Source organism: Benincasa hispida, chromosome 10 (assembly GCF_027475165.1).
Source record: "Benincasa hispida cultivar pf3 chromosome 10, pf3_genome.v1.1, whole genome shotgun sequence".
Classification (NCBI taxonomy): Eukaryota; Viridiplantae; Streptophyta; class Magnoliopsida; order Cucurbitales; family Cucurbitaceae; genus Benincasa; species Benincasa hispida.
Window position 1 is genome coordinate 3,503,749 of NC_143487.1, and position 60,948 is coordinate 3,564,696.

General features: G+C 32.5%; 2 protein-coding genes across 2 annotated transcripts; one reads left to right on the forward strand and one right to left on the reverse strand.

Annotated features, from left to right (window-relative positions):
- The first annotated feature begins 22,164 nt into the window (after nucleotides 1–22,164).
- On the forward strand, nucleotides 22,165–24,179 carry LOC120088504 (protein FAF-like, chloroplastic). Its single transcript, XM_039045869.2, has one exon. The coding sequence runs from the start codon at nucleotides 22,277–22,279 to the stop codon at nucleotides 23,564–23,566; it is 1,290 nt and encodes a 429-aa protein (XP_038901797.1). The 5' UTR covers nucleotides 22,165–22,276; the 3' UTR covers nucleotides 23,567–24,179.
- Nucleotides 24,180–40,299: 16,120 nt separating this feature from the next.
- Nucleotides 40,300–56,125, reverse strand: BSL3 (BRI1 suppressor 1 (BSU1)-like 3). The gene is made up of 21 exons (XM_039045075.2): nucleotides 55,164–56,125; nucleotides 54,315–54,375; nucleotides 54,161–54,239; nucleotides 53,982–54,061; nucleotides 53,810–53,904; nucleotides 53,581–53,680; nucleotides 53,103–53,172; nucleotides 52,231–52,332; nucleotides 52,056–52,137; nucleotides 46,938–47,117; nucleotides 45,809–46,079; nucleotides 45,472–45,709; nucleotides 45,137–45,307; nucleotides 43,212–43,450; nucleotides 43,023–43,107; nucleotides 42,833–42,931; nucleotides 42,548–42,747; nucleotides 42,333–42,408; nucleotides 41,317–41,452; nucleotides 41,103–41,242; nucleotides 40,300–41,007 (listed from the first exon to the last, which is right to left on the reverse strand). Exons 1-21 carry the CDS (start codon nucleotides 55,624–55,626, stop codon nucleotides 40,924–40,926), a joined length of 3,051 nt encoding a protein of 1,016 aa, XP_038901003.1. The 5' UTR covers nucleotides 55,627–56,125; the 3' UTR covers nucleotides 40,300–40,923.
- Between the last annotated feature and the right edge of the window lie 4,823 nt (nucleotides 56,126–60,948).

Consider the following 60,948-nt stretch of genomic DNA (forward strand, 5'->3'; position numbering starts at 1 on the left):
ATAAGGACAAACACAGAATTGACTATTTCGGATAATAGAGAAGAAAAGACAAGCGAAAAGCAGAAAAGAGAGGCGTACATAAGAGAAAACTAGAAAAGAGAGGAACAAAGAGAGGAAAACAAACGTATAGAAATAGCAGAAGCCTGGGATAATATTCTATTTGCTCAATTAATAAGAGGTTTTTTTTAGTAACTCAATCAATTCTTAGAAAATATATTGTCTTACCCTCATTGATAATAGTTAAAAATCTTACTCGAACGGTATTATTTCAATTTTCTGAATGGTCCGAAGATTTTCAAATTGGAATAAAGAAATGCATGTAAAGTGCACCTATAATGGTGTTCAATTATCAGAAAAAAGAATTTCCAAAAAAATTGGTTAACGGACGGTATTCACAGATCCACTTATCTACACCTAAACTTCTGTTCCAACCTAGATTTCCAATTATACCCTTTTCTTTCTTCGTAATTCACAGATCCCTCGTTATTGTAAAACGGGCCGAACAAAATTTCGGATTGTTATTTAGAAACAGGCCCAACAACTGAGGCCCAAGTCTAGCTTAGATGGACCTAAGAATGGGAGGTGATAACGACATGAATGCGACATGATTCTCGTGATGGGGGCTGTAAATTGGAAAGAAAGGAACTTTTTGGTATTTTGGGGTGATTGATTACATTGTACAGAGCAACTAAAGTGGTGTCTCATCCGTCAAAATGTTCAATCATGCCCACGTTTAGAGGAGGGCCGCCGGGCAGACAATGACCCGACCACTCCGATTCAACCACACCGCTCGTCCCCGGTCTCAGCCTCGACCTTAATTTCTTGCCATTGCCTCTAGAGAAGGAAACTTTATTTCTAATCACCCACCCCACTGCCAAACATAGATTAAGACATCCTAACTTTTAACAAAAGTGATTTTCGTTCGCACTGTTGGGAAGATTTTGTTGGATTTTGGGTCAGACATTTGGTCCTTTTTTCTCTCTCTCTCTCTCTACCCATTTTTATGCCCATTTTATCTAAAATTGTTGTGCGCTGTGTTTGTTGGTCGTTTTTCAAGGATGTTTTTTCTCCTCACACTCCGCATCCATTCTCACTGTCGGCCACACCCTCCTTCTTTATCCATAACCAAACTCAAATTAAAACCTCATTCATCTCTAATTTCAAATAAACCCAATACCAAATAAACCTCTGTGAAGAATATATGCTAATTATCACAAAGTTTCAATCTTTTTTTTTTCTTCTCGTTATCATTTACTTTTTTAAGAAAAAATTAAAACTATTGAAAAAATGTTCCTTTTTGTGTACGGACAAAGGGAGTGAAAGGAAAAAACAGGGTGGAGAAGATTGTGGAGATCTAGGATTGGACAGAGACAAAGGACATGGGATGACACGACAGCCTCCTTAATTTTATTTTTATTTTTCCCTTCATTCAGGAGCAATATTATCAATATTCCCAGACAATATCTATTTCCACGTGGAATTTCCGTATTCGTACAAACTAGCTAAGAATTTATCGACGATTTTTTTGGGTTCTTGTGTGGTGGCCTGGCCAGCAATATCCACGTGGCTGTGACTATCAAAAAAAGGCCGAAACTATCCGGACCGGTGGCCTCACCATCATGGTGGGCTCGATTAAAAGGGCCTGGACCACACCGCACCAGGCCATTAGCCTTAGCCATAGGGAAGACGAGATATTCGCGTAAAACTGGCTCGTACACGTGGCAAAAGGTAATTCGTAGAACAATGGTTATTATTATTCGAGGGATTCCAAAAACAATATGCTTGGTTTTTGGCATTTGTTTGGTTTCATTCCATGTTTGTTTTCGCGTTATGTAATGTCCAATCAATGTAATAATGGAAAGCAGAAGGGTTATGATGGAAATGGGAATAATCACAAAGATGGCGTTTTAAAGCTCTTTTTAAAGTAAAAACAAATAAATAAATATTTTATGCTTTGTTGGACGAGAATCCTCTTCCATTCCATTCATTCATTCAAAAAAAAAAAAAAAAAAAATCCCTTTTCTTTTTTCCTTTTTCCTTTTTTTTAAAAAAAAAATTAAAATTTCTTCGAAAAGTTTCTTTGTCTCAAACCGGCATTGGTCCCATCGCTTTTGCTGACGTCCGTCTATTTTTTTCCAAATTCTCATCCCCTTCTAAATTCCTCAGTTTTAGAGTCCCCTTTCCATCCATTAAATTAACATTAATATCACCCTACGTTCTTATAAAATTTTCCAAATTTTTTCATACCACAATTATTCGTAGATGTCTAGAACAAGAGTGAAGTTATATAGTCTAAAACGTTATAAAGTATAAGAGGTTGTTTAATCATGAAACACATAATATAAAAAAGTCCGTAAATCATAGAATTCATGTTTTTTTAGTTATGGAGTCCACAAACTTTTGGAATCAAACAAAAAGAAAAGTGAACAACATCGAGTATTTTGGTCCAATATATCCCTACTTACATTATTTATAGGTTAAATTACTATTTTGATCTTTATATTTTGAAATTTGTTCAATCATAAGTACAATGATAAACGGAGGTATAAAAACAAGTGATTTTGGACCTAAAACTGAGGAATTTAGAAAACTGAGTGATTTAATGGGAATTATAGTATGATTTTAAGGGTTGGTATTTTTTGGATTTAAAAGGAGTGATTTTGGACCTTATAATCATTGGATATACATAAGCGAAAATTAGGTCAAAAGGCGTAGGGTTGCGTTTTGTCCTTTTGCATGCCCATTACGTCGTCGCTTTAACTTTATACACAATTATTTTTCTAATATTAGTAGGGCAATGTAGTAGATTTTTTTTGCTTATTTAAATTTGTGTGCATCAAGTAAAGTTCAGTTTTTTGTCTCTACAAGTGGGAATCATACACAGGACCATATACTCCCTTTTCCTATTATTTTTCTTTTTCTTTCTTTTTTTTTTTAAAAAAAGCCATTTATTTATTAGCTAAGCATCAAAATAGCCTCTCCTAGAATAGGGTTATCATCTTAATATAATTTTCATTATAATATTGATATTTTCGTTTACCACAAAAATGTAAAATTTTGAGATAGAATTGAAACTTCTAAAAATATTATTAACTAAATAAATACATAGATAAAAACATTTAATTATGTAACTTCTGCATAGTTAATTTGATATTATTTACATGCAAACATTCATTCTCTTTTGACCCAATAGTTAGAAATGAAGGTCAAATCCATTCCACCCAATCAACTATTTTATTTATTAGAGGGCAATCATCAAACACTTAAAATAACCATCAATCCTTTTTGGGTTCTGTACCCGTAACGAAAATTTGACAAGACTTTGTATTATAGATATAAAAATATAAATATATATATATATATTAAAGTTTAAACAGAATTAGTCAACAGTATGTTGCTTTACGAAGTCCCACTAATCATATATTAATCCATTCAATAACTTTATAAGAGGAAAAAAGGCAATATATAATACAATATTATTATTGTTATGTTTGCAAGGAATTTGAATTTTGTTTTTAATTAATGGAGCCATTTAGGTAAAGTAAAGACTAAGAGAGGTGATTAGTGATTAGGATAATGATAGTGCAATCCACAAGCGCCCATTGCTGGTTGCTGCCCATTGCAGCAAAGCCACACGCTTGCACTTTCTTTTTTAAAAAAAAAATAAATAAATAAATTGTACATATTCTTCCAATACCCCATTTGGGTCATCGCATATTTCTTTTTCCAATAAAGATACCAATAAAAAAAATTGGGACAAAAATTATGAATAATAATTAATAACAATTTTTGGATTCCTTGAGTTGTTTTATAAATGGGAATGTGAGTCAATTACTTTGAATCAATTCATCCAGTTGTACTGCGTTATAAATATATTTATTGGCTTAGAAATTCGTATGCATTCGCCGTTATCATAGACATTTATAGATTTGACAGTCGACTCATTTCTTTTAATTTGTCCTCGTTTTTCAAGCTAACTTGCATGAGAGTTTCTCACATCAGTGTAGTACCAAGCCTATACCTACTGTATTCTGATGTCTAAATTAATACATAAAATGTATAATTCAATTAAGCACACAAAAATAAGATCAGAGTTCTCCTCGGGAGATTGTTTATTCTTCCCCTTTGGAGACGTCAAATGGGAGTATTCATAATGCCTTTTCCTTTAACATTTGTCTATGGTTATGTGTAATTCACAATGTCAGGGTAGTTTGCACTAATGGATTGCAAGGTGCCAGATGAAGTACATCTTCATTATTTTCTGATTGATATATATTCAGCAGTTCCACTGGTCAACCTAGAATTTGAGCCTTTGGCTTCTCTCTAATTTTGAGATGCGAGTTTTCCTATTTTGTCTCTTAATTTTTCTTGAACTTGGGTCCGCTCGTGAATTTAAACCTTTCTTGGAACAACTCTAAAAATAATATATAAAAACTTTAATATTACTAGATGAGTATGGATTAAAGTTTAATTTCCGTAACCTAAGTTTGATTTTTAATTAATTAAGTTGACTTAGCAATGAGACAAGAGAGAAAGTATATTCTACTTTTATGTAGTGGGGGAGTGTTTTATAAATTAGAAATTAATTTCTAATGATGTTTAGATGAAATAATTGTTTATAGAGGGAAACACAGAGAGACAATTAAAGAAGTGCTTTTGAAAATTAAAAAACTAGTTTAGATGGGGCAGTGGACCATTTGCCCAAAAAGCTGAATATTTCTGTTTATGATTCATTTAATATGCCTTTTAGCTGCATGATGTGAAATAGCACTTTCATGTCTAAAATTCGACTTTGCTTTATAAATACCAACAACCAACTATAACAACACATAAGAAAATGCTTCTTTAATAATTAAGTTTCTAATTAAAATTATTCTTAATCTAACAGTTGCATGTACATCACTATTTTTAGAATTGGGTATACTTTTGTATTTTTGTTGCTTTTTTTTTTTTTAATTATTATTATTACTGATAGGATACATAGAAAAGTTTTACTAAATGATAATAACAATGAAATTAGATTTAAAATTGGGAACTGCAATTATGTTTTACTAATTAATATTTATATTATAATAAAGAGGAAAAACCATTTTTTCCCTAAATCTTGAGTCTTATTTTCATTTGGTTTTTTTTTTTTTTTCAAATATCATATTTTTACCCTTAAGATTTAACTTTAATTTCTATTTGGTCTCCAAATGCAACATTTTAAAATTAGCAAATGTCAATTTATACTCTAAATTTTAGAGGCTGTCGAAATTAAAATCTTGAACTAATAGTTGTGTCGATTTAAACCATGAACTTTCATAAGTATATTAATTTACGTCATAATCTAAATTTTGTTCAATCAATATGGTTTAAACTTATAATTTGAATTAATTAAACTTTTAAATTTTCACAATTCAATCAATTTAGACATTTCATTACGATTACAATTGAAAATCATCCATGTATTAATTTTTAAACATGTATAGAATTCCTTAAATTATGTCAATTTGATAAAGTAGACAATAAGAATAAATATATAGAAAAAAATTATCTAAAAAATGAAAATAGATTCATTTCTTTGGAGTTTAATTGATAGACTTATAATTTAAAATTGAAATGGATATTGTTTTTCTAAAATTTATGGAGAGAGAGAGGTTTAATTATGCATGTTGATGAGTTGACAGAGAGGAGTGTCTGGTATGCCACAGGTTGTCTCTCTATCCCTCGGTTTGCGGCAAACCACCTCCACTTGATAATATTTTTCTGTTTTCTAAACAAATTTTCCTTCTATAACTTTTTATAATTTTCTTTTTTTAAAATAAATGAAAACTCCCATTACAAATTTTATCTTTGTTTATAAAAATAAATAAAATAAAATAAAATATTTTAACAAGTATATTATGTTTTAATTTAGTTCTTAATTTTTTAATTTTGTAGTTACGAGTCTATATAAACTCAATAATGATTGACAACAAGGTATTAATAGTTTTTTATATATATATATATATTAACAATGAAGATATTTTAAACTTATTTTACATTTAAGGATATTTTTTAAAATTTCTTAAAAGCTCAAGGGTTCTTATACTTCAGAAAGGTTAGGAGTATTTTTTAAATAAAATATTAATGATTTTTGTTAAAAAAAAAAAATAAAAAATAACGGCAAGATATTTTTTAGAATTGTGAAAAATAACACGTTTAGGTTTTCACTATACAAAACTAGCACATTTTTTAAAAACTCGTAAAAATAGTTTTTTTCGATCCATCTCGGGTGAGATTGATCACTAAGAATTAGTTAAAAAATTTTATTGATTGTTTTGGACCTTCTCTATAAATCTCAAACTGAGATTTGTTATTTTTTTTCTTTTTTGTAATCTTCCCCAAATCTTATACTATTTTCAATTTTTCTCTGAATTTGATTACGTTTACTAAATATTATATCAAATTATTACATAATTTTTCAAATCTTTAGCATAATTTATGTTTTCTCAATTTTATGAATTTCCAAAACCCCAAATGCGTTTTCCAATTATCAAATTAATTTTTCAAATTGATTTAACATTTTTAAATTTTGGGAAAGATCAAATTTTACGAAAAGTAGGGTAAGATTTGAGATATGTATAGAATCTCGGTGTGAATCCTGCCCAAAATTTCATCGAGAAAGCTCAAATATATGAATTTCAGTATTAATGATGCCTAGGATTCACCAAGAAAGCTCAAACATATAGAATCTCGGTATTATTTTTCCTATGATTAGCATCGAGATGCACATAGTCTCGGTGTATAATCTGGTCAGATGTACGGAGAAAGCCTCAAACAATCGATAAGTTGGAAAAAGTTGATCTTTTAACTAAAATCTCATTATCGATCTCATCCAAGATGGACCGAGAAAAACTATTTTTATGAGTTTAAAAAAAATGTTAGTTTTGTAAGATAAAAACTTAAACGTGTTATTTGTGACAATTTTCCGATATTTTTTAAACTCTTTTTTAAAGTTTTAAGGATATTTCTGAAACTTTGAATGTTCACGAATATTTTTGACACAACATACATCAAACATACTTTTTATAATTCAACCATATAAATAGTTTAAAATATATATTAAATTTTAGTTTGGTTGTTAAGTTTTTTATTTTGTAGTTGAAATGAGCATAACTCAACAATAATTAGTATTTATCATCTTAATTGAGATTACATAATCAACTTTCCTACAAATTTTTAACTAAAAACTAAAATCTATTTTGTTCTTAATAGGTTTATGAATTTTTAATTTTGTATGAGTGAATTCGTACATTTTTTAAATGGTTGAATACATAAAAAAAAAAAAAATAGATACAAATTCAAATTTTTATCTAATTTATCGGTTAGGTTTTAAAATTATTGAACACAAGGACAAATGAGATATAAATTGAAAGTTAAATCTTTTAATTATCTTTTTAGATTGAGCGAAGTTCAATAATTCGTTAAAAACCTTTTAACAATGCTCAGGGACTAAACAAAACAAAATCTTAAAAATAATATAACTTGTAATTTAATTCATTATTATTGTTACATTATTTTAATAGGAGAAAAATTTTACCTTCTTGCTAACAAAAGCGTAACTCAACTGGTATAGTGTTCATATTATTAGCCTCGTGATCAGGTTCGATTCTCCATCCCATATTTTAATTACAATATCTTTACAAAAAAAGAAAAAATCATCTTCTTCAATTTTTTTGAGTTAATATTAAATCCTTAAAAGTCAGAAATTCAATCTCTCGTTCCACAATTGTTGTATTAAAAAGACACAAATATAAAGAAATAATTATCTACTATATTTAAAGTAATTTAGAATATCGAAACATATGTATCCTTATATTTTATGTCTTACATTTTGAAATAAAATAAGGAGAGGTTGGTATAAATTAATACTGAGATTAAAAAAGGAAAAAATATATATTGTATTTAGGAAGGAAAAAGTGGATAAGAATGGAGGATGAAACATGAAGTTGTGAAGCTTTATTATATTGTATGCATGAACCATGAAATGTAATAGGACGCATTAATTCTACCAATCCATATGCTTACAATTTCCTTAAAAAAAAAAAAGAAAAAAGAAAAAATCAATATGCTTACAATCACATTAACTTTCTTCAAGAAAAGAAAAATCACATTAACCAATAAAGCCATTATACATCCCTTTCCCCACCAACCCAATTCCCAACCTCATTCATCCAATTAACAAACCATTTCTTTTTTTTTTTTGTTTTTATTCTAAATTATTCACAATTTTTTCTTCAAATTATACTATTTCCTCTTAGATTAAAAAAAAAATTATTTCATATGAATGGTTGGTAATGGTCAAATTGCATTTAATCAGTTTGATTAATTACATCAACCAAATGATTAAAGATACTAAATTCCATAATTAATTATGGAGTTGGGAAACAACCATTTTTTAATACGATAATGTAGATTATCCCTTAAAATATGTCTAAATTGAGAAAAAACTATATGTAACTAATTTTTTTTTAGTACAATATTGACAGAAAAAATTTATACCACTAACCTCTTAGTAGTTAATGTGTTTGCATGTCTCGTACTATCTCATTTTGATTTAAGATCTTAATTAGCAATTCTACAAAAAAATAGTTTCATAATAATATGTTTTAGCTTTAGACTTCATTAAACCGTTTCAAATTTCAAAATTTTTAACTTATGCGTTCACTTGTTATATTATTCATTTCTTACACGTTAAACAAAATTCATTTTATTGGTAGGACAATAAAAATCCTTGGAAAATAAAGCTCTTTGATAGGAAATGGGAAACAAAAAATTTGAAAATAAATTTATATTTCATGATTGCACATATGTGTTTTTTTAGCATTTTCAGAATCTAGATTTTAATTTAAATAATTGTTTAAAATGTGTTTGATACTATATTTATGAATCACAAAACTAGCTAAATATTAGTTGACAGTAACTTCAGAAAATATATATTAGTTGACCATAAACTATTATTAATTGATTTATGAATATGTGCATTCAAAAATTTGTACAATATCATTTTATAATATTATATACTTTTTAGTACATTACATAATACATATTTTAATATGGCATACTGTATTTCTAAATGTTTATATCTTTATTTAATATAATTTTGTATGTTAAATTTAAAATTTGGATACAATAAAAATAAAAAATATATATATATATTGCTTTCATATTTAAGACTGTTTGGATCAAACTTCAAAAAATTCGAAAACCATTTTTAGAAATAGAATTCAAGTTATCTAGCAGACATATATTTTACTAAATAGTGAATATGAAAGCATAAAATAGAATTCAAAATATTGGCAATAAAGCAAGCACATAGTTTACCCTTACATAGTATTATTATTATTATTATTACAATATATAGTTGTTATTTGGTCTGTAATATTAAAATCCATAAACAGTACTTGAGAAAAAAGTCACGGCAAATATTCGGGAAATACGAGGTTTAAATTTGAAGGTAAACAAAAAGAGGAATTCCATGAAAAAAATTATAAACTTTTTTTCCTTCCTTTTTTCATGAAAGATCGTCTTCATTGAAATGAAAAGGTAAATTTGACTTTTTGTTAGACAATCAATACACTTTTAAACCAAAAATTAAGCCAATTTAAACCTAGTTTAACAACATATAGTATATGTCATCTTCACTAACTCAAATATATATCAACTCTATTGATTAATCATTTTGATCTTTAGGTTCCATTTCCAATCCATTCTTTATAAATAAAAATTTCAAATTTAAGGAGTAAAGAATAATATACCAAATTTTCTATGCTCAATTGAATGACAATTAAGTCAAAGAAACTTATCAAACCACTTCTAAGCTAAGCTTGATTTTTATCTTTCTATTTCTTATTTCAAATTTTTTAGAAGTATAAGCATTTTCAAAATTGTGTAAAAATTTTAGAAACAAAAATAAAAAAAAATAAAAAAAAAAATCAAATTTCTCGTTTTTTTGTCTCTAATCTTTTATTTTGAAAACATAAATAAAGGTATAGTTTTATCATTTTTCACTTATAAATACAAAATAAATATAACTTAAAAAGTTCATATATATAATTTTAAATTTTTATTTTCACGTAAATTATACATTTTTAATTTAAAAGTTTATAGCAAGGAAGAAGAAATATTATAGTTACAAAACTCCGACTCTATTTTTCATTTTTAAAAAAAGAGAAAATAAAAAACAGAAATATTACCAACCTAACCTTAAACAACCCAATTATTTAATAAATTTGTTAGAAATAACACGTTTAAGTTTTTATCTTACAAAACTAGCATTTTTTTTAAACTCAAAAATCGTTTTTCTCGATCATCTCGAACGAGATCAACCACAAGATTTTAGTTAAAAAAATCAACTTTTTCCAACTTATCGGGCTTTCTCAGTACATCTCGTCAGATTATACATGTACATCTCAGTGCTAATCCCGAGCAAAATAATACCAAGATTATATATGAGCTTTCTCAGGAAATCTCGAACATAATTAACTCGGGAGGCTTAACACCAAGATTCTATATACATCCTAAATCTTACCTAATTTTTGAAAAATTTGATCCACCCAAAATTTAGAAATGTTGAATCAATTTGAAAAATCTATTTTAATAATTGGAAAACTCATTTGGAATTTTGGAAATTCATATAATTATGAAAACATAAATAGTAAACATAACGAAATTTGGAGAAAAGTTGAGAATATATAAGATTTGAGAAGATTACAAAAAAAAATAACAAATCTGGATGGATTGTCGTGCAATATGTATCGAAAATGTCCAAAACAAACGATAAATTAGAAAATTTTGATTTTTTAACAAATTTTGAATGATCGATCTCTTCTGAATTGGATTGAAAAAAATTACTTTTATGAATTTTAAAAAAGTGTGATAATTTTATAACGTTGAAAATCTAAATCTACTATTTTTTACGATCTCATTTATCTAACTTTCTTCCCATGTAACCAAATTTATGAGTTTGAAACTTGCCCTTTCGGTCAAATCGTAAGGACCTTAACTGCTAACAACTAAAAAAGTAGACCCCCAAATTCAAAGTCGCCAAACACAAATTTCGAATTGATAAGGTCAAAATTAATTCGACTGTAATTTCTTAGCCAATGTTCCTTCCATTTATATATATATATATAAAAAAGAAAATAATAAGAGAGTAAAAGAAGAAAATTGATTATTGTGTTGTATATTATGAAGAGTATAATCCATATTTAAAGAAAGTCTACTGGAAATATTTGTTTGAAGGAATATTAGACGTGTTTGTTTGAACGGTTAGACTTTAGACATATTAAACTTAACAATTATTTGGGAGCAAGTTTAGAAAATCTTCTTTCCACTATTCAACACCGATACTTACTCTCTCAAAAAAATAAATAATAATAGTAATAATAACATTTTTTCCAATAATTATTTTAATTACCATAATAATTTTTAATACTCTTTCACTCTCTTTTATTTTTTTTTTCCTCTTCCAACTTTTTTTCAACTTTTATTAGATTATCTTTTTGAAAATTCATTCTCTTTTATTATTTGTTTTTTAAAAAATTTACTATATTAAATAATTGTTCTTCATTTTTTAGTTTCTCGATTGGGAGAGTTTTTTTTTAATCTAATTTTAGTCAAATCTTGATTTCAAAAAGTATTTGTTTTAAATAAAAAGATTGCTGAAAATATTTACAAATATAATAAAATGTCACTGATTAGACAGTGGCATTTTGTTATATTTGTAAATAAGTTGACTTATTTTCCTATATTTGAAAATAGTCCATTTCAAAATTTTTGAAAATAAATGTTGATTTATTATTATTATTATTATTATTATTATTATTTCAAAAAAAAAACAATTGAAATCGAGTTGAATTGGAATTAAAAAAAAATACTCGACTAAAATTAGTAAATTTTAATTTTAGACCACTCATATTTAAAAAATAGTTGATTTACAAATTATACTTATTCAAGGTTAGAAAATTTGTATAATATTCAATTAAATGTTAGTCAATTACAAATTAAATATATATCTCACTTTTACATAGTTATTTTGCCCAATGTATTGTGTTTGAATGTAGTCATTTTTTACATATTTAAGTATGTTGGTTTAAAATAATAGAAATATAAGAAAAGCAATTTTACTTTTGTATTTAGTTATATTTGAATAATAGGAAAAATATGACTATCTTAATAAAAATAAACAATTAAGATGACAATTAAACGCATTTAAAATCTAAACATTAATTAAATATGTTGAAATATTTCACATACTCAAAATTGTTAAATTTGAACTCCATTTTCTAAACTTATATATTAAATTTGCAATTCAAACACATACTTTTTAAACTTAGAGTATTAGAAGGATTATGTATTTAACTATTTTTGTTATCTTTGTTCACACGTGTAAGCTGACTATATATAAGCCATTTGTCTATCAATAAAGAGTGTGCAAAGTTTGTTTAACCGCTCCATATCCAATTGAATCTTCAGACTAATCCTACAAATTCGTCTGTTCTTGAACAATACACCAATCTATACTTCCTTCATCCCTCCGATCCTACGAGTATAGCTATGGTTTCTAATCTTCCCACATAATCCAACTACACTTCTTGGAGTTAGGCTATGGTTATTGGTCTCATAGTCAAGAATAAACTTGGCTTTATTGATGGAACTATTCCCCGATCGATTGGAGCGTTGTTGAGTTCATGGATCATCTATATGTTAGGATTCGTGTCCTAAATCTCTTGTACTCTTGTAGTTTGTAAATTTGTATAAGCAAATTATTATTAATAAAATAATCGTTATTTTATATGAGTATTAGCTCAATCCAATAAACTAATATTCTAGACTATTTTATGTGGTTTAAACATGTATGTGGTGACATACATGTGGATCATATTTAAGCAATAATCTAAATGGTCTGTAGTATATTAATTAGGTTGGGTGTCTTATCCTTGTGACACTATAGATACAATTCATTTTGTAATTGTTACAATTGTTGTAAAATGTTACAAATTATCTAGTCCTGATCATTAATATGGAGACATGTGAGCGAGGGTAGCCTATACAAAGAGTTTGTATAAAACTAGACTATGAAATGATTAGTCTTTCTTTATAACGTTGTTACTTGAAGAGACTTACATTTCATTAGAATGATCATAGGTGACTTGACCTTAATCCTGAGTGAGTTGTGAACTTCTACCTATAAAAGTGATCCTTTAATTTGCATGGGTGAGAATGGTCAGATTCGTTGACTCAATATGTTTACCATTTTGAGGATTTGTCTCAGAGGGGAGCTGGGAACTCAACTACACAAGATGGAGTTTGCTCCTTCCATTTATTAGAGTAAATAGATGAATTGCTCCCCTAAGGGTTTATTCCAGGTCTTGAACAATAAGGGTCACCACCCTCTCACTAGCTAGAGAGGGGTTTAGTTATAGTGAGACTATGACTAATTGTTCATTAAAGGGATCAATAATACTTAATAAGTTATATATAACTATAAGGGTAAAGTAGTAATTGCTCATTAAAGGGATCAATTTTAGCAATTTGTGAAAGGTCAACACACTGTTGATTGGTTATATCCAATGGATATAGAAATATATCTACCGTGCGAATAATGCAGTTGTCGGTCTTTAATGGAGTGACCGACAGTTAATGAATGGTTGATTAATTTAATTAATTAATCTTGTATCATTGGAGGTTCTTAGTCCATAAGGTCACAAGCTCAATAAGAATTAATAAGAATCAAATTAATTTTGGTTTAATTTAGTTTTTTTTTTTCAAATTAATCAAAAGAAAATTAATTATATGAGATATAATTAATATAAAGTATGTTGATCGACAAATATTTGAATATGAATATGATTCAAATATTAATAATATGAATATGATTCATATAAAAACTATAAGTTAAATTTAATATGAATATGATTCATATAAATACTAGAGGTTATATGAAAGAATATAACTATAAATTATATTATATGTGATATAATAAACTATAGGTTATATATTATATGAGATATAATATATGGTATATACTTATTTTAATATAATATAATTAAATAATATTTGTAATTTCGAAATTCAAATAATTAACTCCCAAGGGAGTTAACTTTGGTTATTTGGAGGGAGTTATTACAACTCCCTCACTTACATTCTTTAAAACATGGGTTTTTTATAGGAGAAAAATAATACGTGATTTGAGATCTTGCAAAAGAGTTCTGCTTTCACAATCTCTCTTCTTCTTCTCTCTACCTTTCAATCTAAGAAAACTTACTTCCCTAACACCAAAATTAATCCATAGGCAACCCACCACTTTGCTTTTGGTTCTCTCCTTGAGAATAAAAAGAAATTTTTATGGTAGTGTCCAAAAAATTTCGTATTATTGTGTTCATGGGAATTGTTCATGATGAAGAGGAATTTCATCGATCATGATCTCACCGGAGAGGAAGCGTGAAGATTGGATCTTTAAGGATATATACAATGTGTACCTTTTCCTCTTTGTATTTTGTATAGAAGCATGCTTAAGACCTATATGTTTATCTTATAATTTCCTCTGCTTTGTTTCTTAAGTTATGTAAAATGAAATTTTAAGACACTTGCGTTTGTATACTTTCGCTGTGGGAATTCAAATCCCTTTACTGTAATGATGTTGTAACTGCCTGGATTCCTAATTCTTTTATCTAAAGAAATTTCTGCCAGTGTCAATTTTTTAGATTCGGCTCATCAGATCTGGTTAGATCTTCAAGAACGATATCAAAGGAAGAATCGTCCTAGGGTTTTTCAACTTCTCTGTGAGATTTCTAAACTTTCTCAAGATCGAGATTCTGTCACAATGTATTTTGCAAAACTGAAAGCCCTATGGAATGAACTTTCTTCATATCGTCCTTCTTGTTCATGTGGAAAATGCACCTGCAGTGGAGTGAAAGAATTAACCACATATTTTCTGTTGCACCTGCATTACTTGTGAAGAATTCATTTATTACTTCTTCTAGTTCTTCTACCAACACGAATGTTTGAAATGACAGTAATAATTTAAAGAAGAAAAATTGTCCTATTTGCACAAATTGTGGCATATCAAGACATATGGTTCATCGTTGTTATAAACTTCAGGGTTATCCATAGGACACCGATATTTCAAAGGACCTAACACCACCAAAACAGGGTTAACTCCAACTTCTTTCAATGATTTCACTTCTAAACAATGCCAAGATTTACTTGAGATGTTACAATCCCATCTTGCAAAAGCAAAGACATATTTTGTTGGTATTAGCCATGTAGTAGGTATGTGCTCTGTTTCTTTTCCTTCTTCAAAGACTTAGGTTATTGATTCAGACGCTTCTGCTCACATTTACTTCTTAAAAGTGTCTTTTATATCTCTTCATCCCATGGTTGGTGTTCATATTTCTTTACCTAATTAGTATTGGATTTTTGTTGAATTTATTGGTGATGTCCCAATTAATAATTATTTGTTATTGAAAAATGTTATGTTCATACCCTTTTTCAGTTACTACCTCCTTTCTATTAGTTTATTGAGTTCGTAATTACCTATTATGATCAATTTTGTTGGAAATTCTTGTCTTATTCGATACAAGTTCTCTTCAAGAATGATTGGCAAAGCTGATTAATGGCATGAGTTATATTTGCTTTAGAACACGTCTGACACTCTGGATAAGCCTACTACTATTTGTTCTAAGCATCCTTGTTCTAATTGGCATGTTAGACTTGGTCACCCAACAGTTAAGCATTTTTGTGCATTGAAGACTTTACTGTATATTGGTTATATTTCTACCAACTATATTGACACACGCCTTATTTGTCCTTTGGCAAAACAAAGACGTTTCTCCTTTAAAAGTAATAATTATGTTGCTAATAATATATTTAATCTTATTCACAATGACATCAAGGGTCCTTATCAAGTCCCTTCACATGTTGATACAAATATTTTTTGACAATTGTAGATGATCATTCTCGATATACATGGTTGTTTCTTATGCATAGAAAATCTTATGCATTAAGTATTATTCCTAATTTGTTCACCTATATCCAAACTTGATACAAAGCAACTATTAAATCCTTTCGATCAAATAATGCTCCTGAATTTTCATTCAATAATTTTTTTTTCATCTAAGAACTCACACATCAATTTTCTTGTGTTGAGCAACCTGAGCAAAATGCAATAGTAGAGCGTAAACATCAACATCTTCTAAATGTTGCCCAAGCACTATATTTTCAATCATGGGTTCCTATCAAGTTGTAGAGAAAATGTGTTTTAACAGCTGCATATTCGATTAATCGAATACCTTCCCACCTTTTGTCTTAGCAAACCTCTTTCTTTAGATTACGTGGTGTTAATGTTGATTACAGTTCCCTTCGTGCCTTTGATCGTCTTTGCTTTGCCTCCACATTGGTTTCTCAATGAAATAAGTTTCATCCTCGAGCTATGGCATCTATGTTTCTTGGATACCCTGCAGGTGTTAAAGGCTATCGTTTTTTTTATATAGAATAGGGAAGATTTTCATTTCTAGGGATTTTGTTCTTCATGAAAACACATTTCCTTTTTACACTATTGATAACGGTGATGTTTTACCTGATCCTTTTCCTGATTTGGTTCTTCTAAAATCATACGACTACATTGATCATGGTGTGCCCTCATTGGTTACCGAAGCCTCTTGTTCTATACCTCTAATACCAATTGATTTTCTCTCTGGTGTGTCTACTGATGTAGTTAGTGAAGGGAATTGAATTTCCGCAGAAGCGTGAGATCGCCTTACATTCGATTTTTCCATTTAAAAGAAACAAAATCACAAGAGTCCATAGAAAGAACAATGGAGAATAAACATTATATTCAGTATGCTATTGAAGATGGAGAAAAAAGAAAACGTAGCTCACCTTTGTTGAATCCTAAACTTATAAAAAAAATCTTCTTTCTTTGATCACGAACACCTCTTCACGATCAAGGACACAATGTTATTCTCTAGGATTCTAAGGATTGGATGAGTGGTCTTCAATATTTGGAAGAGGAAGAGTTAGAGAGAAATTGATGAGAGAGTAGAGAGAATTTTAGTGTGGAGGATAGGTATTTTTGCACAAATGAAATCCTTGCCCTAAATGGACTATAAGGATATATTTATATGGAGAAAGATTAACCATTTCTCCAAATATTTTCTTTTATATCCTTAGTGCTAATTAATTAAATAACCCTTATTTAATTAATTGGCACACTAATTAAATAACCATATATTAAATAGAAATGTATATTTTTAAATATAAAAAATACTTAAAAATATTTACATTTTATAGCAAAAAGTTCCAAAAATACAAAGCACTTTTTGAATTTTTTGCTATAAAGTGTAAATATTTTTTGGATTTTGTTATTTATAAGAATTTCTCAAATAGATATCCTATTTAATATATGGTTAATTAACATATAAACATCACATATTTGTATGTATCCACCTCCCTAACATTATAATTAATTAATTCCTCATATTTATAAGAATTCTCTTCTAGTGAGCTAACAAGAGGACCTGGTGGACATGTAGATCAAAAGCTCCAACGATATGAGATTAAATGGCTAAACTCATTAACCAAGTTAATCAATATTCGTTAACTGTGGCTACACTTTATTAAAGACCCACAATTGCACTTTTCTCACTACAGATATATTTCTGTGTCCAGGGATATTGACCAATATAGCAAGTTAGTCATTCACGAGTGTTCATAACTCCAACTGGGTTAAATTACCGTTTTACCCTTGGGTTACCTTTGACTCCTTAAGTACTAATACTCCTTTAATGAACAATCTGTTTATGGTCCAACCAATGAACAGAAACCCCTCTCGGGTCAATGAGAAGGTAGGGCTCTTTAGGCAAATCTCAAAGACACCACCTAAGGAAACACTCATCTACTTACCCGTAAGATGAGAAGGAGTGAGTTCCATCTTGTATTATTATGCTCCCAATTCTCCACTCAGTCTTGTCCCCAAAATGTTAGGCTTATTGGGTAGACAAACTGGTCATCCTCACACATACAAATCAAAGGATAATTCTTTATGAATAGGAGTTCATAATATACTCAGGATTAAGACTAAGTTGCCTAAGTCATCCTATTGAAATAGGAACTAACTAGTTAAAGGTGTTACATCTAATGGTTACTATTTCACGGTCCCGTCTTATGCAAGCTCATTGTATAGGATACTCCCACTCGCATGTCAACTACATGAACCCATTGGATCAAATACAAAGTGGGTTGTATCCATAGTGTTACCAGGATAAGGTACCCAACCTTATCCCTATACTATAGACCCTTTAGGTTGTATGTTGGACATTGATCCATGTATGTCTCTACATATAGTTCAAGACTCATAAGGCAACCTTAGATGTTAGTTTATTGGATTTAGGGTTATTAAGACAAAAATAAACAAATAACACAAACAAAAACATTTATTGAATTAACATCTATAACTCTTTATTGATGACGATCAATTAATAACGTTTACTATCTACGAGTTTTAGGGCATAAAATCCAACAATATTAACATTTGTTTCATGGATTACTTAAGACGTTAACCATTTTCCATATGGATTAAGATTAGATTTAAATTATTCTCATACTTAAATATGATATCTCAAATTTTGGAAGCAAAATTAAAAAGGAAGATAAACTCTAGATAGCCCAACTATATGGTTTGTTTACCCATATTATCAATATTAGAATAGTAGGTGCCTCATTTTTTTCAAATGCTTCTTTTATAATATAAAAAAGATAATTTTATCTGGATTATATGACACGATGTATATAAATTTTGGTGGCCATAAGCAAGCTATGCTTAACTTTTTATAGACCATTAATTATTTAGTGATCAAAATAAAATTAACAATTAGTTTAGGGTTTCTAATTTGAAAGTAGGAAGAGAGGTACCAATCTAAGACAGCTATGCGAATTTTTATTGGCTGGTTTTAAATATACATGAATCATTTGATTACTAATTACCAATTTTCTTTTTCTTTTTTTAGCTTTAAATTTGTTTTAAAGGGACCTATATAATTTTTTTCTAGAAAAATCTTACTTCAATATGTATGAGAAGAATTCGACGCTAAAAAGACAAAGGGTTGATGGGCAATTTCACATTTGAACTGGAATAATACTGACCATTTTTCAGCATTTTTTATTTTTATTTTTATTTTTTATCTTTGTAACCAAGGATTTCTTTCCCTTTTTTTTTTTCTTCTTCTTCTGCTTTTTTTTTTTTTTTTTTTGATATATATGTGTGGTAGAACTAATTAACAGCTCCTTTAAAAAATAATAATAATTATTATAATTAATTAGGTTTCGTTTGGTAACCATTTGAATTTTTAAAAATTAAGTCCATAGATACTAATTTCACTTCCAAATTTCTTCGTTTAATATCTAACTTTTACCAATAATTTAAAAAGTCAAGCTAAATTTTAAAGTAGCTTTCAAAAAGCTATTTTTATTTTTGAAATTTGGTTAAGAGTTCAACCATTATACTTTTATACAAACTAGTGTAAGAAATATGAATGAAATAAACTTGAATTACCGAAAACTAAAAACCAAATAATTATTAAATGGGATAAAAATAATTACCAAAGGATAAATTCGGATATAAAATGGAATATCGTTCACGATAATTAGAGAGCTACAACAGTTGGTTTTATAATTATTCCATGTATATATATAGAAAAAAAAGTTCGATAAAATATAAATTACATTTACAATAATAGCTAATTCTAATAATTTGGCAAGAACAAAAGAAAAAAAAATATTATTACTGGATAAATATTATTAGTGGATAAACATTAACCTCATTTAACAAAAAAAAAGAAAGTTATATTGAACTTAAATAAATAATTAAATGAAAACTTCCAATTAGTTTAATTTGCCAATTATATTTCTGTTGGAGGAGACATGTTGGTTGTCGGGAGAATTCTTATGAACTTCATGGTTGTTTTTATAAGTATTATAGTTGCTATTTATTAACGGACATTATACATTTGATTTTGCTTTTGATGGTTTTTTTTTTTTTTAATTTAAACATTTATTCAACTTGATTTTGAATGTATGCAATCTGAAATGAAACTACATATAAAAATAAGACGAGGGGAATAATTAGACTATATAAAGATATAACGACACAATTAAGAAAGTGTGAAAAAATTAAGAATTTATCATTTATATCAATAAACTATATCTTTTATGTATATTATTCATTCTATGTTAGTGATTTTATATAGAATTTCTTACGTAGCACATATGGTTAGTTTGTAGGAATAATTTTCACTCTCAAAAGTATTGTCTTAAGTGAATGATGTATATCACAATTAGACGAGATAGTCATTAAGCTTCAAATTTTAATTCTAAATCTTTTAATATAAGTCTAAATAAGAAACCACCATGAATAAACTAATAAAATATAAATAAGACCACAAAAAAGTTTTAAACACAAATACAAAAATCTTTAGTACAAATGTGTGAAAGGGTAAAAATATGAACTTTCAAATTCAAATTCAAAGAAATAGATATCTTTGGTAATTTAAGCTTTACTAAAATACTGATGATAACTTATAATAGATCAATACTTAAGAGGAGATGTGTGATGAACAATGGTTAGAAAGGGGAAAAAGGCTAAGGACATATTTGGAGTCTCTTTAGAAATGGTGATTTTAATAAAAGAGATTTATTAACAAGTTATTTGTTAAAAAGTAATTTTCATACCATAATTTTAATATTTGGGTTTATATATGAAAAAGATGATTTTCTATGACTTAAAAGCATGATTGGGATTGACTTTAAAAATAAGTGCTTTGAACTAAATTATTGTGATTAGTTTTGTAAAAGTATTATAAATCATGTATTTGGTTCGTTGGATAATTTTTTAATATGAAATAATAATCTTTTTTAAAAGAAAATTACTTACAATTACATAAATAAAAATCACTTGAAAATCACGTTTCAAGTGATTAGAATCATTTAAATGATTTTAGAAACATCCAAAAATCACTCTCATCATATTTTAAGAAGAAAAATAATTTTAGGCATGTCAAAAACTATTTGGGTTAATTATAAAATGACTAGTAAAAATTATTTTATCAATATGATCGTAGCACAACTAGTTAAGGGTATATTCTAGAGTGATTTTGAGATGGTCAAAATTACTTTTTCTCTTGCCAAAATCACTTTTTCTTTTAAATGATGTTATTTGGCATAAGCTAAAATTGATTTTTTAAAAAATCTAACACCATTTTAACTTGATTTTGGAGTAATTGGTTTATAGGTATTTTTTTTTGTTTAAATGATTGATCGAGAATCAGTTTCAAAATGGATATCTAATTCGATTTTTGTTAAAAATATTGTCAATTAGCTATTTGTAAAATCTTTTTTTTTTTTAATTTTAAATATTGGAACAAAAGATGACATACATTATATGTCATTAAATTATTAACAAACCAAACAATTATATATATATATATATATATATATATATATTGAATTTTCTTTTTAGAAACATTCAACTTACTCAAAATATCAACCATGCATATAAAAAATTAATAATAAAATAAATAAAAATAAATATTTATCATAATTATTTAGTTAAATAATAATTTCTCAAATAGAAAATACAATTTTGAGTAATTGTGTAACTCTAAAATCACCTTTAGAACCAAACATAATAATTCAAAATCACTTTTAAATATTTGAAAACCACTCTAAAAAGTTTGAACCAAACATAAATTTGATAGTTTAAAAATCAATTGTACCGAACTCTCGTTTTTCTAATATCACTATTCCAACTATCAATTCTAAACACAGTGTAAATCATACACCAAGAGTTTAGAAGTTGGAATATCTTCCTTTAAAATGATTTTTTTTATATATATAAAAGAAAAAAAATTGGAATTATTTTGTGATAAGGAAATGGAAGGAAATGAAAAAAAGAAAGGGAGTAATTAATAGGAAAGAAAAAAAAAAAAAAAAAAAAAAAAAAAAAAAAAAAAAGAGAAATAGAATAGTGGAGAGGAAAGGAAAAGAAAGGAAGTGGCGTAAGAGTGTGGGTCCCAGGGGACGTGGTTCCATTCAAGTGTGCTCTGTTTTTTGAATTGCTACAAATACCCTCTTCCCCTTCCCCTTCTCTTTGCTAAGCCCCATCAGCTTCAGCCTCCTTTCCTTATTTTTCAGATTGATTCCAATCCTCTCTGTTTTTTCATATCATATCATATCCCAACACTCTGTTTCCATTATGAAGACCCTTCACCATTACAAACAGGGCATCCCCACCATTCTCCCTTCTTCAGATCTCCATTCCCCCACACTCCCTCCCCCTTCCTTGAGAAGAACTCTCTCCGCCGACATGTCCTCCACCAAATGCTTCTCCTCCATCAGGAAAGTCGCTTCTTCCCAAGCATTCTCTCTCCCCAACCACAACCACGACCACAAGATTCACGAGTCTCGAAAACACCGGGATCCTGATTCTTGGAGTTCAATTCTGCTTCACAACTCTGTTTCCGATCCTCCCAAATCCACTATTTCTGTTCCCTATGTTCATCCTCTTCTCAAAAAAACTTCTCACTCTCTCAGTGAAATGAGTCTTCAGATTTGCACCGAGAGCCTTGGATCTGAAACTGGCTCCGATGCCTTCTCCTCCTCCGAGGATGGAGACTTCGATGAACTGATGGCGAAAACAGAGTACCCTCATATACATACTTCTGAATGGAAGCCTGTCAAGTTTGGACGTATAAAATCGCCGCCGAGGTCTTTTCCGCCGCCGATTTCTTCTCTTAATTCCCCCGATGGTGCGTCTGTTTGCATTCAGTCTCGCCGGGAAAATGGTCGATTAATTCTCGATGCTGTCTCTGTTCCTTCTCGGAAAAACTTCCGTGCCGAACGCCGTGATGGCCGTTTAGTTCTCTCTTTTCTTACAACTCCGGCGAATTTATTGGTTCAAGAGGAAGAAGATGAGTTGGAGGAATTAATTGCTAGGGAGTTTGAGGAAGTGAAAGAATCGGAAATTGTTGGAGAGAGAGACGATGAGAATGATTTGGAAGCCGAGGAATTGGAAGTTCCGATGGAGAAGGTTCCGAGATTGCCGAGCTCTCTTATGAACTTCCACCGATTACCATTGATGGTGAAGAAGCCTGATCGATTCATCAATCGGAACCCGGCATGGCCGAAGGAAAAGAATGCTTCAGAGACACCAACTCTACTGTCACAGTCTCTTCCACCGCGTCCGCCGTCACTCACGGCGGCGACGGCTGCCGGTTCCCTGAATGCATACGAGTACTACTGGCGACCAAAATCCACCGGAAAATCAGCCGGAATTCAAAACCCAATTGGCCCACAACAAACTCAACCTATCCATAGCGTAACCCGCAAACTTATTTCTTCAAACAATCAAATGGCGGATGAGAAACATCAATTTTCTATTCTGAGAGGAAACAGAGGAGATTATATGGTTCCATTGTCGAATGGTTGTAAAGTGCCAAGAAGGTCTGTTCTTCTCCGGGAGCCCTGCTGCATTGCCACCACCTGAGCCACCGCCGGCGTTCACCGGAAAAACCCATATCCTAATCTCCATACATATTGATTCTGAATTGTTAAATCTCAGCCATTTCTTTCCTATTTACCCAAAAAGCAATAACAGAGAGGCTATCGAAGAAGACGATAGAAAATTATCTCAAATTAGCAATTAGAAATTAGAAAATCAAAGGGGGGGGAAAAGAAAAAGAAAAAGAAAGTGACCCCAAAAAGAGAGGGAAAAAAAAAAGTGTACATTATGATTTCATTTTAAGTTTGTGCGATCTCTCAAAGCTGAACAAAATCATAGGCTGATCTTTGACCCACTGAACTGTTTTCTTGTCTGTCCCATACATTTTGATGGGTTTTTTTTTTTTCTTTTCTCAAAATAACTTTTTTTTCTTTTTCTTTTTTCCTTGGTTATGATGATCTAACCAATGGGGTTTGAGTATGAGTCTAGTCTGTGTCAATTGATCTTCCATTTTTGCAACATCATAATCCAACACTGATATGGGGTTGCTTTACTTTCCTACTAAGGTTTTCCTTTTGGATTCATAGTGTTGTGAATTCTTATTATTACATATTTATTATACTAATGCAAATAATATAAATATCTAAAACTTCAAATCCTATTTTTCTCTACCCTAATTACATTCATCTTATCGATACGAGCATAGTTGATAGAAATAAAATAAGGACCAAAATTCTCTATTCTTTCTGTTTTAGTTCATTTTGGTCCCTACACTTATAAAATTGGTTTGTTTTTGTTTTTATACTTTCAAAATGTAAGTGACCATTTTAGACTCTTCATTATTATTTTTACTTCATTTGTAAGGGATAAGAATGTTCATTTTTTTAAAATTCAGATACCATAATAAACTAAAGTTGAAAGTACAATAACCAAAATGAACATTTTGAGAGTACATGAATCAAAGTATAGTGACTAAATTTTAAAAATATAGAAATCAAAATAAATTAAAGAAAAAAATACAATAACCAAATTAACATTTAAATCAAATATAATTTATCGTCTACGGGATTAAAAAGTACAAATCCCTCAACCCACATAGTGTTTAACTCGGGAAAAAAAATTGCAATGATTTTGCTTTGCTTGTCAACATGAAACTCAACTCATTGGTAAAATTAGGAGTGTTCATGGATTGGTTGAGTTGAGTTGAAAGATTTTTTAGACCCAATCCAATTGTTCGGGTTGTAAATTTATTCAATCCAAATAACCTTTGTTGAAAAATGAACTCAATCCAATCCAACCATGAAATATTTGGGTTGGGTTGTTCGGGTTAATCGGATCATTTATTTAAAATTTTGTTCTTAAAAGAAGAAAAACGTAAATATGTAAAAATTTGATTTGATTATTTTCATATATTGAATTAAGATTAACAACTTAATTTCAATTTATATAGTGAAAATTTTATTTCTAAAGTACAAAGAAACTACTTTTAAAAGTTGTTGAAGAATAAATTATTCAAAAAATATTGACATTAAATAAAATTAAAATTAATATATGTATAAATAATTGTGTTATAAGTAACAAAAATATATATATTTAAGTTAATAATAAATTCGGATTGGTTTGGGTTATATTAGGTGAACCCATGAACCAACTCAACTCATAAAATTTTTATTTATTTGAATCCAATTCAATCCAAGTGAATTGATAACTCAATTTAAACCACACGAATTGGATTGGATTGATTGATTTTCTCGTGTCATCGGATTTTTTAAATATTCCTAGATAAAACTATCAATACTAAACTTAATTGTAAATCGAGTTTAATGTCGAAGTAATTTTTGTTCTACCGATAATATTTGAATTAACATGTGTTAAGTAGGAAGTAAAATCTCAAGTTTAAAAAAATGTTAAATTTCAAAATGAAATCAATATTTGTCAAATAATTAAGGATAAAGCACAATTGTGTGTTTGTAAGAGCTTAAAGAAAATATGAAAGTGAAATGTTGAAAATGGCTACGCTTAATTATCGCTCAAAAATATGAAAAGATGATGCTTTCTTGAGGTGGGCACTCCGAATTTGAAAATATTGACAGAAAACCCAACGAAATCAAAATTGATTTGAAATTAAGAAATTTACTAAATTTTCATCTTAATTATTGTAGTCAAAAATTCTTTTTTTGGTCTTTTTCAATACAAAAACTTGTCTAATCACTGCAAAGAAACGTAAAGAAAAAATCATCTATATATACCCCTTCACTAAGCAAGCAAGTTAAAGTCAATTGCATCTCTAAACCAATAATTCCATGATCTAAAATCCTTTACTTTGCAAGTCTATTCAATTAAAATCTACCGCTAATAATTTCAATGACTAAAACTTAAACCATTTTCCAAAAAAATAAAACTAAATTTTGTAATGGGTGAATTAAAATAATAAAATAATAATTATTAATTGAAACCCAAAATGATCTAAAAAAATTTAAATTCTAAACTTGGCTCAGCTTATACTCTTCGTTAGACACTATTAGAGGACTAAAGACTGTTACTTAAATTGAGACTAAGTGTGAAGCTTACCTTTCTAATATTTTATATTAAAAAGAGAGGAAAATTGACTCAGAAAGATTTCCATGATAATGAGAATACTCTACATAGTAAAGTAAAGAGTTAATATATGTCCTTTTTTTTTTTTTGAAGTTTATACGATAACGAGAATGTAATTTGCCACATTATCTACTAAAATCTAGTAGATAATGTATGGTGTCCTTGCCATCTGAACGAACTCAACGAAAACCCTACACCATCAATAAGAACATGTTCGCTATTGTTCAATTACCGTATATATATTATAATAAAAGCCTTACTCCATTAAAAAAGATATTAGGATGCCAATATAGTAGTAATCATATTAGCACTAAGAGAAAAATTGATGTGAACGTTAGAAAAATGAGGTCAAGAGTAAAAGAATAAGCTAGCATAAAATACCAAGATGAAATTAATTAGAGAATTAGAGTTGAGTTATAGTACGTTTAGGAGTGATTTTAAAAGGGTTAAATTCATTTTTATCCCTTTAAAATCATTCGAAAAATATGTTTGATTCAAATCATTTTTATTAGTACGAAAAATATAAATAAAAATATAAAATTAAATATTAATTTGATCAATGATTATATATATATTTTAAAGTGATTTTAAACCCAAAAAAAGTGAATTATTTCAAAATTCCACCGTAAAGACGTTTTTGTTGGTGGAGCAGGTACAAGAGTTACATATGATATAACTTTTTTTCACCATTTGAGATTATCTTTCAAATTCTTTGGGCATTTTCTGACTTGTAATGATACTTTTCTTTATTTAAATTAGAAATAAACAAGCCAAACAAGTATTTGCATTAACCATGCTTTCGTTTTCTAATATTAAAAATTAAATGACGACCATCATATGTGACTCTCACTTTAATTGATAGATATAATAGATATAACATAATATGTATTAAAATATTTTATAAATTGAGAGAGTTCTAATTAATTTATTATTAATTTTACTATATAGTTTAATTTATTACATGCAAAATTTAAAATTTTAATCATTAAAATTTTAATTAAATGGACCAATACTGAAATAAACATAGTTCAATTGACATAGTAATCATACTATCAATCTTGAAGTTAGAATTCAATTCCTCCTTCTCACATATTGTTAAACAAAAGAATTGATTGGACAATGGACCAATAAAATTCACGACGATAATCGTTTTTTTCTTTAAATAAAATAGTTTAATAACTCAAATTAATGTCAATGCATTTAATAAGATATAATAGGGAAGTAAACTATGTTGATTCATTCCTTCAATTTTAGCCCTTAATAGAAAGTTTTATTCATTTCTAGGAGAATATTTCTTAGAAACCTAAATTATAGGAAATACCTTTCAACTTTGTACTAATTTATTTTAAAATAAACACCTCTAAACTTTTCTTCTTTCATTTCCTCTCTCTCCATTGCTTCACAATCCATGACAAACTTTCTTATTTTCCCTATGTTTTCCTCTATCTTATTCAATACCCTCTTCTCTCTTTTTCAATTCTCCAATCTCTAAAATGTCCCCTTCAATTATATATATATATATATATAAAAGAGAGAGACAAGTGAAGAATTTGGGACAAAACTTTGAGGACAACTAGTAGAAGGAAAAAAAGGGAAACATGTGCATTACTAAATTTATAGCAATAAAGATTTTGTTGTTCATTTCAGTACTTCAAATTAGCCTATTTATTGTCATAACTTAAGAAAGGTTCCTCATGATTGAAGATGATATTCTTTGTTGGCCCTTATTGTATTTGGCGACTTATCGTTTTGCTAAATTTTGAGGAGAGATTTTGATTTGGGATTTTAAATATTAACTTGAAATTCTTGGGTTGTGTTCATTGCTAGAAAAATTAGTGTAACAACTGAACACATAGGAGAAAAATGAGGGTCTATCTATATGGTGAGAAAAATAAAAGTATCTGTAAGAGTTGTTTTCAAATTGGTCCTTTCTCAAATCAAGATAACTTCAAAAAAAACAAAAATTAACCATACTAACGATAAGAGCATTTTTAAGTATTCTTTTCCTTTGAAAGATTAAGGATAGTAATGTAACTTTTGAAAGTTCATAAGTTCTCTTTAAACAAGATACTAATAGAGTAACGGTTTCGTCCATATATTCATAATAATGACATTTTTCATTAACTTTTTTTTTTTAGTTTTAAGGATATTATTAAAACTTTGAAAGTTTGGGAATATTTTTTAAACAGACTATTAATAATTTCCATCTAAAACTAACGGTAAGAGTGTCTTTGAATATTTTAAAAAAGTTTAAGAATATTATCAATTAAAAGTTAGTTTTTTTTAATTAAAGTATAAAGTTTAAGGATATTTTCTATAATTTAATCTTTTTAAAATGAGTATTTTCATTTTTGGTCAAATTATTCTTTTTCTGACTTATGAAAATGGTCAACTTGTTCAAAGAAATTATTGGACCAAAAGTTCGAAATCACACCCCTCAATTATTAAACTCAAAGAATAATTTATAAAAAAAATAATAATAATAAAGAATGATGAACATCTTGAATATTTTTAGATTAAATACATAAATAAAAGTTTAAAATGTGAGGTTGAAGGATATGGCAGACTCACGCGGCAAGTCGAAGTGCTCGTTGTCGTTTGAAGAGGTATATGGTTGGACAGTAAACGATAGTGCTAGAGAGGTAGACGATAGTGTCAAGAGGCAGACGATAGCACATAGACAAGGTAAACGATAGCGTCAAGAGATAGACGATAGCATTTGGTGAAGGTAGACGATGACGTCTGAAGGAGGTAGACGATAGTGTCAAGAGATAGACGATATCGTGTAGACGATAGCGTCAGGAGGTAGACGATAATATCAAAAAAGGTAAACGATAGGTTCAAACAGGCAGACGATAACTCAGATGGTACACAACAGTGGCAAGCCAACTTTTCCTTTATAATTTCTTGTCTATTGAAATGTACATAAGTGATATATTTATACAACATGAAATCCCTAATTTGGGAATGCAAGAATAACTCAACAAAACAAATGGTTAGACACTTTGTTGTAACCATCTTGTTCCTTTGGTAAATCCTATTCTTTTGTTAGAGAGGCAAGACTGTAATTTATGAAGTCTTGCACTGTTGACGGAGTTGCTGGGTGGATTTTCCGTTAGTGACGTGGCTGGCTGTGTTGGCATCCTTAACATCCCCCTTTAAACGAGAGGGTAGCTCTACTACACCAAGTTTGGATCGAAGGTGGAAGAACTGTGAGTGTGTTAAGGTCTTGGTGAGGCAATCAGCGATTTGGTCGGAGGATGGTACATAATGAACATGACCACTGAGGACTTGATCACGAACAAAGTGAATGTCGATCTCAATGTGCTTGGTCTGCGCATGAAACACCAGATTGACGGCTAGAGCACCAGCGCTGAGGTTGTCACACCACAGAACTGGAGCCTACTTATGTTTGACACCAATCTCAGACAATAGTTGTTACACCTAGATGATTTCTGCAGAGGCATGAGCAAGCGCTCTATATTCAGACTCTGTGCTGGACCAGGCGACAATGGATTCTTTCTTTGAGGACCAGGAGACAAGATTACCACCAAGGAAGATGCAATAAGCAGCAACTGATTTTCGATTGTCTATGTTGGCTGTCCAGTCGGCATCGAAGAAGGCCAAAACAGACAGGTCAGACCCATGTTGAATATAGAGGCCAAAGTTTCGAATGCCATTCACATATCTTAGTACTCTCTTCACCGCTTGCCAGTGAATGTCCATAGGTTGATTTAAGTACTGACTTAGATGATTAACCACATCATGGTGGTTAAGTACTGTAGGACGCCAATCGTGCTCCGATAGATATAGGGATTGTCAAGAGGAGTGCTATCGGAGATGGAGAGTTGCTTGTTTAGAACACTCGAAGAGGTTGCCGGTTTTAGATCTCCAAGGTCAAGGCGGTGAAGTAAGTCTTTGATATACTTTTCCTGATTCAGTAGAACTCCATTTGGAACAGTGTGCAGTTGGACTCCAAGGAAGTAATGGAGTTAGCCAAGATCCTTTAGAGCAAACTTGGAGTTCAAGGCTGTTACAAGCTTGTTGATTACCTGCGGATTGGTGCCAGTGATAATTACATCATCAACATATATCAGTAAGAGTATCAAGGCTGAAGTGCTCCGATATATGAAGAGAGATGTATCAGACTTAGCATTCCGAAAGCCCCAGCTATATAGTGTTGTTTTCAGTGTGTTGTTCCAGGCCCTTGGCGCTTGTTTAAGGTCATCTATGGCCTTGAGTAAGCGACAAGCATGATTTGGTAGTTGAGGATGAACAAATCCTTGCAATTGGCACATGTAAACTTCTTCATCGAGGACCCCATTAAGGAAGGCGTTATTGAAATCTAACTGTCTCAACTGCCACCCTTTGGATACAACAAGGCTAATGACGATCCAGGTGGTGGACGCCTTTACCACTGGACTGAATGTCTCAAAGAAATCAATGCCCGGGTTTTGATGGAAGCCTTTTGCTACGAGGCATGCCTTGTAGAATGAAGCCATTAGGACTTCGTTTGATTCTAAATACCCATTTATTGCCAACAACGTTCATCGACGGTGACAAAGGAACTAAAATCCAGGTCTGATTTTTCATCAGTGCTTGAAATTCATCACTCTTCGCTTTGTTCCACTACGTGGTTTTGAGCGCATCACTGACTCGGGTAGGTTCGGTTAGGGACCAGTATTTTTTGGGTTTGGGAGGACAGTATTTTGGGTTTGAAGATGCCTGCCTTTCCTCGGGTAATCATGGGATAAGTAGATACGGGTACAGAGTATGGGACAGTATCGGGTGAAGACTGGGCAGTGGACAATGAAAGTAAATGATCGGTGGGTTGGACGATAGGCGATGGTGAATCAGGTGGTAAATGATCAGAGGGTAAACGATCGGTGGGTAAGCGGATGGAGGGTAAACAATCGCTGGGTAAACTATCAATGGGTAGACGATCGGTAGGCTGGACATTACACGATGAGGGTAAACGATCGCTGGGTAAACGATCACTGGATAAACGATCGGTAGGTGAACGATCATTAGGTGAGCAATCACTGGGTAAGAAACTGGTGGGTAAGCGATCAGTGGGTTGGACACTAGACAATAAGGGTAGACAATCGTTGGGTAAACAATTGGTGGATAGACGATCAGAAGAATGAGGTGGGAAGGTTGGGCTATCTGTAGAGTTATTAACTGGTGATTAGGTGTGGGTTGTTCTGATAATTAGTGAGGGTGAGGTTGTGTACGTAGAGGGCATAGAGTCACTGTGCGGTGTGTCCTAACTGAGGGGCAGCGGGAAAACCGGGTGGACGGCAATTGCTTGCTTAGCTGGTCTGCAAGCTGAAGAAGACACCTGACAAGGAAAGTTAGTTTCATCAAACACAACATGCCAATAGATGAATAGCCTACCATTGGGGTTGAGACATTTATAGCCTTTATGATTCATAGCCGAACCGAAGTAGATGCACTTCTCTGTGCGATAGCTTAACTTATGTGAATTGTAAGGTCTCAAGCAGGGGAAACATGCACACTCAAATATTCAAAGCTCCTCAAACCTGAGCTTCTTTTTTAACATCACTTCCATTGGAGACTGTCCATTTAGAACAGGGGTGGGAAGGACATTAATCAGCAGAGTTGAGTATAAGAAAGTATCCCACCAATGATGTAAGGGAAGATGTGATTGGGCTAGTAGGGTTAGCCTTGTCTCCACTATATGTCTGTACTTTCTCTCAACCCTTCCATTTTGTGTTGACGTATATGGACAGGTGTATCTGGAGGCAATGCCAAGCTAATGACAGACTTTGTGTATCTTGACAAATTCTCCACCATTATTCGACTGTAGGGACTTGATCAGTGTATTGAACTGAGTTTGTATCATGGTGAGAAAGTGTTGAAAAGCTGCAAGTGTGTCACTTTTTAACCTCAGAGGATAGATCCATGTGTACCTACTGTGATCATCAACAAAGATAGCATAATATTTGTACCCATCTATAGACAAGAAAGAAGTTGGACCCCACAAATCAGTATGTATAAGTTCAAAGGTTGCAGACGCTCTTAAGTTAGAGTTAGAGAAGGCTAAAGAATACGATTTGCCATAGCTACAAGAATCACAAAATTTGAGCTCTTCATTAGATAACATAGGGAGATTACAGCCTTTGATAATAAATTCTAGTGTTTTGACGAATGATGGCCAAGCCTTCTATGCCATGTAACCTTAGACACCCTATGCTTCAAAGATATGCTAAGAGCAGACAGATCTTTATTGTTGTGCACTATTTGCGATGGTACTCTGTTTCCTACTGGCTTCGAGCTGACTTCTGCACCTTCTAACTAATATAGTTCATCTTTAAGCATTTCTTTCATTACTGTTTGTCTCGTACCCTTGTCCTTAACAAGACAGTAATCCGTGTGAAATTCAATAAATACGTTATTGTCTTTTGTTAGCTTAGATATACTAACCAAATATTTTGCTATGGCAGGCACACATAACATATCATTCAGTTTCAAATTGCAGGCATCACTAGACAGACATGCAATTCCAACATGAGAAATTTCCAGAGTATTACTATTAGCTACAGTGACTGCTTCAGTACCTTAGTATTCAGTCGGATTGCCAAGATTGTTGAAGTCTAAAGTAACATGATTGGAGGCACCACTGTCAGCATATCAATTTGAATCAGTCATGTTTTCTTGTCTTGTTAGAAAGGGGTTACTTCCATAAGCAGTGGCTAGGGCTGTTGGGTGAGGTTGTGTATTTTTGGTCTGGTTGTTGAGGAAGGGTTGTCCCTTGTTTTGAGAAGAATTAGGAACAAAATCTCTGTTATACCTATTGAAGCAGTAAAACGCTATATGTCCTACCTTCCCACAGACTTGACATACAAGTTTTGTGTTGTTTCTTCCCCTGCCTCGACCTCTGCCATGGCCACCACCACCTCGTTGTCCCCCTCCCCCCCCCCCCAGTAGACTGATTGTTGTTATTGGTCTTGTTATTTTGGTTGACATGTCTAGTGTTTGTCATATTCACTGATGCATTACTGACTTGGTTAAAGCCTACTGTCATCTTTTGGTTTGACTGATGTTCCAATCTCCTTTCATAGAGGAGAAGTCCTGATTGCATATCAAGCCACGACATGTCCGCTCTTCCTTGGATCATGGCCATGATGGCATTGTACTCTTCATCAAGTCCTAGTAGTACCTGTGAAACAACAGCTCTTGGTGGCACAGGACTACCAGCTTGCTCAAGATTGTCAGCATTCATTTTCATAGTTCAAAGGTACTCTTCCATTTTCAAATTACCTTTCCTGGTTGTTTGAAATACATGTCTAAGATAATCTTCTTCAACCCTGGACTGAACACCAAAGAGTTGTTGAATGTTAGTCTACTGATCCCTTGCACATTCACATCCCATCACTTGAATGGTAACCTCTGGTGTCATGGAGTTATACAGCTAGCCGATGAGGAGTTGATTTACAGCCATCCACGCTTCATATTGAGGATTTACCTCAAGTGTTGTCGACGAGCTGGAAGCACCACTGCCGGAGCTTCCTTCTGCACTACGTGGAGCAGCTCCTGCTCCAGTCGATCCAATCGGTATGCTCTCACTGACTGCAGGTTGCAAAAACATTGGGGGACAAACCTTTTGTCCGGTCAGGTATCCTTCGAGTCGGTAACTTCGAAGAATTGGAAGCGTCAAGTTTTTCCATAGAAGGAAATTGTTGCGATCAAGTTTAATTGAGGTTATCTGATTGAGGAGTTAGTTTAAGGGTGGGCCGCTGAAGTTTGCTATGCCGAGGGTGGCTCCCAGGTTTCTTTGATTGACGTTGGTCATTATTAGCTCTGATACCAAGTTAAAATATGAGGTTGAAGGATATGCCATACTCACGCGGTAAGTCGAAGTGCTCATTGTCGTTTGAAGAGGTATACGACTGGACAGTAAACGATAATGCTTGAGAGGTAGACGATAACGTCAACAGGTAGACAATAGTGTCAAGAGATGGACGATAGCACTTAGACAAGGTAAACGATAGCATCAAGAGATAGGCAATAGCGTTTGGTGGAGGTAGACGATGACGTCTAAAGGAGGTAGTCGATAGCGTCAAGAGGTAGAAAATAGATGATATCGTGTAGACGATATTTTCAGGAGGTAGGCGATAGTATCAGAAAAGGTAAACGATAGTTTCAAACAGGCAGACGATAACTCAGACGGTACACGACAGTGGCAAGCCAACTTTTCCTTTATAATTTCTTGTATATTGAAATGTACATAGGTGATGTATTTATACAATATGGAATCCCTAATTTGGGAATGCATGAATAACTCAACAAAATAAATTGTTAGACACTTTGTTGTAACCATCCTATTCCTTTGGTAAATCCTATTCTTTTAGTAGGGAGGAAAGACTGTAATTTATGAAGTCTTGCACTGCTGACAGAGCTGTTGGGTGGATTTTTCGTTAGGGATGTGGTTGGCTGTGTTGGCATCCTTAACAATAAATATTAAAATCTTATTAACCAACTTCTCCGTAGGTTAGTGTGCATTTGAAATATATTCAGAGGTTACAAACTGAGAAAGACATATGTCCCTCGACTAAAATATTAATTTTCATATCATCACTAAGAAATAATTTACCATAAACCATTTTTTTCTAAAACTTTACATTTATTTAGTATAACTATGGAGATGTAGGACCGAAAAGTCATGATGCACTTAATATTAACTTTTAATGTAATTTTAGATTTCTAAAATTGTTTTTTATTAAAAAAAAAATGACCTTTTAAAGGACTGTTTGATAGTCTCCATGGAGTTGGGTTATGTTTGATACCCGCTTAAAAGAAAATGGTGAGTTTTAAACCCACCGTTTTACTTACCATTTTCATTTAAGGAATTGTTTGATAGTCTCCATGGTGAGTTTTAAACTCACAGTTTGAGAGTCTCCATGGAGTTGGGTTATATATATATCCCCCAAACACTTTATATTATATTTTTAGATGATATTTATTATATTAACTACACATAGTTGTTCTAGGTAATGTTATTAAGTAAGTTCTGAAACTATCATTTATTGAAACTCTAGAGTATGCTTAAATTATAAGCTAATGTGTTTTCAACTATTATAATAAATTTTAGACAAATCCAAAGATCTCAACTATTATCATACTTACGTAGACTTGTTTCGCTTTTACGTAGTTACACTTATAATTTGTCAACTAGAATATCTAGTTGCATAATTTAGTCTTTTATAAGTAGTAAAGGGTTACATACTCTTATACCATAACCATTAGAACCTCTGAATCCTAACTCCCAAAAAACAATTCACCTCAACGCTTATCACAAGTATTGACTCCCCTTATTTTGAAAATATAGGTAGATGGGAAAATACAAATTCTATGTCGTATTCATTGGTCGTAACCTAGGATCTACCTATCCTGGCACGAATGCCATAAACAAGTCAGTAAGTACAAGAGGGCATTACACAAGTCCTTTGATGAAGCGGAGCATGCGTATAGGTCTTACAGTACAACGCACGCTAGACAAGTTAATAACTAGGGCGTAGGACAATGTAGTACAACTACTGTAACTGTAATAGGCTTCATTTTTCGGATAATCATAATATACACTTGGCTTGAGATAGTAGGATATGAGTGATGTACTCAGTTGTCACGACTTTTCATTTTGTAACTAAACTCAAGTTCATTAATTCTAAGCATAATTCATCCTTTCGAGATCTACATACTTTCCCCCTTACCTTAGTATGATTGAGACTGTTCAGAAGTTGTTTTAAATCATAACAAATATTATAGAGTCTCAATGGCAATTGTTCTTGACATTGGCAATGCTGCTTAACAATAATAGAATGATATAACAACAACCAGCGAACATTAACACTACATTCAGCAACTGACGTTCTTCCACAGTGATTTGGCATGTCGTGAGAGTACTTGAATGGATAGAAGATATATATGATTTTGTGCAACATGATTAAAACGATGGGATGTTTGGAGCTAAGTAGATATGTTGGTATTGAAGAGAAGGTGGCAATGTTCCTACAAATTCTTACTCACGATGTGAATAATCGAGTAGTAAGCACACATTTTTCGAGAATTAGCAAGACAATTTCGAGATAATTTAATGCATTTCTTAGAGCATTAATACAGCTACAGCAGTCTTGTTGAAAACCCCCAACCGATTACATGTGTATGTACCAGTGGACGATGGAAATGGTTTAAGGTAGAACAAAGTTCCAATATCATTCTATTAATACATTTGAAATAAATTGTGTTGACATCTTCTTGAATTATCATGATTAAACAATTTCAATAGAATTTTTCGGGTGTATTGGACAGCATGTACGTCAAAGTGAATGTCAGTATCGTAAATTGACCATGATATAGGACGAGGAAGGAGGAAATCTCCATAAATATTCTTGCAGTCTATGACTAGAACGAAGAGTTCATCTTCGTTATATCAGGTTGGGAGGCTATGAAGCACAAACACAGATACGGCTACACGATATGGATACGATTGAATACGGTGATTCGTCAATCTCAACAAAACTAAGATACGGATACGTCTAATGATGCATCATTTTTTATATTTTTTTAAACATATATTTCTAAAAAACGAGGATACTGATACGATGAAGATACATTTTCTTTTTCTTTAAAAAAAATCTAGGATATAGATAAATTTAACATACAAATTAATAACAATAATACAAAATAGAATACAAACACTAAAATACAAAATTTAATTTTTTTAAAAAAAAAAAAAAAAAAAAACTAAGATGTTGAAGTACAGTAGTTAATAAAATGCAATAGAAAAGTGACTCATATTGTAAAGAAGAAGAAGAAGAAAATTAAAGGGAGAAGTATAAAGATAAACGAAGAACTTCTTCATTGAATTATTGAAGATGTCCAAATGGTTTATACTTTAGTGGGCTTTATGGGGACTCAAATGTGAAGATGGTGATTAGACGATTCTAGTCCAGGGTTTGGTCCGTTATTTTTTTTTTCTTTTAGTTTTGGACTCGAGTAGTGAGATTTTTAAATAGGTTGCCTGGTTTTAGATTGGAAAAGATTAGATGAGTTGATTGTCTTTTTTCTTTAAAAAAAAAGTATATGTAGAAATAGATACGTCAAATCGCGTGTCAAATACGTATCTGGAAAGTATCTAGAAGTATCGATATCTGATACGTATCTGATACTGATTATTTGCCTCACTTGAAGCATTTGTGCTTCATAGATGGGAGGGCTTGACCATCGACTCTAGGGTCCTGAGGGATGCAGTTGTGCAACCGCACGGACTAGGGGTTCCAAAGGGTATAAAAATACTCATGTACGTAAGTAACCTTGAGTTATTACATTAATAGATATGTATCATAATCCCAAAAATGGTATAGGATACTACTACCTCTATGATGCTGGCTACCCCAATGTTGAAAGATCTTTGGCTCCATATAGAGGGGAACGCTACCATCTCTAAAACTGGCATGACGCGAAAACGTACCAACAACATCGAGAGAATTTTTCAACATGAAGCATTCATCGGCAAGAAATTTTATCGAGCGGGTATTCGCACTGTTGAAGGGGCGATGAGCAATTCTTAGGGACAAATCCTTCTACCCGGTACAGGTCCAATGTCAATCTATAATTGCATGTTGCCTGATTCACAACTTAATCAAAAGGGAAATGGGGATAGATGCTTTAATTGTTGAGTTGTTGGACGAGAATTCTGCATCTGTTGTTACGAAGGGGAGAATATTGAATTTATTAAGATATCAAATGAATGGACCCAATTTATAGATGATTTGGCTATCGAAATGTTTTTCCAATGGCAACAATCATGACTGTATTTCTGGAAGGAAAAAAAAATGAAAAAGAAAACATATTTGAACATCTTATCTACTTGTTTAACAATATCCCGTGTTTCATTTACGCTGTGAACATTTTTAATTCGACTATTTAACTTCATGGTTTTTTTTTTTAAATGTGGCACGAAGCTGTTTAATTTTGAATAATGCCTTTACTACGTATACATGCATGAATCAGAATGGTAGGTGATGGAAAAAGATCAAAACACACATGGATGAAAGTCGTTGACGTTGGGTTGGCGAACGCCCTAATCTCTTTGGTGGAGTCTGATTGGAAGTCTGATAATGGGACTTTTCGGTCAAGATATCTGCAACACTTAGAGCGAATGATGGAGAAGAAGTTGCCCGGATGTGGCCTAAACGAGAATTCCATCGAATGCAAGATTAGAAGTTTAAAGAAACAATATTCGATAGTAACAGAGATGTTAAATCAATCAGGGTTCAGATTTAATAAGGAGTTCAAGTGCGTTTAGGTGGACAGGGAGATCTTCGACGTTTGGGTTCGGGTGAGTTTTTTAAAAAAGTGAACAATGTACACCACACCTGTTTTCATATAATTTTTAATATTGCTTCTATATACCAATGCAGAGTCATCCTAACGCGAAGGGATTGTGAAACAAGTCATTCCCCCATTACGATGAATTATCAAATGTATTTGGGAAGGACATGGCAACCGGACAGTCATGCGAGTCCCTAGTGATGATGCCGTCAAATTTGTTCTGAGAAATAGATGACGAGAATTGGCTAGGATCGTAGGAATACCCTACCCCAGATAATGAACAAATCCAACTACCTGAGGATGCAATAGAAAAAGATTAAGTAGGTATGTCCACGAGGAGAGCAGGTGTACTAGATATCTCTATGGGCAGAGCAAGCGTATCAGCAAAGACATCTAGAGGGAGTAAGAGGAAACAACTAACATTCTAGAATGAAATGATCGACATCATGCGATTAACCGCTGATATGCAGTCAACGCGCATGGGCAGACTCGCTGCTTGGAAAACCAATAAATATGAGCTGGAATTGAGACGTCGGAAGAATGTAGTTCAAGTCATATTTAGTATTAAAGGGTTAATAGAGGATGATAGATGCAACCTAATTGATATAATTGGCACAAACATACAAAAAACGGATCTCTTCCTCACTGTACCGGAAGAGAAACGGCTACAGTACTGCACACGCTTACTTACTCGAACCCACTAGACTGACCACCTAATATTTCAACCCAAAAACATATATTCATTTAATTTGTTTTTTGGAACAGTCACATATTCGGTCGTTTGATATAATTTTTGTGATGTTCAAAAGAATGTAACTGTACCATACTATCACATTCTCAACATCATTATGAAATGAAAGGTAATTATTCTATATGCAATTTAAGTTCGACATATACGATCCATATTATATAAAAATAAAGTAAATTATCCAATTATTCAATGTTTATGTATAGAGGCATGAAAAGAGATCTTTCTAAATCCCTTACAAGCTTAAGAAGCTCATTTCCATGAAAGTAAGTAAGGAAGGCTTTTCCGAGAAATAGATTTGAGATGCTAAGTTAGCAAGATTCAATATACATACATACAATATACCAATTCATAAATAATTGAGTTGTAATATGACATGTATTTTGGTAGTATGTTTTACAGATTGAAAAAAATTAAAATTTTTATAGTTTTTGAAAAGAATCAGTTATATTTTACAAATTGAAAAAAAAAAATAGAATTTTTCCGGGTCATGTCATAAAAGGATTGAGAAAATAGATGTATGGTTGAAAATTAATCAACAATTACAAAAAAAAAAAAAAAAAAAAAAAAAAAAAGAACCAACCTTATTCACAAAAATTGAAACCCTCAACTCAACACACCAAACACGAACAATAATTATCAACTCAAATCTGCACAACACAGACAATTTAACTCTCCAGATAATAATTACCAATTCAACTCTCCACTTTTATCACACACCAAATGGCCTCTAAACAATTAAATTGATCTAACTTTTCTTTTTTGGAGGGGCAGAGATCTCAGCTATACCACACTTTCCCATAATTCATAAATTTTATTTTAAAAGTCAATTGATTATAAAAATAATGTAAATTTTTTTTTAAAAAAAATGATAATTCTTGTCAACCTATATATACTTCAACTAAAGTCATTATAATCTCAACCAACAAAAGAAATCTCGATATTTACAAGCATCGTTCAAATCAAGAGCTAGACAATTATCTAGTGACTACACCAGAAGATTAAGAGTTTCATTATTTGACTAATTATACATTAAGATGATTAAAGAAGTGGGTGAAAAAACATAGAAATAGAGTAAGGAAAGAAATTATAATGGCATTCACTAATCAAAACTTGGTAACTCTTGACATGACAGGTTGACAAGTTTCGTCGTCTCCACACAATTATATCGTACAAAGAAACAAAGCAACAACCTCTATGATACAAAGGACAATCACATAGACGTATTACTTTCACTACCAAATCACACCCTTAAGTTAAAAATCTGTCCACTACAAATGGAGAAAAATAATAGACACCAAAGAACAAAAATTTGTAAAATTACCATTGGAAAATGGTAAATACCTATAGGAGCAAAAAAAAAGAGAGAGAAAAACTAAGACCATCTACCACCTGTGCTTGTGACCCGATATTGAATGGTACAAGGGTCGACACTACATCTTGCAGCGCATCAAACATTTTAAACATCACTGCCACCAGCAACCTGATTCTTGAACCTATACAATCCATTTGATGGCTTATTGGAGGTGTGTGAATATTGGAACTCCAGCCTTCGTATATCCGTTTGAACAACGATCACAAGTTCTGGTACTCAGAGACGGGGGCGTGTGTTCTATACATTACACCAGAACTGCCATAGTGGTAGTAGCATGAGGCAAGACTCGATATAAGTTTTTAAGCGATGTGTCAAGCAATGTGCTTATATCCATGCAAGGGAACCTCGGTCGTTGGTTACTTGAGGGCGGCCTCTAGTTGGCGTTGGAGGTCTGTTGGCATTCAGCTCCTGAACTCATAGAATACCAACAAAATGGAATCAGTATTGACAACATACAAACATAGCCCAAGAAAATTAGTTGTGGATGAACATATCAGCAGCACCTGCATCCACGTATCTTCTAAATGACGTTCTGGTGATGCCTCTGGGGAAGTCATTGCAGGTGGTAAAGGGTGAATTAGCTTTGGGACAACAACAAGATCTCGACCAAGAACTAAAATAGCTCCAGCATTATTTGCAGTGCCTGTATGCAAGAACCGATACTGTATCAGCAAAATATTCACAGATCCTGGAAATAAGATCAAGCAAAAAGAATACCGCAGTAATTTGTGGCCGAGAAAAGTGTAATCAAATGCCCTTGAGCAAAACGTTCAAAACCATCCATGACACATTCATGGGCGCGAACTATCAGCTGGAGATCATTATTGTTGCAAAATTCCATGACACGATCAGGCTGCAGCAACAACAATTCCATATGAGCATTTTATAGTAACGGCCAATTCATTCATTGCACTTGAAAAGTGATTCAATCAACATCTATTAAAAAAAACAGAGTTCCGAAATATAGTGAAGCAGATGTGTTAACAACAGACATTAAGAAGCTATTTCCAATGGACTTCAAAGCTGAAAAATCTCAAAAACAAACAAAAATAAATAATTTAGCGAATGTGCTAACAAGAAATGAAAGATGCGCACTGGAGCTACTCATGAGCCATGCCGAAGGCATTATTAATATATCTTTTAATCATGTCCCTCACCTTTCACGAGTAGATTTAATTTCTATACCTGGCGTGCCCACTATAAGATGCCTTAGGCCCAGATTTCAAAATATCATCTTCCGACAATATGATATCTAAACCTTTCGTTCATAATTTATTCAAGGGTGAAAGAGTATGTAAGGTAACCCTTACATGACATTGATATCAAATGGAATAAAATTTCCCGAGGCAATACAAAATGCTCCCGACCAATTAGAGAGGGCTAATAATCCCTCCCTTCCCCTACAACTTTCTAAAACAGAAAAGCATAAAAATTACCATCACCATTTCCCAACACAAGTACCACCAACATTCCCTTGGTGGTCCCCCTTCCTTGGGACCCCCTTAATTTCATTAAACCCCATCATCATACATGTTTTGCATCAAAAGGTCAATCTTCAACTAGAATTTAGATTAGTTTCCTCCATATTAAGAAAGCACTGATGCTGTCGTGATTTTTTTTTCCAGAGTTTGGATGTTATTAACGCTGAGAACCAAATGTACTAGGTAATGTGCAAAAAGACGGTGTGAACCATCTATGACTATGACAGAGGGTAAGGCACATTTAACACTTACCCCAAAAGTGACTAAACCTGGACCTCTAGCATTAGGCCGTAGTCCTTCCACACTATCATTTTCTGTAGGATCAGACCTGTAAATTTTCATATCAATACATGAGATAAGTATATTGCAGTGATTACTACTGTTGAACAGAACAGCAAACCAGATATGTATTAAGATCATTGATCAGCTAGTCAAAAGAGTTGAAAACTGCATAGAAATGCACTAACCACAGCAAATCCATGAGGACAATTGAACCAGCTTCCATTGTAATTGGACGCTGAATATTCTCAATCTGCTCTACATGATTTATTGACCGACCAATACCACCATGCATACAAATTATCTTCTTTTCAATCAAAGCTGCTAGAGGAAGCCAGTTAAATAACCGGTTAATCCGATGCCATGCCCAAATTCCATCCCTTTCTCCCTGTTCCATAAGGAATGAAATGAGTCGCTATAACCAATTTATATGATGGAATGTGAAAATATACAAGTGTATACAATAATAATACCATCCGCTCAATACACTCAATCCGAAAGCCAAAAAGAGCATTAATATCTGCAGCTTCATGGTTCCCACGTATCAAATGTACATTCTGCTGATACTCGACCTGCAGTAAAAGCGTATAGAAAAGCAGCCTATCAAGGCACAGTATGTGATAGATTGAAATTTAACTAACAAAAGCAACATCACCCAAGTACCTTTAAAGCAAGTAGAAGGGTAATAGTTTCAAGGCTGTGTTGACCTCTGTCAACATAATCTCCTAAGAAGAGATAATCGATATATCTGACAGTTGTTCATCAAAAGATATTACGAAAATAGACTGAATAAAGATGATTGAAGATTCATATTTGTCTTTCATATATAGAACCAAACAATCCTTTACTTACGCAATATCCCCAGCAGTTGAAGGTGCACCATACTCATCAAAAAGGCGCATAAGGTCCCCAAATTGACCGTGTAGATCACCAAATATTTTTATAGGAGCCTTAAGCTGTAAAACGCTAGGTTCATTTGAAAATATTTTCTCAGCACTATCACAAAGATCAGCTATTTCATTGCAGTCCAAGAAAAATTGTCGGCGAACAGGAGGTTTCCAACCGCGAGGCTTTAGAAGGTGTGCTATCACCTGAGAAGATAAAAGTAGAAAGCATACTATATCAAACCAAAAGGATAACGGGAATCAAGGAAAAAAAGCAGTGGAACATTAGCAATTAAGTGAGAGTATCATCTGCCTCCTTCAACTAACAGCCAAAGGCAGCTTTAGGGTTTTCTTGAAAGGAGATGAGACATTGGCTCAAACAGTATAAACCGTTAGCCATGGATTTAAATTAAAAATACATGGACAAAATCATATTAATTACATAAGAGATATAAATAGGAAAGAGATCTCATCTAACAATCATAACTTAAATTTGTTAAAAATCATTCTTGGTATCATTATTGTTATCATTTATAATATGGTTTTTTTCTCTATTTTATCTTCAAAGGAAATTTTAATCCTGGATAATAAAGTGGTAACCAAGTCCTTACAAAATATTGCTTTAGATTGATCAAAATATCCACACTGAAAACTAAAATATCTAAGGAAATGGGCTTGAAGCAAAGTAGTCGTGTAGAAGAGAGAAGGATTGTGCCAAAAAAAGATGTTGTTGGACATAGAAACGAGTTATCTCTGGAGGGGGGAAATGATGCCATATGCTCAGGTGCAAAACATGTTTTTCTATTACCCATTCTGCATCATTCCAGAGATCTCTAACACTAATCTTAGCAAACCAGAGAAAGTTGATTATGATAGGAGGATCATCATAAAAGGAAGGGGAGATAATCGACTTCAACTATCCAGTTCATGACCTGGCAATTGGCAAAGCTTTTATCAAGGAGAATGAGACGATGGAACAAGACTGCACAAAATCCTAGAGAACATGGGGCAATGGGTAATACTGGAGCCTGATTTCTGTGGAAGACAGTCTTTGGTCGAGGGACTGGTTAAGGAAAGGTTAACTGTGGCAGCAACTAAAAAATATTGATGAATGCAAATCCTCTAGACTAGACACATTCACAAACTGAAACATAATCTTTCGAAATAAAGTTCTGAAATATATTCAAGCTGAATTATGGAACATCCAAATCATTTCCTAAAAGAGGAACTTATTTGCTCCCATTCAACTCTAAGAGTAGTTGAGCAATGGAGGACTGGAGAAATGAAAAGAAGAGAGCTCGAACATTCAAGATAGATCTTGAGAAAGCAGAAGACATGGTGGGGTGGGAGTTGTTCCAAACAGTCATGAAAAGAAAAGAATTTGGAAATTGAAGGCTGATGTGGATAAAGACGTGCACCTACTAAAACCAAATTCTCTATATATCTTACTGGAGAGGTAGTTGCATCAAAAGGGTTTGAGAGACTGAGACCCTTTCTCCCCTTTTCTCTTGGGATTGTGGGAGATACGTTGGGTCGCTTAAGTAGGATGGTGGATCGAGGGGATTCCAAGTTTGAAGGAGAGGCTTTTACAATCTAAAGATGAAATTTCATTATCTTGTAAAAATACGAGTGAGCAATTGACAACCTAATTAAAATTCTGGAAGGTTTTCTAAATTGTTGTGTTTAAAGATAAATGTAGAGAAACAAGTGGCACAAAATATTCACATTTCAGAGTAGAAATCACCAAAAACTTATAGCAAAGCTCTTCTATAAGTTATGCAAATATGCTTGGAAGATATTTTACCCAACACTGGCTATAATGAACATTCAACACAGAATAATTCTGCATAACTTGAATAGGACCTAAACTATAATGAGCTGATCCTTGAATACCTTCTTGGGCACGCTGTTGATGGACATCTGACGATCTAATAGTTTCCTTGCTGCAGTTGCATTCTCAGGAGTCCCGTAGCTTACCCTCCGACCTTCATTTTCAAACTGATCAATTGAAAGTTGCCTAACCATGCCACCTAGAGCTCCACCAGTCTCAGCAGCAACAACCACCTAATAGTGCAGTTCAAGTGTTAAAATATACAGCACAACATTTTATTACACAACCACTTTTAATGTGTATATATATTAAAAAATAATAATAATAATAATAATTGTTATTATTATTTTTAAAAAAAATGCACCAAACATCTGTAGTAATTATAATATATACTAACAGCTCTATGATGCAGCCTAACTCCAGCAGGAGCAATGCTATTTGATCCAGTAGAATCAGGCTTTATCAAGCTAGAAATCTGTTTCCCACTTGGAGTAGCCTCAGCCCCTCGATCCCTATCAGGGAGCTCAACTTCCCCATTGACTTGCCTTGCCTTAGCTGCAGCAAATGTAGCACTGATAGCCTCAGCTTCTGCTGCTGATGCCTCAACCAAATATTCGACACCTTTACTCATTCGCCTGCACAGTATTATTGTACATCCAGTTCCAGGATTCTGAGCAAGGCCATTTTAATACAAGTTGAGAACTGAGAATCTAGTCTAGAAAAATTTTACTAACCGTTGGCCTTGAAGCATTGCATTTTCTGTGCTTATATCAGTGTATATGTCACCATTCACGGGGGGAGCAACAGGATTTCCCAGCACCACTGAACCATCAGGAGCAGCTTCTGGCATCGTTTGTCTAGCTCTTTCATCAGTGAATCCATACCTGGGTGGTAATCGTCCAGGTTGAACAGATGCAGCAGCTGCTGCTGCTGCATGAGAAGCTGCACTTGTTGTTTCAGCAGCAGCCATATCCTCAGCAACTAGAAGGTCGTCTAACAAAACACCTGTGGATATATGAAAAATATTACTACGCCATGTATTATGAATTCTGAGGTACAAATGCTCTGTGAAATCTCATGAACAAAATACTTATCAGCATAATAAGTTCAGCCCTTCAGACATACAGAAGTCTACTGTTTCTATGAACAAATCATAGACATGACAAATATTAAGAAGATATACACTGTTAGAATAACACACTCCTAAAAAATTTTGCACAGAAAGCTAGAATTCCATCGGTCATCTTAGCATCATTCAATACGCAACAAATCAACTCATAATGATGCATGTTCCCAGATTGTCTTAGTAGCTAAGATCATGTCGCCCATTGGAGTCACACCAAACCTAATCTTGCCGCTATGATTCATCATAATTAAATTATAGTCCACTTTTTGTGCTGGTAATGATCCCTGATGAAAAAAAATGCACAACTAAAAGATAAACAAACTAAGATTTCCATATACATGAAAATGTACAATATTAAAGTTCAGCTAAGGAGATACTTAGGTCCCTGATAGCATTTTTTTCTCCTCACTGCAATACTGTTAAGAGGCTTTATATTTTAAATGGAAATATTCTACTTCTTTATGAGAAGATAAAGGAAGTATTCTACTTTAACAAAATTTGTCAGAGGAAAGTGGAGTTTATAGGCAACTTTGGTGCCTTGGGTAATCCAATCTTATCTTCATTTAAAAATAACAAAGGGTGTCTCTCCTTAGGTTGCATCACGAAAGTGCTAGTTTCATTATATCTTTTCTGGCTATACCATCTGTCTTTCTATGAAACCCTTCCTTTATTATCAATCTGAAAAACAAGGAGAATTTGTAATGCAAGTGGATAAATAAAAAGCTTTTACGACTCACCACCGCGTAAACCACCATAAATGAAAATTAGGTCACCCACGGCAGCAGCTGCATGCCTACAACGCCTAGTTAATTCTACAGAAGCATCACCACCTGCTGCATCAGCACTATATCTCCCCGTCCTGGGAGAGGTAACAACAGATTTTATGTCACACCAGACACCTGCTGCAGTATCCAACACTGTAAACAGAGTAATATGAGAACTATGTAAGACTCCCCGAGGTAAGAGATCCTAGGATTAGAAGACGCACATAAATAATCGTGTTAACATAGAGAAAAAGAAACAGCTTTATGCTAGTCAAAGGACCAACACAATTTCAAGAAAGAAAAAGAGAAGGAGAGAAATCAATGCCAACACGATTTAAATAGCATAGAAACTTCTTTTTTAAAAATCAACATTAACCAAATTTCATTAAGATCTACGGAATGAAAGTCATTCAAATGCAAGAAGTCAAAACTGAACAGAAAAATGACTTAAACAATGAAGAAACTCTCCATGGAACAACATCATTAACAGATTCAGCATCTATATGAGCCTCCCAATGTCAGTAAAATATTTCATGGATCAAGTCTTACTTTGGACAACCACAAAAAAGAAGAGCAAGAATTCTCAGGAGAATGCCATCATATAAGGCCTTTGGGAATTATGGAAGGAAAAAACAATAGAGTGGTCAGGGGTGTTCACAAGGAGAATGTTCAAATAGGTGTTCTTGTTTACACTACTTCCAACTGGAGGACTAATACAGCTTTTATGTAAATACACTTCAGCTTTATAAAAATAGCTCTTTTATAGCCTCCAGTACCTCAAGGGCCCCTCTTTTGCCTTTTTGGATGTAAATCAGTTATTCTACTTCATGAAAAGTTCTACTACTGTTCCAAAGTGAAAAAGGATCAGAAGCCTCTGACAATCTATTTGTATTAATTCAGGAAAAGTAGATATTTTTTAATAAGACTTTTCATTGATTGATGAGAAGGAAGAAAAATGTCTGGGGATACAATCTCCCGAAGAGTGAGAAAGAAACAAACAAATAGGACTAAAAACCAGAACCCTTAAGAAATGGAAACATTAATTAAAAAAAATAAAAATAACAGCTGCAACAAAGAGAATAGAAATACAAGGACGCCAAAAAGGATCAATGACTTTCAAATAGCAAGAAGAACAAATATATTGATCGATGCTGAAAGCTTCTTCAAACAAAGACTAGAGCAAGCTGAGACAGCAAAGAGAAATTTAAATAACTAAACAGAAGCAACAAGCAAAAACTTTGACTAATACATAAAGTTTAGAGTTTAGGGTTTAAGGATTATAGCCTTACATCTCTCATAGCAAACTTGTCCTGGTTTTGTATTAGTCATGAAAAATTACAAAAAGTAAGACCAAAATGTTTCTAATCAATAAGAAAGACCAACAACAAAACACAGAAAAACCAAAGGAGCAACCAAATTTTTCTCTAAGATGAGGTAGCCAAAACTGAGGAGCCAATTATGTTCCCCAATACTTCTGTGATTATAGCCTTACAACTCTCAAAGAAAATTGGTCTTGCTTAAACCCTACAACATGTTTCTAATCAATAAGAAAGACCAACAACAAAACACTGAAAAACCAAAGAAGCAACCAAACTTTCTCTAAAATGAGGTATCCAAAACTGAGGAGCCCATTATGTTCCCCAACACTTTTGTGATAAAAGCCGTACATCTCTCATGACAAATTGGTCATGCTTGCTTTTTGTAATCTTTCATGCTAATGGCTCCCTATTATAATTTCATAACCCTAATGAAATGAAGTTCGAGTGTGTCTCAAAAAAAAAAAAAACAATTGCTTTCAATGAGTGGAAATGAAAGAATACAAAGGCATACAAAGGACCAAGCCCACAAAAATCCCATTAAAGAAAGGGGTTCCAACCAAGTAGAAAAAAATTTATAAGAATAACAACTTTCATTGAGAAAAAATGAAAGAATATAAGGACAAACAAAAACACCCCGCCCACAAAAGCAACCCCTTGCAATTAAGGAGTCCAGCCATGCAAAATGACACCTATAGGGTAATTACAAATGGTCTTTGAAACCAAAGCGCACAAGGAAACATGAAAGCGAACCATCAACCAAACCTCACTAGGATCTTTATCCACACCCCTAAAAGTCCTACTATTTCAATCACCCCACAAAGCCCAACCAAGTAAAATGTTGCATAAAGAGTAGTTACAAGGTCTTCAAAGTTGACGCTCTATGAGAAACATGAAACCTCACCAAAGACCAATAAGATTGGGCTTATCAAATGGTTTCTTCTTAGGATTAAATCTTTTTTCCCAAAAAAGATTGCAAAGAACCCCTTCTACAGCTTCATCAAAAAAGATCTTCTCTGCTTCATCATCAATTGGAAAATTTTGCTCCCAATGAACAGAATTCTAACCACAGTTTCCATATCTGAATCCAAACCATCCCCACAAAATTCTGAACTTTGGGTTAGCTTGTTTGATGAATAGAACACACCTCTTGAGAGATAATTATCAACTAGAGGTAAAGAAGAATTGATGATGGTTGAGAAATGTATACTGATTCTCTGAATGTTTTTTGGCTCCTTTTTCCTTCTGGTTGAAATCTTTTTCAGTAAAACTGAACAAATGCATTTTTCTTCAAATACATCTTGATTAGTAGCTTGATGTATCACTAACATAGATAAAGTAGCATTTGAGGCGGTTGCGCTCTTTTTCCTTGTATAGAATAAAGAGTAAGCTTTTAAAAGGCATTTTTTATATGCCTGGCATTTTTTTTAAAGACTTCTCCATCCAAGACATCAGTCTCAATTGGAACGCCTTCATCTTCCCGCTTTCTTGATCTTGTAACAGTCTAGTGATGGATTTTAATTTTCAATTTATCTTTCTGTTGTAAGCCTTGATATATGCAAGGTCTTCTTAGTATTGTACTCAGCAATTGAATTTTAGTCCTTCTAGGAGATGATGAGAATGCTATGGAGGAGTCAACCTAGTTGAGATGTCCTGGTGTATTTACTGATCCTTTTTGTGTTATTTAGTTTTTGAATAGTTTTGCTCATTATGGTTTGTTTCCTTTCATACACATGTAACATCTTTCATTATCTTAATGAAGTGGGTTGTTTCTTGTTCAAAAAAAAAATATGCCTGGCACTTTCCAAAATAGGGGATAACTCTTCATCTTCATTAAGTCATTTAGCCGAGAGTCATTAATTGGAGATTTATCAACCACTTCTCTGAACACACTGGCGATGCAGAATCCTTGTCAATCAAAAAACGGGAGAGATGCTGAGAAGAAATGCCATCTTCCTAAAGTAAAACAGAATGCTGAAAATCTAGGGCATTAGTAGTGTCTTCAGACTCTTCACCAACCACATCTTTGCTCGAATCTACCGAGGGGTCATGTCAGAGGTTTTTCATCTTCCAATACACTTTGGATACAAATTAAGTCCAAAGGATTCAAAAAGTCATTTGGAGGAAATTATTCTATTAATGCATCTGGAGGATCCAAAGGAAAAATGTCTCCAAACCTCATAAAAGAGTTTCTTCTTTTTGTATCCATTATCTTGACGAATGCTGGAATTAATCCACATAAGATCTTCTCTACTTCAACGTAAGTTGCAGAACAATCAAACAAATTAAAGGTTTTAAAGGAAATGCTAATAAGACCACCAAAATGTTCACCTATTGCTTCAAAAACACTTCTTCCCCAACTTTGTAAAGGTAAATTCTTGATAGTAATCCAACCCCATACCCTTCAACAAAATCTGGAATACTATGCTTTTTATTGGACCACCTTTCAATTTTTACATGAAATTACCTGAGGAACTTCCACTTCCCAAGTGTACTCATTCCACTCACATGCTTCCATCCTCTAAGTAAAGTTTTGTCAACCATGAACGGATTGAGAAGAAAAAGGGACTCCAAAAATTTATTCTAAAACCTTCCGAATATTCATCCACTTGTCATGAGCAAAAAATTTGGCAATGACCAGTACTACACTATATCCATCCACGTTATTTCATAATTCTTCTTCACCCAATAGAAATGGGAAATGGCAAATTAGAATCCATTTCTGAAACATCATTAGACTTCAAGTTCCCTTTCACAAAATCTACAAAACTTTTGTGAGAGCTTACTTTTTCTATGAATGGGAGAGGTTAAACTGGATCTTAGATCCAATAAAATCTTCATATTTTCTAAGATAATCATGTAAAATATCCCAAAACCGAAAAAGGTAAACCACTTTTAGAAATTCCCACAGAAATATTGATTAACTGCCTTCCTCCAAAAGGGGCCACACAACACAATCAACACTTCAAAGTTCAACCTAAATAACCGAGTTGTACCATAATCATCACTATCTTTTAAAAAGATATGTGAATGCACCGAGAAATGTAATAAAAAGAATGTTAAACCATAGCAAATGAGAGAACGAGATGGATTACCATCTTATTGTTCATATTTTCTATAAAGAGCATCTCACTTTCAAACCAAATGCTAACGAAGGTGTTCCTGACACAAGAATGTTGTAAACCCATAACTAAAAGGGGTGGTATTCTCGAAAAAAGCAGCAAAATGGCAGATTGCACTCGTGGGCGATGGACTGATGGACAGATAGAGCAAAATCCAAACTACCCAAATGAAGAAGACGTAAAAATACGGCAAATAAATGGCAATGGTGATGTCAGAAGCAACAACAACAACTAGGGTTAAGGATGAGGTGAGGGGACGCAAGCAGAAATGGTGGGAGGAGGCATATTCCGAGGAAATTAGATATAAAAACAAATAAGACAACAACAGTAACTATGCGCCTCATTTTTAATCAAGTCCTAATTTGTTGGTTTAATGACATATACAAGCATCAACAATCATCTGCACCCCAGAACAGATAAGTACTACGAAAATCTATCCTGACACATGAAGATGAAGTGACGATATCACAACCACTCATGATGCTTTGGCCTCCCAACTTAAAGCCCTATGTCGTGTACTCTTTCCAACCTAGGTTATTAATAAAGGCTTCTATTCAGGCTAACATATTTTGCAAGGGTAACCCATAACAACATCAAAGAATACATTGACAAAAGGGGAAGATAGCTCATACTCGATAATACTGATTTAGTACCTGCCACGCTTGATGAATCTTCTACCATGCGCCCACCACCAAGGGCCCCTCCAGATACATGGAGTCGTGCATTAACAAATACCTGGAATAAGAGGAAGCGCAGAAAGATTTTTAATAGTAAAGGTTGAGAGAGAGAGAGAGAGCAAGATGAAAGATTAAAGATGGATGAACGCACAGCAGCATGCTGATATCTAGGAGATGGTGAGACACCAGGAGCAATTGCCCATTCCCAACGACCATCTCTGTGTTTAGCAAGTCCATATGCACTTGCCAGCGGCTGCAGGAAATGAAGACAGGTAGTAAGAAAAATCTTAAGTTCAACATCAGTTTAAAATGTTTTTAAAATATTATAGCTTTAGCTAAGGTAAACACTTTTTTCCCTTTTATTCCTTCAGAGAACCAAATAGTCAAATGTCACGCATGAATTCTTTGCAATGATATTCATCTTCCAAGACTTTGAATATATGGAGGCATTCAATATGGAAGTAAATGTAGCTTCATGGTGTTGAAATACTTTATACCATTTTTTATAGCATCTAGCAAATCACACTTCTTTTATTATAACCATGGGTATTCGAGTCAACTTGTGCAAATCTCAACTAATTTTTACAAACGAAATAAGATGTCACTCATAGATATTGTGACACATTTTTTATATGAAAGAAAAAACTTTTTATGATTTTAGGATCTCATAATTTAAGCATATTGATTAATTGCATTAGGCTTTACATTAATTGCATCTCGTCATCTTTAGTAAATATTTATCCTTAATATACTTTTACCATAGAACTAAATAATATGGGATTTATATCTATTCATGTGTCGCAATGCACTATCTCAACCTCGTAACATAAATCAATATTCAACTTAAATCTACAACTTGATTTCAAAAGGAGGAATACCATAGAGATTATGTGATGAACCCTAAAGCAAACGATAACAAGTGCTAAGAATTCATTCAAGTCAGGATCAAATGAATAAAAGCATATCCCATAACAAACCATTAAACAAAGTCAAGTGCCATGTAACAACGATTCTTTTACTCACCACACTATTAGCATCTCTCCCTCCACATAGCAAAAGAAGACCATCAGATCGCGCACTAGCAGTTGCATACCTAGTGATATTTGAAGTGTCAAATAATGGCTGAAACTCATAATATTTTGAAGAAGAAAATTGGTTCTACAGGATTTGAACAAAAAATGCAAATGAAATCCAAATAGGTGAACTCAAATTGTGAAATTTTTTAGTCATAAAAGAGGTGGTTTGTTTGGCATTAGTGAAAGAAGAGTTACTTTCAAATTCTGAGCACCCAAAAAGTAATTATTCGAAAGAAGTAAAAATCGGTAGGATAACATGATTGTGATTTACCTTATGCCAAAACCACTAAATCACTAAATAAGGAAATAAGTTTGAGGTGTAAAACCACTAAAGCAAGTGATAACAAAGAGAAGTAGAAATGTTGCCAAAGCACACAACAAAGTAAGACAAAAACCACATAAAAAGCCAAGATGAAGGGTCTTACATGCACGGAGGTGGACCCTCCCCTTCTGGCTCCAACTTCCGCCATTCATAAGGTTTGGCAGCAGTATCTAGTGCCCACACATCAGCCAAAGGCCGCTTGCCTAAAACATAGACCAAATTTTATGTTGTGTAAAATAGTAAACAAAAAGTAAAAATTGATAATTTCTGAAATAGAAATCATGGGTTGCATCAGATGAACATATGAAAAATTACAAAGAAGTATGGCTTACCATCATTACCACCAATCGCCATGAGGTACCTCTGCCCCACTAGAGCCATTACATGTCCATAACGTGGTCCTGGACCAGGGCCTTGCACAACTACTCTATAGGAAAATAGTCATACGAGGCATATCTTATAAAAACATTCAAAAATGAACAAAGCACATCACCAAAGTCTAACCTATGCCATCGTGGGCGCTGCTGTGTCAGGTCAAGAACATGAAGATCCTCAGCAGACAGACCAGCTGGTCCAATTCCACCCTGCGTCATAAGAAAGGTAAGAGATCCATAATGAAGAACTAACAGAACCCTGACCAAGTAAATTTTACAAACTTAAACCAGAAATTAAACAAGGCTGACCTGAATGACTACCATAGTTCCAACAGCAGTTGCCACATGTGCAGCCCTCGGCGTAGGCGGTTCTCCAAGTGGAGTAATTCTGCAAGATATTTGATGAGAATGTTAGATGAAGACAAGGGGAACGGAAGGAGATGGGATGAAGACCAGGACTTACCTGGACCATTTATTAGTTAAAACGTCATAACAATGCACATCAGCAGTGGCACCTGCAAGCCCTGCAACACAGGAACTACAAAATAAGCATAGTTTACAGCATTAAAAATAAAAATAAAAATATCTGAAAAACCATGTGCAGAGTCGTTCAATTAGCTCCCATGAGATCAAACTGCAGCTTACAAAACTGAAGTGGAATTAAAGTTGTCTGCTCTGCTGACAAAATTAATGATACCAAAAAAAGAGTTTGAATATCTTGAGTTGTACTCAGTCAACAATTTCAATTCTTAGCAAGCAGATCAGCAAATATGCACCTCTAGTTCCACTAGATTAAAGTATCTATCACAAACATAGACAACAAAATGTTGGGCATAAATGAAAAGAAACAAATTCAGAGCAACACGCACTGTTTTGTATCATCAACACGATGAAATTACAGGAAAAATGGATCCGAATTTCAAACATAATCAGTAACCCCACGCCCCTAATAAAACAGGAGGATTTAACTTCCCAATTAGATGTGTTTGAAGGCGAAGTTACATATGCCCCAATGCATTGACTGGTTAGAATGGCAAGAAACCACAACATTCAAGTTTCGGAAGAAAGCAATTCAAGTAGAGGAGTGTTTCAAACGAAAGACTCCTAGGGATACATTAATACATTATATCTGGTGGGATCAAGTGGAACTAGGGTTTTAACAGAACAATTAACGAAAAGGTAGTAACTCCCAACAACGCAACCAGCACCAAGAAGAAATGTTGTGAGCTTTCACGATGTAACGCACACCCCATAACCGCTCTCCGAACATAAATTCAACAATTGAAGAGTATAGTTAGCAAAATTAACATACGGATTCCAGCACTTCCAGCTGATGATGGAGTCCCAGAAGCCGCAGAGTTGCCCTCGAGAGCAGTGGCACCACCAAACAATATTAATCTCGGCCCAATGTATCCCGGAGTCCCCTCCTCGCCAACAGACCCCACAGCCGTCAAGGTATGACCGCATCGCGGCCCTGGTCCATCTTCCTTCTTTTCAATTATCGCGTTTACTACCGAGTACGTAGGCGCGAGTCTTGGCCCTACAACCGTAGTCTGCTGCATCTGCACGGCGGTCTGTTGCTGCTGAGACGACGACATAGACTGCGGCGGAGTTCCACCGCCGGCTTGAGGCTGCTCCCTAAGCTGATCTCTATCGACTCCAGCAGTAGCAGCAGCAGCAGAAGAAGAAGAAGAAGAAGAAGAAGAAACAGTAGTGTGATTCTGCACCGCCGGATCGTGATCGGGCTCCGGAACCATCGAGGAATCGACGTCCATTTATTCAGCTCTTGAATTGAAACCACAAACTTGAAGATCGGATTTAGAATTCCGACGAAACGGAATTCCAAACAGGCATTTCGATTCGGTTCAGAAGTCCAATACCGGACTTTCGAAAGTAGTCCGCAACACAAAAATACCCAAAACCCTAACAGAAATCCTGGATTTCCCGATTCTATAAAAGAACTAAAAAGAAATTCCGAACAAAAAACATCCAGCAGTAGAAAGGAAAAACTTCCTTTTATCCTTTTACACAAAAGAAATGAACGAAATCACTTTCTCTTTCTGCTTTATTTTCCCTCAGAAAAAGAAGAAGTAGATGCAGTACGAGACAATCTTCAAAGCTCCCTCAACGATCAAACCCACATCAAAGTTTCAAGGAGGACAAAATAAAATTAAAATTCCGCTTTCTCTCTCGCTCTTAAAAAAAATAAATAAATAAAATAAAATTGTGCATCATATAATGCGAATTATGCGATATGATATGTGAATGTCTCTCTATCTATCCTTCTTCGACGATATTTTTATTATTTTGTTTTTTTATTTTGACGGTCCGGTTTAAGTGTGTGACGGGAAATGAGTTTTGAGCCGTCAGATCTAAGTTCTGACGGCGCATTGTAGAGGGTTCACCGGCATAACCGGGAATATGGGTTTAACTATAAACGGTGATTACCGGTTATTATATCCTGGGGGGTTTTTAATTTTTTGCAAGTCGAAAAAATTGTCGGGGTGCTTTGAAGACGACGCGCGAGGTGGCGCGTGGGTTGGACGTGGCGGCAAGAGTACCGGCGGTTTGGGCGATGGATTTGGAAATGGTTTAAGTACAGAGTGTAGGGGTATAGTTTCAGTTTCACTCCAATGAATAATAATCGAATCATTTGTTCCGTACTAATAACTTTTTACCATCCACCTCCCACTTCTCAACTACTTCCTACCCATCTGCCAGATAATTTTTTTTCATTTATTTTTTTATTCCCGTGGTTTAAAATTTAAATCATGGAGTTCTCAAAAAAAACAAACCATGTATATAATCAAATTTTGGAAATATATTTCTTCCAAAAAAAATTAATTATATTTAAATGTTAAATCTTATCTATTTGTCATATTATGATTTCATTCTCAACGGTGAAGATTAAAAGGTGTGCATTCAAATTCTAAGTATATATTCTTATGATCGCATTACACTTTAATCTCATAAGAAGATGGAAATGATGTTTAATTTAAAAAATAATAAATATGAAAACAAAATTGTTTGTTTAAAAAAAATATAGTATTCTAGTTGTGAAACTATAAAGAAAAATAAGGTTTGTTTATCAATCAAAAGTACTCGATGACATACACACTAATTATGTAGGGTAAACGATAAGAAACGAATAAAAGACTAATCTACCCTTAGAATAAATAAAAATAATAAAATACGTTAAAGCAAGTAACACTAATTGATCATTTATCTAATTAATAGGTTTTTTTTTGTTTAATAATTACAGGATAAGAGATCGAATCATCAATCATTTGAATGAGCTATAATTGGATTAGTAATCAATAGATATCTATATATATAAACAAGTATTTAAAGTCACATCAAATAAGCTAGGTGTTGGGTTCTTAAGGCGTGTTTAGGACAATGAGTTAGTTATTATAGTTGGGTTATAATAGTTTGTATTTTACATGTAGATTATTTTAAATTGGGTTATAACAATATGTGTTTTAGGTGTAAACTATTTTAATTTGAGAAGAAAATAGTAAATACTATAACAAAAAATTAAAAGACGATGAATGTAAAATAATAAAAACTTTAGTAAATAGTAAATACTATAGCTAATGAGATTTTGAAATAGTGTTTACTGTAACTAATTTGGGGTTTTGAAATAGTATTTACTATAGCAAGAGGTGGTTATTATAGTTTTAATATAGTTTTAGCCCCAAATGCACCTGTAATATCTTTATATTATTATTAAATGATTAATAAAATTTGGATGAAAATAATTAAAATAGTTTTGTTCAAAATTTAATAAGAGAAGTGAAACATTTCAAAAGACTAAAATACGATATTTACAATTTAGAAGAGGAAAATAAAATAAGTGCTAAGGTTGGCATTAAGTGAAAACTAAAATTATGTCTTTTCAAAAGGAAAAACTAAAATCAAATACTTCAACCGTTTTTGTGGACTTGAAACGTGGTGAATATCATTTTTTGAAGAAGTTCCAATAGGTAATATTTATAGGGTCACAAATATAACAAAATTTATTGATAGATTTTGCGATATGAATATAAATTTTGTTATATTTATAAATTTTTTTTATATTATACATATATGCTAATAATACTTTGGATCTAATGGTTAAATTTGCTAACTACTTTCTTTTTTAAGTCAAACACTTATATAACTCGTAAGTTGCTAATAAAATGGCAGTAAAAAAAAAAAACAAAGGAAAAATTGGCGCGTGATATCGTAGGTGAAACGTGAGAGTGACCTTTGTCTGTCTTGCACATGAGGTTAGAGCTGGCTTTTCCTAGATTTTATATTTTTATATCTAATTATGTTATAGTAAAATAACTTTTTATTTTTTAGACATTTAATAAAATAACAATCTATACTCAACTATTAAGATATTTATAAAATAAAAACTGTATATCATTATTAATATTTTTCTTCCCCTTGTATCAGTTCGAAAATTTATGATTGGTTGATGAAGAGATCATTTTCCTTTTATTGAGGATGAAATTAGATTCACAAACTCCAAAGTAAAGCGAGCAAGTCGAATAAAATAAATGCTCTGTTTTCATTTTAAAACAAATTTAAAATTGACCAATATAAAAGTAAAACTTCGATATTATTGGAGGTTATTTTAAAAATATATATTCTATTTTTCTTAAATCATTTTTTGTCCAGGCCAAATTACATAAATAGCCCCTCATGCTACATGTTCTTTTATTTTTCCAAGGTTAAAAGTTCATACAAGTATATTATTGTCTACTATAACGAACGTTATCATTGTTTTTGTTCAATTTCCTGCCTTTCTAAAAATTATGAATTTAATCCCTAAAGTTTGTAAAATTATTATATTTAGCCTCTAATGTTGCTTTTTTTCCCTTCTTATGGCTACAACAACCACGGCTAGTTGATATTTTTTTTTCTTTTGTTAGTTGATTTGTTAATAGTAAGGATGATATGGTAGATTAGGAAAAAACTTTCATATAAGTCAACCAATTATCTATCTTGTTCTCTCATTCACTCATCTCCATCACGTAGCAATCCTCTCTTCTTGTTGTACTTCGCAACTATATGAGAAATTATTCGATAAGACCGTCATAGTGTGTTGTTTTTTTCTCTTTACAGTTTGATGTATGAGAGAGAAGTAATTTGAAATTTTTATATGCACTCAACGGTTGTTACGAAACATTTGCATTTGAGATAGTTTTTTGAATAAATTTTCAATAGTGTAACTCCTTATAGATAAAACTAAAACTCTCAAAATAAATAGTGTCTTTGTTTATAATTATTGTTTGAATGATAACTTTCAAAGAAAATGCATTTATAAGAGAGAAAGATATATAGGTATATATATGTCTTCTCAATGTTTCTCAAATTATTGAGAAAAAATTATGCAATAATTTGTTTTGCCTACTTTGGTAGGATTCTTGAAGAAGAATACTTTTAATTAAAGTGATTTTAAGTGAAAATAGACCGGAACAAAATCAAGTGAAAATAGCTCTAAAATCACGCAATGGTCAAAAGCGAATCATTAATCAAAGTTTAAAGTTTGATTGATATAATTATTATTCAGTAGTTTTAATCAATACAATGGATATAGATTAAATTTTTCGGAAAAAAATATTTATGATGAATTTTTTTGCTCAAGCAATACTTGACAAATGCATTCATGTTCATGCACCTCACTTCAACCACACGAAAAAAAAATATAATAAAATGAAATAAGAAGAATTTGTGACATAGGGATGTTAAGAAAACTGAAAGGAGTTAGAGTGTTTAGACCGCCAACTTGAAATTAGTGGAGTGAGCTACTATAGCCTAGTTTGTAACCGAGGCTCCAAATATAATAGTGATGATTACAACTATTTATAATTTACCGTTAACTAGTGAAATCCTTATTTGTTATAATATTTACTATTTCTTACCGTTTTGTTTTAAAAAAAAAAAACAAAAAATATTTTGGGAAAAATATAAATAATATAATTCATGAGAGGTCATTCGGCAGGGTTCCATGTAGTTGGATTTTGGGAACTGCCATAATTACGAAAAAAAATATGGTAATTAAAAAGCGTGGTGAAGTCCATGCATGCATTGGCAGCATGTGTTCGTTTATTGTATGTATCTATAAAAACAATAGAACTTTAATTTGGATTAAACGTGTCACTTTTTTCAAAAGCCAATCACTAAAGTGAATTTCTTTTCTTTTTTTATCACACTATGTTTGAATTTAATGCTTTCTTTCTAAAATTGGCTTTTTCAATGCTCTCTAGTCTCTCAGCCGTGTAACTATCTGATTTCCACCCCCCCTTTTTTTTTTCAGGTTAACTCGTCTAAATCCATAATGAATTTAGGAATGGCTTTTTGAAATTAGTGCTTTTAATTAAAAGTATTTATTTTTCTCTTTAAAATCACATTTAGAAAGTACCTTTTAAGTATATGTGTTTTCAAGATTATATTGAATATGCAAACCTACCAAAGGGCTGTGAAAAACTTTTTTTTTTTTTTTCTTTTTTGTATGTATTGTTTTTAATATGGGTTTAAATTAGTGCATTTTTCTTAGTTTAAAAATGTCGAATTTCAATCTACTTTTATCATTATGACTATTTCGTTGTCAAGCATTAAAATAGGTGCATTTATTACATTTATGAATTTTAAGATGTGTTTTCTATCTAAATATCATTGTTGACACTGTTAATGAACTAACTACTCTAGATATATGTGCCACATGGGTGTGTTATTATGTTATTGTCCGTTAAAATAATAGAAACTAACTAATATATCTTGGTGGGTACTTTTGAAGTGAAAGTGATTGAAGCAAAAACATTTTTACATGTTAACATCTTAACATTTTTTTATGATGTATTAAATCACAATGAATAGCTATATACTCTTAAAAATATCATTAAGTGTTTTCTTAAAGATCTATTGCGCCAAAAATGAATTAAAAGTGTCATTTTCACAAAATAGATTTTGGTGTTTTAACCTTTTCAAAAAATCACATCTTCAAATATTATGAGTTTAGCTTAAAGTGATTTTACTTAGGACGAAAAAACACTTGCGAGAACATTCAACCATGGTATATTAATAGAAGAACAAGTGGAAAATTA

Bases quoted from the DNA above. Each gene is read 5' to 3' on its own strand.
- LOC120088504 (XM_039045869.2), top strand. From the start codon at position 22,277: ATGAAGACCCTTCACCATTACAAACAGGGCATCCCCACCATTCTCCCT.
- BSL3 (XM_039045075.2), bottom strand. From the start codon at position 55,626: ATGGACGTCGATTCCTCGATGGTTCCGGAGCCCGATCACGATCCGGCG. The intron at 43,451-45,136 runs GTATTCAAGGAT...TTATCTTCTCAG, and splicing joins TCAACAGCGTGCCCAAGAAG to GTGATAGCACACCTTCTAAA. The intron at 42,748-42,832 runs GTATTATTATTG...CTTATGGAACAG, and splicing joins TTGAGTGTATTGAGCGGATG to GGAGAAAGGGATGGAATTTG.